This window comes from Accipiter gentilis, unplaced genomic scaffold, assembly GCF_929443795.1.
Source record: "Accipiter gentilis unplaced genomic scaffold, bAccGen1.1, whole genome shotgun sequence".
NCBI lineage: Eukaryota > Metazoa > Chordata > Aves > Accipitriformes > Accipitridae > Astur > Astur gentilis.
The window spans coordinates 1,833,229-1,904,211 of NW_026060824.1; the positions used below are offsets into that span (position 1 = coordinate 1,833,229).

Below are 70,983 nucleotides of genomic sequence, written 5' to 3' on the forward strand. Positions count from 1 at the left end.
AATGAAAAGACCAAGAATTTTCAGAGTGTGCCTGGATACATCTTGTCTTCAAGAAGAGCATACTCCAAGCACAGCAATGGTCCACATCAAATTTTAGTGTAAAATCAAAAAGGATTTCAAGGGCACCAAGATGAACTTTTGATACTTCAGGAACAGTTAAAGAAGAAAAAGTGGTAAGGTAGGACCACTGCTGACATGAGGAAGAGTAGCTCTAGATAGATCTGAGGTACTCTACGTCACAGCCTCCGTCAATACCAGCCTTGTCTCCCAGGCCTTTGAGCTGTGAGGCAGGACTCTGGAGAATAACAGCCAGCAGTGGATGGGGATCAAGCGCGGGGTTACTCAAGCAAACTACACCCTTACCAGTCCATAGGAATGAGAGCGAGCTGCATCCAAGGGTGCTGAGGGAGTGTTCTTTTCTCGAGGAGGTGCTGGCCTGTTATGACCCCAGTAAGAAAGACACTTGGACCCTGGGAGGTACCTTTTATCATTCTGTGCATTAGTGCTAACAGTATAAATAGAGAACCATGCAGATAATCTCAGGCCTCTTTAGATGGTGGGAACCCCAGGTGGTGTAGCATTAAATGGGCCTTCTACCTGAATTCAGCAAACCATGCAGACCCCACCCACAGAAGACAGTCTCCTGTTCTGGTCATTCAAACTACTGTAGGATTTTCTTACAAGGAACAACTTTACTCGTCGTCTCAACAGTCAAACAGAAATGATGCTTTCATGAGTATGTTTTGCTGCACTGTTAGATACAGGCAAGACTACGCAGGAGGCATGATGTCCAGTACAGAGTGGGACCTGCCTGCAGGCTCTTGTGCAACAATATGCCTCTAAGGTTGTCCTGCGGGCAAGGGATCTGTGCAGCGTAACACAGGTTTGATGGCTGTGCTGTACGTGCAGCAGGGTGCAGCCCAGCACAGCCCTAAGAACTCGATGTTCAATATTTTTCTGGTCAGGACCAGTGATTCCCTGTGAGAAGTCTGTGGTCTAGTACGCTGCCACAGCTGACATGTCGTAGCCCAAATGTGCACTGCCAGGAGGAGCTGGAGACCCATGGCTTGTCACAGAACTGTGATGGTTTTGGATTAAATTACTTGTGGTGAGATAGCTTGCTGAGATATGGTGCTGCAATGGAGGGATACAAGCTCTGCGCAGGGAGCAGCAGGGAGGACGAGGACTATGCCCCCTGTATGAAGGGGAAGCCTGTATTTGTGGAGGTCCTTTATGTGACAGACAACGGGTTGGACTAGCTTTTGTCATTTAGGATCAGAGCAGGAGTCAGCAGGAGTGACCTTGTGTTTTCAGTTACAGACTGCTTGCTCAGGAAGAGGAAACAGAACAGGTCTTTTGTCAGCAACCCCAGGAAGTCTCCAGGTTCATAAGCAGGATCCTGTGGTGAACAACTTCAAGTGCCCTGGCATTCCCTGGCAAGGCAAAGTAACAGGGTGCCAACAGCCTTGTCGATGGGGTATCATGCCTTTATAGTGCAAGCACCTATATAATTGGCACTGCCCAGAATGGCCACCACTGATGTGGACTCCTTTGTTGCAAATATTTATATTTAGGCAGATTAAACATTTTTTTTTTTTTAAATACTGATACCCTTAGGCAACTCATGCAAATACTTGAAGGATTATTGATGCATTTTAACATGATTATCAACAGAAGGTCCACCAGCTTTACATCTCAGGAAATGGGACACCAGTGGCCAAGGGGAGGATGGTCTGGGGACTGTCCTGGCATCTGGGAAACTGAAGCTCCCATCTCCCCAACACCCTGCCCTCCTCGGTGAGGGGTGTGAGAAACTCTGCCAACGAGGTCAGAACTCACAGTCATGACAAGTATCTGATGTCTAACTGCAGCCAGTGTTGGCTTGCCAGCTCAGGATTTCAGCTTCCATTTGAGTCAGAACCACTTCACACTACATCCAGCTTCCCTCTGAGGCTGGCTGCTGTGTGGCACAACTGTCCTGGCTCTCCAGGCAGGTTGGGCAATGGTTTGATGCCTGAATTGGAAGTTTTCCCCATTCTGGGGTAAAAGACCTTCAAGGAGAGAAGGTTGTAGAGATCTGGGTTGCAGAGTTTTGAAGTAGTCTTTCTAAAATTTGAGCGGGCTGAGCTTTGGAGCCAAGGGAAAACAGAGACGCTCTCAAGGATGCTTTTGAATTAGTGGTACTATCACTGATAACAGTAACATGACAGTGCTATAAGGGAATTCCTTCTCATTCTCGATGATGATGATGATGATGAATTAAAGCTCTTTAATTTCATCCCCAACGGTCATTCTTACTTGGCAAAAGGGCTACTACACTTCAGTAGTTAGCCTCTTCCATGAAGTTTTAGAACAGTGTTTTTTCTCTCACTTCTACCTCTTTGCTGTCATTTAAAGATTACACCTCTTAGACAGAATTGCCCCCAAATCACCCCTCTTCCATATATTTTCTCCCTTTTCTCAGGGGCGAGGGGGACGTGGCATAGGGGAGTTGTTTCTTTTTTGGCCAGAGAAGGCCAAGGGACACATCCCAGGTTAGGAACAAAGGAAGCCAGGATTTTTATGTGGTGTACACGGACACAGCACCGTTACCTGCATTTCCAGTGTCCAAAGTCCTAACTGTTCAGCAAAGAGCCCGGAGTTGTGAGCTCCCTTCATGTGCCCTGTATGTCAGCACGTAAAATGAAACGAACCTAGTCAAAAAGTGTGTTTTGATTCTCTTCAGAGCCAGAAGTACCACATGGGCCAGGAGACAGGTGAGGACACCTAAGAGGGAATCCCACTTCTCTGGACAAAAGCTTAGGTGTTCCCAGGAATCTCAGGGTGCACGGCATACAGATTCCTGAGTTCAAGGAGCTGGTCAAATGCCTCATCTCTGTTTCTGCAATGAAACAGAGCTCTGGTTCATGTGCAGACTCCGTACAAAGAAGGTGACAGTAATTGAGCACCCTGCTCTGAAAGGATTAACAAGGTAGGCTGTTCTTTTTGGAAAGGTATTAAGATAGGAAGAAAGACCTTGGGTTGTGGCAAATGAAAAGAGAAGCAGAGGATGTGGTCAGGGCTGTTTGGGAATACTTGTAAATACTTGTAAATTCACCTGATGTGAATTATTTTTGTGTTCAGGGAGAGCCTGAGAGCTTTCCCTAATTTGAAAACATGAAGGGGAAGGAAGGACAGGATTGTTCAGGCTGGAAGGGGCCTTGGGAAGTGTCTCAAGCAACCTCCTGCACAAAGCAGGATCAGACCAGCTCACTCAGGGCTTTATCCAAACATGCCTTGGTCACTTTCGGGGATAGAGCTGGTGGATGCTCCCTGGTAAACAGCTTCCAGTGCGCTACTGTGCTCATGATTGAAAAGTTTCTCCCTTTATCTAGCATCCTTCCAAGCCCAACCATGCAGCTTGTTTTTTACCCATCTACTTAAACACACATGAAGACTATATTAGCCTATCTTGGACACAAGAATATTGTGGGGGATATTGCTGAATACATGACTTCCAGGTAAAAAGCCACCACTGCTCTCCCTAAGTCCAGCAATTCTGTCCTTACATCAGAGAAAAGAAAAAGGTTGGCCAGGCACAATCAACCCTGGTGCTGTTTATAATCTTTGCCGGTGACATGGGCTGTGGGACTGAGTGCACCCTCAGCCAGTTTGTCAACGACACCAAGCTGTGTGGTACGGTGGACATGCTGGAGGGAAGAGACGTCATCCAGAGGGACCGTGACAGGCTTGAGAAGTGATGTGCAAATCTCATGAAGTTCGACAAGACCACGTGTTGAACATTGGTGCAGGACCGGGGTCAGGGAATCCCTGGTATCAATACAGGCTGGGGGATGAAGGGACTGAGAGCAGCCCTGTGGAGAAGGACTTGGGGATACTGCTGGGTGAAAAGCTGGACATGGGCCAGCAATGTGTGCTCACAGCCCAGAAAGCCAATCGCATCCTGGACTGCATCAAAGGAAGTGTGGCCAGCAGGTCCAGGGAGGGGATTCTCCCCCTCTACTCTGCTCTGCTGTGATCCCACCTGGAGTACTGCTTTCAGCTCTGGACCCCCAACAGAAGCAAGACATAGACCTGTTGGAAGGGTTCCAGAGGAGGGCCACAAAGATGACTGGGTGGCTAGAGCACCTCTCCTATGAGGACAGGCTGTGAGAGGAGAGGTTGTTTAGCCTGGAGAAGAGCAGGCTCCAGGGACACCTTATAGCAGCCTTCCAGTACTTAAAGGGGGCCTACAGAAAAGGGAGGGAGGGACTCTTTAACAGGGAATGTAGTGATAGGATGGAGGGTATTGGTTTTATACTGAAAGAGGGTAGGTTTAGATGAGCTATTAGGAAAAAATCTTTACTGTGTGGGTGGTGAGACACTGGAACAGGTTGCCTAGAGAAGTTATGGCTGCCCCCTCCCTGGAAGTGTTCAAGGCTAGGTTGGATGGGGCTTTGAGCAACCTGCTCTAGTGGAAGGTGTCCCTGCCCATTGCAAGGGGGTTGGAACTAGATGAACTTTATGGTCCCTTCCAACCCAAACCATTCTATGATTCTGTGATTTCATGATTCTAGCTTGGATATTAGGAAAAATTTCTTCTGTGGAAGGGTTATCAAATATGAGAACAGGCTGCCCAGGGAAGTGGTTAAGTCACCATCCCTGGAGTTACTTAAAAGATGTGTGGATGTGGCACTTAGAGATATGGTTCATTGGTGAACACAGCACTGTTAGTTTGTCATTGTTTAACCCAATGTGGTAGTACATTCCCCCCACCCCCATCCTGCCAGCAGGAAACAAAACTTCTCCAGGAAGGGAGAAGGGAAAGGAAACCCTGGAAGCTGCATGTTGGAATTTGAACTGGCCAATCGAGATGTGCCAGGTACACCGAGGTGGCCCTCCTAGCCAATAGAATTGAATGACCACAGGTCAGATTCAACAGGGGTATAAACAGGGTCCTGCTGGAGGACATGTTGGAAACATTCCTCCTCGGAGCAGTGGGTCTGCAGTCAGGGACTCCCCATCGGGTCGGGGCACCACCCAAGGTAACTCCTCGAGGGAGAGAGCCCTCCGCTTTTGGGTGAGTGTGATACCGAAAAAGCCAGTCAAAGAAACTCTCTAAGACTCAATTTTGGAGTTTTAGAAAGCAGGCATTCTTTATTGCAGCACTGGGTGCACGGGGGATTGCTCCACCTTTCATGCACACTGTCAGGCCTAATTGTGCAGGTTAAGTACATGTTCTACATATATATTCACTAGATTTCTGAGAAATGTTATACATATTCATTAGTTTTCTGGGGAAAATATTAGCATATGCAAATGTCCATTATGCAGGCATATTGAAGGTCTCTGGTGGTCTTCAAGAGTCCTCTGGTGGTCTTCCATAGTCTTCCTCTCTTGTCTGCTACTTGACCCTTCTCAGATGATTCTGTGCAGTGTGATCTTCTGCATGTTTGATACATCTTATCCTAAAGAATGCTTGTTAGTGCTTCTATTATCTATGCTTGCATTTTGACATAATCCATATGGATACTTCTAAGCTCAGTTACCTAAGAGGGCTAAAGTACTTATCTTCTTCAGAAACTGCAAGGCCATCCAAAAGCAATTTGTCACATATTTTGCAACATACAGAACCCCCATCCACCACTGATCAGCAAACAATCGGTCAAAGAAACAGCAAGGCCATTGTACTCAGAAAAACGTCCTGCAACCTCAGCACTGCCCGAGGTAACTCCTTGAGGGAGAGAGCCCTCAGTTTTTCGGTGAGTGATATGCACATTCTGAGCCATCGCTTTAAATCTTGGGGATTCTTAAGTCGGCCATGTAGTATTAATTCTCTTTACATCGAGCCTGTGGTTTTATAAAATGTTACCGGACTTCTGACTTTTGCTGAAGAATAAATCTGAGCTTTAACGCCTATTGGATATGGTTAGTTGCGCATCCCTAACAGTGGGAAGAGTTTAGGGGGGCTGTGCTGGGCTGGAAAGCCCCCAGGAGAGAAAAATATCAGTGTATAGCTTGTAGTGTGTGACCATGCAGGGCAAGGACTGACTCCGGGGGTTTGTGGTGCAGAGCCAGGGCTTGTGGCAAACATGGAAGACATGCAGGTGCAGGAGAGAGGAGGAGGCTGGTCTGTGCCCTTGGTGGTGTGGACAGATGAGGAAGGTGGCTCGGGGCCTTCGTCACCCCAATTTTTGTCCATTTCCAGCACTTGCTGGTTGTCCCAGGTTTGCAAGAGAGTTTTGCTGTTAGGCCATCTCCACCTTCCTCCTGGGCCAAGGGCTGGTTTGGGGGAACAGACAGCCCTCCCCAGCTTCCTTCCTTCCCCAGACTCTGGCAGACCCTGGAGCAGAGCTTTCTGCAAAGCCCCACCTGGGACAAGGCTGGGGCAGGGGAGGGTTCAGGTGCTGGGGCAGCTGCAAAGTAGGAGGGCCATGGGGGAACTGTGATCTGAAGGCCATCATTGGTGTCGGGAAGAACGGCCAGAGTCAAGAATCACACTCAATATGAGTTAACATCTTGCTCGTTTACTGTTCAGGCGTCTTGACAAGACTCAAGACTGACTTGTCCACACGCCTTATACAATACTCTGATTGGTACAATACCCCGTTTCACGTGACACTACCTTATTCTCTATTGGCTGTGCAAGCTTCTTCACAAGGTGTCCAGCAGTTATCTCATTCTTCAGCATCCAGGTGTTGTCAGGCTCTTCTTATCTTCCTTTTTCCCAGTGTACAGGGACACAGCATCCTTGTCTGCTTCAGCACTTTGTAAACTTATGCTTCGTTCCCAGCTAAAGGCTGGATTGCTCACATGCCTTCGCCCAGCCAAGAAATCCTCAACAATTCCCCCTTTTTGTTTTTGAGTAGTCCAGGCTTGCTTAATAACTTGGGATGCCATTTTCCTTAATAAGCTGAACAAGGTAAAATTATTACAATAGCTAAAATCACAATATCTACAACAATGCCCATAATTCTTTGAGCCAACCCGTTACCCCTAATGACCCAGACCATGAGGACTATGAGGAAGATGAACCATCCATACATTCTTGTGCCATCTTGCTCCGCAAACTCAGCCCAGCAATCGGGCCTCAGCAATCGGGAATATCCAGGTATTTATACATTTGCAGAGGAACAGGTTTTAGCACACGTGGCCAGCGGGTGCCAAAAGTCCGCCTCGGTTGCAATCTATGACGCATGCGCTCGCTGGCCAGGCGCGCTGCACGAGTCATAGCCATCTTGTCTATTGGTTCATGGGCTTTGTGATGCGGTTGCAATGCACAGAGAATCTTGACCTGTTATGTTAGCCAAGGTGACCTATACGTTAGTTTTTGACTGACGTGGTATTCATATTGCCACACCATCTATGATGTTCCAGATGATGATGGTCGTACAGATCGAACGGAAGTCCATTGTGGGCCTGCATCTGTGGAAACACAAGCATAATCTCGCCCCCAGGTTGTTAATGAAAATGGATTTTCTTAATGCCAAGTTTCTTGTTTTACTTATGTCAGGGAGAGCTCAAGGACACTCTTATTCTATTTCCAAACCTGTGTTATGTGTTCCCATGGGAAGTCCATGTCCTCTTTCTATCAACCAACTCTCCACAACTCCCCCTTTTTGTTTTGGCACTAACCAAGCCTGGCTGGTGAGGCGGAATATCAATTGCTTAATACAAGACATCACACATCCCACTAAACAAAGCCAAATTAATACCATGAAAATAATGATAAGGCCAGATTGTAGCAGCCCTTTAAACCAACCTGATAATCCTAACCAATTTGTCAAAGCTTCCAACCCAAAAAATCCGACATCTTGCTGGATCTTTTTTGTGTGTTCTATCAAACCTTGTATTTCCTTATGAATAGAACGTGAGTGGTCTGTTATGGTTATACAACAGAGTCCATCAAAATCTTCACAACCATGACCGTGTGCTAATAAGAGAAAGCCGATAGCAGCCTGATTCTGCAATACCACATGTTGCGTTGCCGAAAGATCTTCTGTGAGCGCAGACAGCACTTGACTGGTCCCATTCGCTTGCTTTATCACCCAACAGACAAGTCGAGCCAGGGTACTGTGTGCTTTCGCTGCTGCAACTCCTGGTGTGAAGAAGGAGGCAGCCCAGACCTCATATTGACCCCACAGGCTTACTGTATCATTACAGTTATTAGACAACGTCTGGGCAACATCGCGCTTCCAGCGAATTTGATGCGAACTATTCAGGCGATGGTGAGGGAGAGCCAAGCTTAATTTCCCAATGGTACAAGGACCACCTACAGGGACAGAGGGTATTCCAGACCATGCCCGATTACCTGAGGGCAATTGTCGGGGATATCTTGTACCTGGGGCAGGATTAGAGCTATTTCTAGACTTGACTGAACACCAAGCATTTTGCCAAAAACTATCGCTACCTCTCGGACTAACCCGTGTAGCTACTGTGATGTTATCTACACATCCCTTTTGCGAGCCTTCTTGACAGTTGGGCGATGATGCATTTATAAAGAGGCAAAAACTGGCATTTAGCGAGTCCCATAATTCTATTTCTTGTGGCTCTGGTCCAATAGGAAGTCTACCATCCCACTTATCATAATCCTCCATGGCCTTGCTCATGGTGGGTTTGAGAGCAAGCTGGGCAATGTTTGCGGCATCTACAAAATTCCCCCATGCCTCACTAGTCAATGGCACACCCACCAAACATGTCAAAAAAGGGGTACTAGGAGTGGCTAAGCTTGCACAAAAGGTGGTTGTATTAAGAGCTCGTGCCAAGGATACCCACACATTTTCTCTAGGACCATGTAATTTGCGTGAAAACAAGTCTAAAACTTTCCCGCTTGTTATACTACACAGCCCTAACCATCCAATCAACCACCATAGACCTTTATCTTTCTCCATCTTTGGTTGCTGGTCCTGCCCCGCCAGATGGACTCACGCCGTCCACTTGCTAGGCACCCACAGCGGTCCTGTTGGAGTAGAGACACACATATAACCATGGCCATTAAACATTACTGGTGCAGGACCCTCCCATATGCCCGTTTTAGGATTACGATAGTATACTGACATATCCAATTTGGGAAGGTCTGTGTTTGCACAAGTGTTGTGTACAATTGCTGGTGGCTCATTACTATCCCCCAGAACACATAAGTGATTCATTACAAATAATGCCTTATGTAAACACTCTTTAGGGCCAGTATAACTCATATATTTGTGCAGATAGTCCTTCAATGTTCTCTTCGTTCTTTCTACAATCACCTGCCCTGTTGGAGAGTTGGGGAGACCTGTTTCGTGCTCAACTCCCCAGGTTGTCATAAATTGTCGAAAGCTGTTGCTGCTATACGCTGGGCCATTGTCTGGTTTTATTGCCTCTGGTACACCCATCACCACAAAACAAGCAATTAAATGTCGACACACATGTATAGCTCGTTCTCCTGGTTGAGCTGTGGCCCATACAAACTTTGAAAAGGTATCCACTGAAACATATTTTAACCGTCCAAACTCAAGCACATGAATAACATCCATCTGCCATAATTCCAAGGCCTTTAGTCCCCTAGGGTTTACTCTGATTCCAAGACCTGGCCCGTGGTGGCTACACTGGGGACAGCTACACACTATACCCTGTGCTTCATTCACGGAAATGTTAAATTGGTGGTGCAGGCCTTTTGAATTCTGGTAGAATTGTTCTAGCAGCTTCAAACTGATTCAAAGGAGCACGTAGTCGAGACACACTGACTAGTTGGTCTGCTCGATGGTTGCCTTCACCAAGGCCCTCCTGCCATTTGTGGCTACGAATATGGATGACACCATATGGTGCTGTTCTTTGCATAAGGGCTCTTTGAAGGTGTTGAAAAAGCTTAAAAAGTCGTTGGTTTTGTATTTCCCGCAAAAAGGCATCCTCGATCCGCTGAACCACCCTGGCTACATGTAAAGAGTCTGTCACTATGTTTAGTGGCATGGCCATCCAGTTTGTCAATGTCCAACATACAGCTGCTAATTCTAATGTTTGAAGGGTGTCACTTGACTGGGCAACAATCATATATGTTCATGCCACTGTCCACCTTTGTACCATGTTGCCGCGGCTTGTTGAGAGGCCCGCCCTGCACCGGTGAATACAGTCAGACCATTTTTAACAGGTATTTCTGAACATCGAGGTATTGGAACCCATGTATAGTTTACAAACATGTGACCATTCTTGCCCGTTGGCATATCGGTCAAAAGAATGCCAGAATAATCCAGAAATGCCAATTGCAATGGAGTGGAATGACGCAAGGCCCACTCCCAGTTGGCTGCTGACATAGGAACATGTATACTATCTGGTTCAGCACCTGTCATAGCTAGGACCCTAGTACGTCCTTTCTTGATAGCCTCTCCTACTGCTTCCAGCCGTGGTTGTACACTTGTTCTGGGTTGACTGGCCAAAAATACCCATTCTAAGATTCGAAGTCTCTCTTTAACCGCTCCTCCTTCCCCTTTTTGTTTTTTCCACTGCGTGATGACTGAAAAAATAGAGCGGGACCAGGAGATAATTAATAATTGGATCGGTATATCTAGTCGTGTTCGTGAAGCCCACCGTGAGGCAATCATTTCACCCAATTGCCAGACGCACTCCTGCTGTTCAGTGGTGAGACGGATTCTCTGTGCAGCATCAGTACCGCGAAGTAATGTGCGTAACGGAGCTAAGTCATCATTTGTAATGCCCGTAACGGGTCAAATCCACTGCAAATCACCCATCAAGGCTGGAACGTCCGTAAGTGTATGAATGTCTGCCATAATTGTAACCTTCTGAGGTGTGATAATACTGTCTGTTATTGCCATCCCAGATACTTCCAAGGGGCTTGACGCTGTACCTTTTTGGGTGCCACTTGCAACCCAGCTTTTCTTAAAACGGCGGATAGCTGTTGCAAGTCTAGCTCTGAAAATGGTTGTTCTCATGCTACAAGGATATCATCCATGTAATGATAAATCATCGCAGCAGGCCATAATTGTCTTAACGGTAGTAGTGCTGAGGCAACAAAAAGTTGACACATTGTTGGACTATTTTTCATGCCCTGGGGGAGCACAACCCATTCATAGCGCTTGGCTGGTCTATCCTTATTGGTGGCAGGTAATGTAAAAGCAAAGCGTTGTGTGTCAGACGGGTGCAGGAGTATGGTGAAAAAACAGTCTTTCAAATCTACTATTAACAGTGGCCAATGTTCCGGTAACGTCGAGGGAGACGGCAAACCTGGTTGCAAGGCACCCATGGCTTGCATCTTTTCATTAACCTTGCGCAAATCATGTAACAGCCGATACTTGCCCGATTTTTTTGGTATGACAAAAACGGGAGTATTCCAGGGGCTGGTAGAGGGTTTGATATGATGTGCAGCTAACTGCTCTTGTATTAATTGATGTGCTATAAGCAGCCATTCCTGGCTTAGCGGCCACTGCTCCACCCATACAGGCTCATCCGTAATCCAGGCCAATTTCAGGGTGGGGGGCTGCCGTGCAGGGGCCGCTGCCAGACAACCGTATCGGGGGTAGTAAGTATCACCCCCCACTGGGTCATACACTCTCTGCCAATCAACATATTTACGCCGTCAGGAAGAGGTAAAATCATTACTGATAGGGTGGCTGTCCTTTTTTCCGAACTAATTTTGACAGGTTGTGCACTGACCATTGCCGTTGATGTTCCTCCTATTCCATCCACTCCGCTAAGGCTCGGTTTCATCGGCCAGTGTGAAGGCCATACTCTAATAGAAACAATAGTAACATCGGCTCCTGTGTCTAGCAAGGCTTTTAATCTAAGAGTTTCTGAGCTGCTTGATAAGGTAACCGTCGTGACAGGCCATTGTGACATGTTTAATGTAAGACATACAATATCTCCCGTTGAGCCAAAGCCAGAGTTACTTCTGAGTGGCTGGAATATCTGTGTCTCTCCTGTAATTTGTTGGGTGAGATTAGCCAAGGGTACAAGCTGTGCAATTTTACTACCACTAGGGATAAACAATGGTGGATATAAGGTATAGGCAACTATTTGTACTATGCCTGTAAAATCTGCATCAATAATACCTGGGAGTACTAGGATACCTTTTAGCCCCGAGGATGAGCGCCCTACTAACAGGGCTCCTAGCTTGTAATGCGAGCTATGTAAAGGACCATGAGTGGTCGTAGGGATCTTGACTGGCCGATTATTAACTAATGTAACGTCTATTGCTGTTGCCAAGTCAACACCCAGGCTCCCCCTTGTGTCTGATTGTTCAAGCTTTGTGGGGCTGCCATTGTTGTCTGCACGCAGCTCCCCTCCACGCTCATTTTCCCGTTTCCCGACTGCTTACAAACAATACTAGAGTGTGTTCCAGATTGGCAACGTTTACACCATATGGATGCGCGACAGGCACGACGCATGTGTCCTGACTGTCTGCATCGGTAACACACCCCCCAATTATTGTTTGGTAGTCGTGCATTCCCATTTCGACTACAGGGCTTTGAACTCGCTAAAACAGGTTTTAATGTGGCTGCCAAGGCTTTTGGTTTGCGCTTGCACTGTTTCCTTTAATGCTTCAGTGGCAAAGGCAGCCTGTTGCCCTACCTCACTATTGGATACTCTCTCTAACATCTCTTCTATCGGCGCAGCCTTAGGTAAGGTTGATAAAAAAATTTTGCCTTTGAGTTGGCATTTTCATGTGCTAACATGTGCAATAATTGTGCCCTCATCTCATCGGTTAAATCAGGAGCCCGTTCTAATGCCTGCACCAAACAATTAACAAAATTCCCATAGGGATCTTGCACCCCTTGCTTAATGCTCGTAAAAGAAGGTGGTCTCTTTTCATAGGGAACGAGGAACAATGCCTGTCGGGCAGCATCTGCTGCAGTGTTATGCATTTCTGTCAGAAAAGTGAGTTGTATGTTCGGGTCCGCATACGGCCCTTGGCCTAGAAGCATATCTATTTGTACCCCGTGAAGGGGATCTCCGGCGGCTCGCAGTATCGCCACGACTCGCTGGCATTGTTGTTCCCGCTCCTTTTCCCACAACAAATACTGGGATGGGGATAAAATCAATCTCACCACAGACATACAATCGCTAGGGGTCATTACATTGGCCCCAAACACGTATGTTATCAAATGTCTAGATGCTTCGGAGAATAACCCATATTGAGTAACTGTAGCCCAAACTCGCTGCATGAGTTTCCAATCAAATGGCTTCCATTCTGCCCCTGGCCGGCCATTTGGCAATCGTGTTACCACAACGGGGCATGCTACTGCAGAGGCAGCTTCCCAATCCCCTTCTAAGATATCATCTTGGAGAAGTGCATGCCATCGGCTTTGTGGAGCAGCAGGTCGCATTGTTACCCCCCCAGCAGCCGTGATTTGTACATCTCTCACAGGGACGGAGTCAGATATCTGCAGTTTCTGAAGTGATCGTGCAAGTCAGGAGTATGAGTCATCCTTCTGCGCAGCTGGTGCTGTTGGTTTCACCATCTGTGGTTCCGAGAGGCAGGATGGATTAAAGGGCGGTGGCGGGGGCGCAGGTGGTTCTGCCCAGGGCTGGCCGTGGCCGCAGCTGGCGGTGGCCATTCCATGGCCAGCTGACATGCGCCGCTGCAAGGAGGCGGGGGGGCGGAAAGAGGGGGGAGGAGGGAGGGGAGGAACGCGGCGGTTCTTGATCGTCTCCCGGGCTTCCCTCGTCCTCAGAGGAGGAAGGCTCAGTGTCTATTGCCGATACTGATCGGGGCTGAGATTCCCTCGGGCCGCAATTGGCACTCCCTTGTTTAGGATCGCACTGTCCTGTTTCCGGGTCGCCAGGTGAATTACTTAAAAGCTCAGTAGCTGACGCTTTCATAGGGACAACAACCCCTCTAGCGGTTTTCGTGGTTTCCAAGTTGAAAATACGTGTGGACTCAGGAATAGTAGTCTCAGTGCCCAACATTGTGGAGGCAGCCTAGGCCATTTTTTTTTCTGCTACCATTTGTAGAAGGTGATTCATTACTTCTCGCCAAGTCTGTCCGAAAGCTTTTGTGGTACGACTCCCCTTAATCGTCTCATTCCACAATTTATCTCCCAGTTCACGCCACTCTGTGACACTGAACATAGTCTCAGGAGTCTTAAAACATCCTCTCTCTTTTCCCCAATGACAGAGCTCTTGGAGCTTTTGTGTGCTCACACTGGCCTCTCGCTTTGCGAGAATTTCCATTAACAGTGTGAGTGCCGCTTCTCGATCCAAAGTAAATAAAAGCGGTCTTACCGATGCAGGTCCAAACTGGTGCACGCAGTTGAATCCAGCTTTCTGGCCAAATTCTCGCAGATGCCTCCTGCTCCACTCCTCCCGCCTCCGTCTGCTCCGCCGAGTCTTGTGAGAAGATTTGAGAAGCCCTCCGTCTGTTCTTGGCCCAGTTATAACAGATTTGAGGGTCCCTGTTCGGGTGCCAAATGTCGGGAAGAACAGCGGGAGTCAAGAATCACACTCAGTATGAGTTAACATCTTGCTCGTTTACTGTTCAGATGTCTTGACAAGACTGACTTGTCCACGCGCCTTATACAATACTCTAATTGGTACAATACCCCGTTTCACGTGACACTACCTTATTCTCTATTGGCTGTGCAAGCTTCTTCACAAGGTGTCCAGCAGTTACTTATCTCATTCTTCAGCATCCAGGTGTTGTTTGTCAGGCTCTTCTTATCTTCCTTTTTCCCAGTGTACAAGGGCACAGCGTCCTTGTCTGCTTCAGCACTTTGTAAACTTATGCTTCGTTCCCAGCTAAAGGCTGGATTGCTCACATGCCTTTGCGCAGCCAAGAAATCCTCAACAATTGGGATCACAAATGGGGGAACTTTCCCTGCCCCTGACTCTACCCTTGCCCATGCTGTGCCTGCAGAGTGGGGCTGTGGGACCATGTATGGGCAGCAGGGCTGGTCCAGTACAGGGACAGAGCGCTGACAGGGGCCATGAAGCAGCTGCCAGGAGGTGCCATCATGGACACTTGTTCTCACAGTTGCATACCAGAGGCTCATCACTGAGAACTTATAGCTATTTTGTCAAGTAAAAAGAAAATTATAAAGTTTTAGTTCATCTTTGAGAATTCAAAGGAGTTCTCTTTCAGCACTGTCTTGTTAATGGTAGTAGTGATAGTTCCACTAATTCCAAAATGTCCTTGAGAGCTTTGATATTTTTCCTTGGTTCCAAACCTCAGGCTGCTCAGACACGGAAAGTGCTACCTCAAAGCTCTGCAAACCAAATCTCTCCCACCTTCTTTCATCCACACTCTTTTATCCCAGGACACTTCTAACCATCATGTCAGCGGACTACTTGGTCTCTTTTTTACCCGGGTGAAGTCAGGGTGCTCCCTCATAAAGCCTTCCCTACAAAAGTCTTCTCTACCTGCTGATCCTCCTTGTATCATCTCACACAACGCACAGCTCCAACTTCCTTCTGCAGAGCTCTGTGAGATGGACAGTTTTCCTGTTCCTTTCATGAGAAGAGGTGACAAACAGGAGAGACTCCTTGCCAGGAAGCCAGAGCTTTGGGTGTTGCTCAGCTGCTTCTTACTGGCACTTTACTCCGACTCTGTTTTTCTGTATTTGGTGTTTTTCTGTAACTACTCTTTCTGCAAAGAAGATCTTAAAAAGAGAATGATTTCATAAAAGATGGGCATAAAGGCCCTGTTGTAGACAACAACATTTGCCATGAGCTCTGGAGGGATTCAGGAAGATAGTTAATAAGCACCAAGAATATGTAAGAATCTCAAGGCCTCTTCTGAAGAGTGAGTGGCTCTGAGCAGCAGTGATTGGCTATATGTAGGGCTCAGAGAGAGGGTTGAGGGATGTCAGTGAGAAACAAGGAGGTGGCACATGGCTTTAGCAAATCCTGAAACCCTCTCTGAGGCCAGACATGGAAAGCAGTGGATGTCTGTGGATGGGGAAGAGGAGGAGGTGTGTCCTGGGAAGATGTCAGGAAGGAAGACCCCTCTTCTGCAAGTCAGGGATGAAAGAGATTTTTCCATGTTGTGTGCATGCCTAGGAGATGGAGAATGCCTGCTGATTCATGGGCACTGACACTTCAGAGAGGTGCCCGGCAGCACTGATTTTACTGAAAGAGTATCACAGGACCTCAAAACTACAGTAGAGGTTTAAAGGGACAGGACTGGACCCAGTATTGACCCCTTCAGTGCACCACTGGTAACCTGCCTCCACGGAGACCTCGTGCCACTGATCACCATTCTGTGGGCCGGCCATTCAGCCAGTTTTGCAATCCACCTCACTGTCTGCTCATCCAGTATCTGCTTCAGCAGCTTCTCTATAGGATTTTATGGGAGACAGTGTCAAAAGCCTTACTCATCTACCAAGGCAGCCATTGCATTGGAGAAGTTTATCAGGTTATCAAATAGGAATGGCATTTCTTTTCATCGGCTGCGCTCTGGGCCTCTGTGGTGTATCAGCTGGGGTCTGGCACTTGGAGGGCCATGATGTTATGCCGCTGTAGAGCCCATAGTGATCTGGCCACCTCAAAAAAGGGATGATAGGTGGTAAGTGCTACCAATTTTGGACATTGCTTGATAGCAAAGAAATAAAGTGGACTGTACCCAACCTCCATTGCTCTCAGCTCTGTTTAGATATAAAATGCAGATGTCAAATGTTTTAATATAAACTTGTCCTGAGAACAGCTGCACCATTCAAAGTCTTCATAGGTAATGCATTTCAGAAATGACTGTATAAATCTAGATTTATGTAGAGGGAGAGAAAGGGTAATCAGCTTGCTCTTCCACACCAATGGACAATAGAGAAAACAACGATGAGGATTTATAGAAAACTCTCAAAACTCTGAAAATGATGACTTCTTACACACTTATTACACCAAGCACTTTTCTGCATATGTTTCAACATCTACCTATCATCTCCACTCACGGGTTGATGCAGTTGCTGACATGGGGGTGGCCACTGCCTGCAAGATACCCTGAGGTAGCTGAAGACCTCTCATGGAACAGAGAAACGTGAGGCAGGACCAATGGCAGAAGACCTGGAGCATGAGCTGGTGGACAGGCAGGTTGCATCAAAGCCTCTTGGCTGAGACAAGTGATTTCTCTCCCTTGACTGGAAAGGGAAGCCTGGGCAATTGCACCCAAGGTGTCTAGTTTTAGAGGTGATCACTCTCATCCCTGCCTTCACCTACAAGGGAGTCACCTGTAATTTTCCAAGCAGTGAATGAAAAACAAGTGTGTCTAGATGATGCAGAGTCTGATTGAAGACATGCCTATAACCCAGATATGTCGAGGTGGGATGGTGCAGATTTGGCTGTTCAGAAGGGAGCTTTTCATTCCCTTTGTCTCTTTGCTTTCCTCTGAGCCTTGAGGGAGCTCGTGACTTCAGTGTGTGACACGCTGTCTGCAAAAGAGCGAATATGGACAAACAAACAAAAAAATTCAAGGACAGGGAACTTTTGGGGAGGTCCTGGCATCTGTGACTAAACAAAAAATGTGTTTCCTGTTGGTCTAAGTTCTTTCTCTGTAGGAAGCAGGTTTCAGTGGAGGTAATGTGGACTTAATACTTAGCTGAGGAATGGCTTTTAGTTTTTACTGAACTATGCCTTCTTTTGGTTTTGCTTGTTGGCAGTTAAGAAACAGCCTTTTGTGTCTGTGTGTCACTCATTCTCCAAGTAAAACAGCTGGGAATTGGTGCCAACAGGCTGAAACACGCAGCTGCAGCCTTCAGTGGCAAAAGCTCAGATTGGAACAGGGCTGCTCCAAGTCCCAGGTGGCTGATGAGAGACATGGTAGGTTGGGGGTAGGGATGAAGACTGACCATAGGTTGTGGAACATGAAGGCTCAGGATTTTCACATCTATTCAGACTGCTTTAGGATATGCACAGGATCAATATCAGTTAGAGTTTGCTGATATCAATTCATGTATAAGCAGAAAAATAACGTGGAAAAAAAGAAACCCTTTCTTTTTGGTGTTGTTTAGTGTTCATATCATTTCACTTTGATTACACTCCTGAAACTGCTCTAATTAACCACATCAGAATTGAAGACTTAAAGGAAAATGATGCACAGCGACTGGACATGTTAGGGTGTTTTGCATGTTAATGAGCCCTCTGGTGCTGACTTCCTGAACTGCAGATCCTGAAAGACTGAAGACACCCCTGGAGAATTAGAAGTCAGCAGCAAGCCTCCAAGTTTCCGAGTGTGTTAGTGGGCTCCAGTGAGGGCCATCCCTGAAAAGGCCATGGAGGGAATGATCAGAGAAGGGACTGTGCCTGGGGGCTGGTGAAGCAGGAAGTCAGAGGCACTGCTTAGAGGTGGAAAATCATGCGTGGAATGTGGCTGTGAAAACCCTTGTTGTGTTTCACCAAGCGGGACAGCCAAACCCTGACCCCCATCCTCTGGGAAAGGGGACCCATTACCTCATGGGATGCTTGTGGCTCTTCTGGGGAGCAGTGGGATGTGGCGGGTGTGCAATGCCGAGTGCAGGACAAGATCAACAGAGGGAAGGTGAAGAGCCAACAATGCCCTGGGACTATAAGAACCTGGTGTCTTCTCATGGGCCTCAATGGAAGAGACAGCAGCCAGGGTGGAGAGGATAAGGATCCCCCCAGACAGACATTAGCTACGTCCCCCTTTCCCCAACCCACTCGGGCATTGGGATCTCCCAAGCCATACTGATACCATTTTGTCCTTACTGGCTGTTGCTTCAACCACACAGCTGTGGTTAAACAAGGATTAGCCAATGCCCATGAGTGCCTGACAACCTGTCTGCCTTCAAGTACCACCATCACGCCTCTCTCGCATCCAAGCTATCACAGCTCCACACGTGCTTGAATCTTCTCTTTCTCTCTCTATGCCAGCTCTGAAATACATGTCCTCCTTCTGCCACCTCAAAATCAAAACTCAACTTATTTCACTTCAACAGGATGCCCCGCTACCCCGCTGCCAACACTTCAAGTCTCCTACCAAAGATAGGAGAAGTTGCATATGTTTGTGTTTTGAAAGATAAATGCCTTAAATTTTCAGTGTTTTTTTAAATAGATACTGATAGTACTGGGGAAATCACAAAAAACACCTACCGAAGAATTCCTGATATGGTCAGAGCTGTATGTATGGGGGCACACGAAAAGCAGGCCTGCACCTGAAGAGATTTATTTCTGTGGCCAGGGAGACACTGAGAGCTCTCGCTTATTCGAAAGCATGAAGGGGAAGGAAGGGCAGCATCATTCAGGGTGGAAGCGAATACGGAAGTTTCCTGACCAACATTCTGCACAAAGCAGGACTGGACCAGATTACTCAGGGGTTTATCCAGAAATGCTTAGTCACTTTCTGGGATAGAGCTGGCACAAACTCCCTGGGAAACAGATTCCAGCATTTGACTATCCTCATGTTGGATATGTATTTCTCTATATGTGCACTAATGCCCTTCTTTCAGCCCAGTGCCTCTTGTCCTTGTATCTTGTACCATGGACACAAGCCTGACTCAGTCTTCCTGTGAACACTGCAATGCTGCTACATGTTTCACCCAAGATCTTCCTTTCTCCAGGCTGGACAAGCCCAGCTCCTTCAGCTTCTCCTCACAGGTAAAGTCTTCCTGCCTCGGACCATTATGAGGACCCTTCGCTAAAGTGGATCCAGCTTGCTAACATCTTTCCTATTTTGGGATCTGAAATCTGGACACAGTGTTCTGTAGAATCTCTTCCCACAATCACCTGGCCATGCTCCCACTGATATAGCCCAGGGTGCTCCTGTCCTTCCTTGCTTCCAAGGCACATGGCTGCATCCTGTCCATCCCGCTGTCCACCAAGACCTTTCCAAAAGGCCTCCTTCCAGACAGGCAGACCCCAGCTTGTGCCATTGCCAGGATTAGTCCCCTGTAGGGGCAGAAACTGGCATCAGTCCTTGTGGGACTTCCTGACTTTCATGCCAATGCATGCTCTCTTCTGCCTTGGAGCCTTTCCCTGAGCACAGGGGCCTGGAGACCATTTCAGTAAAGACTCAGGCACAGCAGGCATTCATTCCTTCAGCCCCAGCTGCATCTGCTGTCCTTATATCACCTTCCCCTTCAGCAGCAGCCCTGCATTTCCCTTGTTCAGCCTTGGTCTCTCAGAAGTGACCAAAGGTCTTCTGTTTGCTTTTGACTTCCCTTGCAACCAGCATCTCCAGGTAAGCTTTTCTTTACCTACGCACATACCTCCACAACAAAGGCAATAGAAATTCCTGGTTTCTACCTGTCCTTGCTGACACCTCCTGGCAGCTGCTTCGTGGCCCCTGTCAGCGGCGTGTCCCTGTGCTGGCTCAGCCCCACTGCCCGTACATGGTCCCACAGCCACAATGTGTAGGTGCAGCGCGGGAGAGGGTAGAGTCAGGGGTGGGAAACTTCCCCCCATTGTGAGCCCTATGATGGCCTTCAGAAAACAGTTCCCCCATGACCCTCCTACTTTTGCAGCTACCCAGCACCCAACCCCTGCCTTGCCACAACATTGTCCCGTGTGGAGCTTTGCAGACAGCTCTGCTCCAGGGTCTGCTAGGGTATGGGGAAGGAGCAGGACTGGGCAGGGCTGCCCATTCCCCCAAACCAGCTCTTGGACCACCAGAAAGATGGAAAAGGCCTCACAGCAAAATTCAACTGTAAACCTGGAGTGACCGGCAAGTGCTGGAAATGGCCAAAAAGATATGCTGGGGGTGACAAAAACCCTGAGGCACCTTTCCTGTCTGTCCACACCACCAAGGGCACAGAAAGGCCTCCTCTCCTCTGCACCGGCTGCATGTCTTCCATGCTTTCCACAAGCCCTTCCTCTGCACCAGAAAACGTCGGTGTCAGTCCTCACCCTGCATATTCACACACTACAAGCTATACACTGATATTTTTATCTCCCAGGCACTTTACAGCCCAGCAGAGCTCCCTCTAAAGTCTCGCCACTTCCCTTAACCTCCCTCTGCCCAGTGCAGCCCAGTGTGACATGGCCCCACAGCAGTGCCCACCACAGGGTGCGGCAGAGCTCTGGGCACTCACCCCAACGCCCCAGACCCTCTGAAGGGTAGAGCAGCTCCTCGGGGGTGGAGAGGGGTGAGCTCAGAACATGGGGGCATCCGAGGCACAAAGCCTGAGAAGACCCCCTTGTATGATGGAACTGCTGCAGTGGAGGCCAGCTGTGTCACACAAGTGCCCACTGCCTGTCTTTGCCTGCGGTCACAGGCCTGCCCCACAGCAGGACTCCAGCCATGCTTGAAGAGCACAGAGGTCTTCCACCAACCAAAGGTTTCAGAAGGAAAGCATGGAAGTGGGAAGTCCAAGCGCTGGTGCTCCCTGGCAGTGCTGCTGTGCCGGGACTCCTTTCTTCTTCCTCTCTGGACACGAGCACGGATCGCTGCAGCTGCAGAGAAGGTCTTCGAGGAAGGGTCTCAGAAAAACAAGTCACTGCAGGGCCCTTTATTTTGGTTAAATACACAGAGGGTATGGCTCTTCATTTGCACAGCCTCCAGGTCACAAAAAAGCTGGATATATTGTGAATTAGAAACCAGAAGAAGTAAGACATTTCTTTGTGGAAAGCATTCAGAAAAGTAAAATAAAACAAAACAAACAAAAAAATCCCCAAACCAAAAGAATTAAAGAAGGCATGAAATCCAAAATATTCATAAAGGAAACACCAGAAGAGGCTGGGCCTGTAATGAGATATATTATGAGTAATATGCAAAAGACAACATGTAGTTTATTCCTTCTCAAAGGCACCCAGTGATTAGTTTTCTCAGGGCATCCTTGATCTCATGGTTTCTCATGCTGTAGATGAGGGGGTTCAAGACTGGAGGCACCACTGAGTATAACAATGCCACCAGCAGGTCCAAGGATGGGGAGGAGATGGAGGGGGGCTTCAGGTAAGCAATCACAGCAGTGCTTACAAACAAGGAGACCACGGCGAGGTGAGGGAGGCAGGTGGAAATGGCTTTGTGCCGTCCCTGCTCAGAGGGGACCCTCAGCACAGCCCTGAAGATCTGCCCATAGGACAGCACAATGAAAACAAAACACCCAAATGCAAAACAGATACAAACTGCAAGTACCCCAGCTTCCCTGAGGTAGGCATCTGAGCAGGCGAGCTTGAGGATCTGGGGGATTTCGCAGAAGAACTGGTCCACAGCATTGCCTCGGCAGAGGGGTAGTGAAAATGTATTGGCAGTGTGCAGCACAGCATAGAGAAACCCACTGCCCCAGGCAGCTGCTGCCATGTGGACACAAGCTCTGCTGCCCAGGAGGGTCCCGTAGTGCAGGGGTTTGCAGATGGCAATGTAGCGGTCGTAGGCCATGACAGTGAGAAGAAAATACTCTGCTGAGATCAAAAAGAGAAATAGAAAGACTTGTGCAGCACATCCTGCATAGGAGATGGACCTGGTGTCCCAGAGGGAGTTGGCCATGGCTTTAGGGACAGTGGTGGAGATGGAGCCCAGGTCAAGGAGGGAGAGATTGAGAAGGAAGAAGTACATGGGTGTGTGGAGGCGGTGGTCACAGGCTACAGTGGTGATGATGAGGCCGTTGGCCAACAGGGCAGCCAGGTAGATGCCCAGGAAGAGCCAGAAGTGCAAGAGCTGCAGCTCCCGCGTGTCTGCAAAAGCCAGGAGGAGGAACTGGGTGATGGAGCTGCTGTTGGACATCTGCTTCCTCTGTGCATGGGGTGCTCTCAAAGTAGAAAAAAGACAGTGAAGAGTCAGGGCATTATTCTCTGAGCAATACCAAAGCCATTTTCCATAGACCCTCCCATTTTTATACACACACAGACCCTTTTCCTTTTCTAGGAGACCTTCCTTCAGGTCTGTGGCTGGAGCCCAGCTTGGTGCTGGCCGAGTATGCAATGAAGAGCAGGGCCTCTGCCCATGGGCTCTTGAAAAGTCAGCCCTGCTCTGCAGCAGTGGGTTCATGGGATCGGTGGGGGAAAGGGCCAGTCTGGTGTCTGACTTTGTCAGCTGAAACCCCTCCTAACACAGAAGAGTTTGTCAGCATCTGCACTCTCAGTGCTAAGGAACCAGGAAGTTAGAAGTAGTTTAAGAGTTCTAGGGTTTTTTACAGCTGCCCACATCACCCCTGGGGAGTTTTCTTTGATCTCGGGAAGCTTCAGCATGTCTGCTGAACTCCGGGAGAACAGCATGGGCCAGGCAACTCAAGAGGATTGCCTGTGGCTTAGTGCAGAGAGAGGGGGAGCTGCTCTGTCCTTCTGTCTAGTTCCCACTTTCACTGTGCTTGCACGTTTCTAAGATGGGCGTTAATCACACTCCCATATTGTACCCTGAAAAGCCACCAGACACTGCTAAGAGCAGAGACGTCCACTGCAGACCACCAAATGTCTCCCCATTTCTCAAAGTCTCAGCACCCTGCTTCTAGCTAAGGACACACTGGGCTCATTTCACCAGTCCAAGAGCATTTCCTCAGTCATAGCATCTCTGAGCTTCTCCATGGGGCTTTCAGATCACAGAATGCTGCTAGGAGACAGGTTTGCATCCTGCAGGGCAGCTAACAGCTTGGAAGGACACTCGGAGGTGACAGGCAAGTGACCTGATGTGATGGCATCTCTGTAAGGGAGAATCAGCTCATTCCCCAGCCCCACAGACAGCACTGAGCATAACCCCTCAGATGATAGGAAAGCTGGGACACTTGTTCCCATGGACACAGCTGCATGGGAGGACCCACAAGATCAGTGTGTGACTCTGCAGCTGAAACTCCCACCCCAGAGAACCTGACAGCAGGAACAAGATAACAGTAACACAGACAAGTGGAGAACCAAGGAAAAAAGCAGTGATTGATTGGTTCAGAGAGGCAAGGGGAAAGGCAGCTGAAGTCTCAGGGAAGAGTAACCCTCGCCTAGTTGTGCATGCCACCTCCCAGGCACCAGCACAGCCAGGCAGTTGTTCTCAGTCCCTGTGCTCTACTTCAGGAGGCTCCTATCAGATTTACTGGTCCCTCAGAGTTATAGCTCAGGAGTCTCAGGAACTTATTCAAGCATGAAAAATCCTGCTTTTCTCCTGAAAATTCCCAAAAACTAGAACTCAGAAAACACAGACTCTGGAAAGCTCCTTAACTTTATACCAATCCCTGGTTTGTTCTTCCCCTTGAAAAGTGCCCTCAGAAATGTCCTGGGGGTGATCTGGAGCTGTGAGCAGCCCTGATCCACACACCACCCTCTTGTCAGCAGAAGGACGCTGCCTTGCTGCAAGTTGTGTTTCCACCCACAGCTTCTCCCCACTCTGCTGCTGGAGTTCCCCAGGAAGGCAGAGTACTTACCCTGACCAGCGGCAGAGTCCCTGCCCCAGCACACAGCCCCCTGGCCGCAAGGACCCTGCTCAGAAGGACAGCCCTGGGCACCCCTGGCTGCACACCCACCTTCACACTCTGCAGCCATCCCCGGGTGAAGGCAGCTGACATGCCCTGTCCCTCTGAGGGTGCACCAGGGAAGCTGTGCTCCAAAGCACGTCATTTTTCTCTGCTCTGCAGAAACTGTGAGAGTCCTCCTGACAGATCTCATAGGCTGTGGGATTCTCCAGCTTTAGGAAATCATTCCACAAATCACAGCCGCATTGCCCTGCATCAAGACACTTACCCTGTTAAGGGCTGTGAGGTTTTTTTCTCCAGGTCAGCTCTCCTCTCTCCTCCCACCCCACAATGCATTTAACAGCTCTCTCTGCCTCACTTCTCTCACCTCGGTGCCTGTGCTTTGCAGAGGAGCTACTCCTGGGCAGAGCTGTCTCTCGGCAGTGCTGCCTGCTTGCCATGAGCTCCCTCCAGCCCAGGAGCCCAGCCCAGCTCAGCAGCAGAGGACCAGCCCAAGGCATCCCTTTCTCTGCCCCCTCTGGGCTCCCTCCTGGTGTCCCTGGGTCTCCAGGGGAACCTGCTGGGAAACAGGCTGAAGCAAACACTGGTGTTGCCTACCTCATCTAGGGAGAGACACTTCTTTCCTGAAATAAAATTCTCCTCTCAAAGTTACATGTACATGCCACATTTTTTGGTTGTATTGTTAGACAGGATACCCAGAGAGAGGCAGACAGGGATCTCCTTTACCCCTGCTGAGGGAAGGGATCCATGGGTCAATGGAGGCATCTCATCCTGCATTTCTACTGAGGGCATTTGAAGGAGGTTCAACTCCCTCCCATGCACACTACAAAGCCACAGGAGGTGGGATTCCTCTTGCCTCAGTTCAGGTGTGAGCAAAATAGACACCTGCATGGGAGCTCCTTGTCTCAGCTCCCATCTGAATTAATGGAGAGCAAAGGCAGGAGTCAGGTGTTCAGACAGAAATACCTGGTGACATTTGAACTGCCAGAGATGGTCCAAGATACAAGTAGGTAACAGCAAAGTGTAATGGAGAAGTTCATTGACACAGGGCAACCTCTTGGGAATCCTGTATGATTCTGGTGGGAAATTGCCTTGTGCAGGTGACAGGGCAGCTTATGCCCAACTAAAGGCCAAAAGTACCTTCTCCTACTCCTTATCTTCATGGCACTTGATACAGGTATTCATATGAACGACTGCAGTCAAGTACTGTTGGAGTGGCGGAGGAATGCACGTAAGTTGACCCAATATGAGTGATAGAAGTGATTCAACTTTATTTGCATGGATAGCTCATGTTTATACAGTTTGCGATAATTATGCCTACTAGTCCTAATATGATTGGTACATTGCTAATGTTTATTCATTACTAAAACACACCCACTTGTGATTTGCAGCTATGCGTGTTCCATAACTTTCTCATGGGAACTTCTTCAAAAGTTACTTGTGAAGTTATGCCAAGGTCACGCCGTCCCTGTCTTTCTCCTGATAACAGCAAGACCAGCTGTTGTTTTTCTCCTGATATCAGTAAGGCCAGCTATTTTCGGCCAACGCCTAATCTTGCCGCTCAAACTGACATTCTTTCACACAGAACTCTGCTCGCACAACTTTTCTATAGACCCATGTCCTTTTTCATCAAGCCAATTCCCAACAATTCCCCCTTTTTTCTTTTTGTGCGAGTAGAGCTTGGTGTGTCAGCTTTGAGACTCCTTTTATCATGCGCCCATACACAATTCTAACTATTACACAGATTAATATCAATATACGCAACCACCGTAAGGCTTCTTTAATCCATGCCATTAGCCATGGTGTTATTCCGCCGAATATTGATTGTAACACCCCATCAAACCATTTAGTTTCTTGCTGGATCTTTGTGTATGTTTCTTCAGCCAATTTATCTGTTTGTGTATAGATTGAGGTAAAATTTTAACACCTGCTGTGTTGCCCTTTGCAAAGATCTATGAACACAATTAATTAAACACAGTAGAAACAACATTATACCTAATAAAATACATAAGCACAGAAAAAGAGGTTTGATTAATAGCTTTAGCTAGTGACACCCAAACATTCTTACTGTCCCATGGCGTTAACCGATGTGGATCAATCACCGGTGTCACTGTCATGCTGCTTACTACAGTCAGTGTGTTCCATATCAATCTCAGCATAAGGTTTCAACTTTATGGTTAAATCAGGAACGTATCTGCCAGACATGGATGATGTGATTTTTTTTGTCCAATTGCTGTCAAGGCTTGCCGTCCCGGTGCACTTAGTTGTCTTGTAGAAGGTAAGCTGTTGCTGCCCCTCAATAAATCCAGCAGCGGCTGTAAGTCTGTATTTGTAATACCACAAGGTCGAATCCACTGTAGGTCTCCGTTTAAATCTTTCTCCCTCTTTTTGTTTTTGAGCAATCCAGGCTTGCTTAATAACTTGGGATGCCATTTTCCTTAACAAGCTGAACAAGGTAAAATTATTACAATAGCTAAAATCACAGTAACTACAATAATGCCCATAATTCTTTGAGCCAACCTGTTACCCCTAATGACCCAGACCATGAGGACTATGAGGAAGATGAACCATCCATACATTCTTGTGCCATCTTGCTCCACGAACTCAGCCCAGCAATCGGTAGGTGCCAGCTTTCCGTGGGCGTCCCCACAGAGGCAACGACGGCCTCACCGTACACCAGCCCGATGCTCTTCGGAAAATCCCGGTATTTATACATTTGCAGAGAAACGGGTTTTAGCACACGTGGCCAGCGGGTGCCAAAAGTCCGCCTCGGTTGCAATCTATGACGCATGCGCTCGCTGGCCAGGCGCGCTGCACGAGTCATAGCCATCTTGTCTATTGGTTCGTGGGCTTTACGATACAGTTGCGATGCGCAGAGAATCTTGACCTGTTATGTTAGCCAAGGTGACCTATACATTAGTTTTTGGCTGAGGTGGTATTCATATTGCCACATCATCTATGATGCTCCAGATGATGATGGTCATGCAAATCGAACAGGAGTCCGTCGTGGGCCTGTATCTGTGGAAACACAATCAAACTCGTTCCCAGGTTATTAATGGAAATAGACCTTACCCCTAATTTTGGCTTTAACTAACTTTTACATTTACCCCACACTGTCTTCCCGTAATCACGCTATGTTTAATCAAATTATGCTTAACACACTTTTTACCTAAAGCAAGTTCTATATACAATAAGGCACGCTGTTCTAAAAACCTCTCTGAAGGACTCAGTGTCCGCTAGTAATACTCTATTAGTTAGAATCTGTCGGATCAGTGGCTTCAGCACCCGCCGGTGCCGTGCCAGTCGCCATTGGGACAATTCCGGGTCCAGCATCAGTGCGAAGCCATGGCTTGACCCACTTAGCCAGGATCTCCCAGTAAGTTTTACTTCTGCTGATCCACACCATTTCCCGGATTCTGGGTCCTTATACTTTACCATGATTCCTGTACTTTGTTGCGTCCTTTCTGCCTGTAAAAGAACATGATGCACTACCATTGGTGGGTCTTTGTGATCACCTGTCAATCTAAGATAATTTAGCACAAATAAGGCTTTGGCCAATCGTTCCTCTGGGAGTAAGCCCTGGGTTCCCCCTTTTTGTTTTTGCAGCATGTTCTTTTAGGGTTTGGTCGGCCCATTCGACAATAGCCTGTCCTGTGGGAAGATGTGGAATACCGGTACCGTGGTGAATTCCCCACAAATTACAAAATCGAGCAAATCGTGTAGAACCATAGGCTGGGCCGTTGTCCATCTTAATTTCTTTAGGCACACCCAGTACTGCAAAAGAAGCGTGAAGATGTCATTCAATATGTAAGGCTTTTCCTCCAGTTTGTGCCGTGGCCCACATGGCAGCAGGATAGGTATCAATACACACGTGCACAGAACGCTTTGCACCAAACCACGTGACATGGGTGAAATCCATTTGCCACAACTGCAATGGCAAAAGGCCTCATCAGTTAACCCCACAGCCCAAGCCCAGCCCTTCCTTTTGACAATATGGGCATGCTTTAACGATACCTTGGGCATCAGTAAGTGGTAAGTCAAATTGCTTTGTTAACATCCTAGCGGGTTGGTGCAAGAACGCATGTGATTGCCGTGCTTTGTTGAAAATGATTCCCTGGAGGAGGCTCCCATGGCGCTGCAACCAATTGGTCAGCTCTGCCATTTCCCGTTTCTCATCTGCACAGTGTTCTCATACCCAAGAGTTCTACCAGAGGGGTCATATCGCCATTAGTGATACCGCAAAGATTCCGCACCCACTGGATATCTCCCACAAGCTTCTGGACATCATGTAACGTTGAAATTTCTCATGTTATTTGAACCTTCTGAGGTTTAACATTGCTAGAATTTATGTGCCACCCCAAATACTTCCAAGGTGCTGTCTTTTGCACCTTTTTAGGAGTGATTATTACTCCGCGATGGCTTAAGATGTCCTGCAATTGAGTTAAAATCTCATCCTGTGGCAAGTTACTGAGGTAACTGCTTTCTTACAGGCTCTGATTCCCAGGCCACATACACCTGACACATCGTGGGGGAATTGCGCATTCATTGTGGTAACACGACCCAATGGTATCTCTTATAGGGTTCTGCCTTGTTAATTGATGGTGCCGAAAAGGCGAACCGTTCAGCGCCATCTAGGTGCAATCTTTTAGATCTATAATTAACAAATCCCATTCTTCTGGAAGCATAACTGGAGATGGCAAACCTGGCTGCAGGGCTCCCATACTGTGCATCACCGCATTCACAGCTCTGAGATCATGCAACAGTCTCCACTTCCCACTTTTCTTGGGAATGGTAAATATTGATTTATTCCATGGACTAGTAGAAGGAACAACATGTCCCGCTCTCAATTGGTCTTCAACTAACCCTTTTATTTTTAGCAACCTTTCAGAATTTAGCAGCTACTGATCAATCCAAACAGGCTCATCTGTTTTCCAGTTAATTTTCAGAATTGGCTACCCCTCAGTGACCGCTCCTAAACAGGATGCGTCACTAACATTGCCTTCATTTGGCTCAATAAATCACGGCCTACGAGGCCAAACAATTCAGTTAGGGTAGTCATGACATACGGACACGTCGTAATGTGTTCACCATCGGGGAACACAAATGTAATCGGTAGCTGACTTACTAAGGTGGCTTGTGTGCCCCCTATCCCTGCAATACCAAATTTTGGATTGATCGATGGCCATGATGGAGGCCAAATGCATCATGAAATAATCATAACATCAGCTCCTGTATTGATTGTCATAGGTTTCTTGATGACAACTCCATCAGGCCCTTCCAATTGTGCTACCTTTTCTGGTTTACCTCTTGTCGTGTCCATGGCAAAGTATACCTGCGGTTTCCCTGTGGAGCCGAATCCACCATCTCCATGTTGTACTTCACCTGGGTTCGGAACACACGACCTGAATGGAACTAATTGTGCTATTCTGGTACCTTTAGGAATAGAAACAGGAGGGATTAAAACATGAATCATAATTTTCACAGTCCCACAATAATCTGCATCAATAAGCCCTGGGAGCACCAGAATTCCTTCTAGAGCTGCTGAAGATTGCCCCATTAAAAATGCACTAAGTCCAAACCCCAATGGTCCCTTTATGTTGACTGCGGTTTCCACATCCACTCCGGAGCTTCCTGCGGTTGCGGATCTGGTGGTTACGAGGCTGCCTGAGGGCTGGCAGCTGAAGCCCCTTGCATTCGTGTCGTCGCGCGAGGGGCCTGCGCGGTCGGTGTAAAGTTTCCCTTCTTCCTGTATTCTTGGTGGTATGGTTATCTTTCTTACACTTGTTGCAGCACTTACTGTTAACAGTACCTGTACATTTGCTCCTAATGTGTCCACGTTTGCCACAGTTAGAACACTTGACCAAGGGTGTCTTACTGGCCTTGTGTTTCTTTGTAGCTCCTTGGAGAGCTGTGGCAGCATAGGCTACTTTCTGTGAGTCCACTGATCGATCCGTGTATTCTATCATATCAATGACGTCTGAATTTTTCGTCAAACTACACAATGCTTTGCGTGTCTTTTCAGTAGCATTTTCAAAAGCGAGTATTGAGGTATCAGCGTATCAGCAGAAAAAATGAATTGCAGTATTTGGTGAGTTAACGCAAATTTGATTCCGTACTGACTCACAGCATTCCTTAATTTCTCAATGACCTTCCAGTCAAACACCTCCCATTTTTTCTGTCCATTTGATGCAATAACTGGGAATGCTTAGAGCATAGTCCCTTCTATAATGGCATCTGTTATTACACCCCTCCAATGTCTCTGCCTTTCTTCTGCAGTGGCTATTACAAGCGGCTATTACAGGCGGCTCCGCGTCTATCACGGGTGCGGTTGGTTTCCCCGTCTCTTTTCCCCATTTCCTTTAACAATTCTAACATCGTCTCTTTTTGTTCTATTATTAGAGTAGCCAAGTCCTTGTTTGCATTATTTGAATCAGGGTGTATGCTAGGTATAATTTGTTCATGTTGAACGGTGGTATCTGAGGGCTGGTTTTTCGTAGGCAGATTTTTACTCACTCCCTGATTCTGTAGGGTTTCCTTTAATCGTACGGTTAGGGAGGCTTGGGAACTGTCGGATGGCTGATTAATATCGGCAGTCCCAGGGAGTGGAGCAGAAGTCAAGGGCACGAGAGTAGGCGAACAAGCTCCAAAAAGTCTCTCTCGCTGCATTATGTTTTTCTCCCCGCTTTTCCCTTTCGCTTGCGGTTGGAGAGAGAGAGCAGCAAAAGCAGACGCAGATGCTTTACGATCTGCTTTCATTTTTTACAGAGTTGTCTTAATCAATTTCCATAAAGTTGCAAGATCTTTAACTTCTTTAGACCCGTCACTAATTTCATCCCATAGGGAGGTTCCGATAGCATTCCGGGTACTAATCTCAGAAGCTGTACCCACACTAATTGAAAGGTTTCTGTCCTTGCTTCATTAGTTTTTTAGCTGATTTATCATCGTCAGTTACCATATCCCATAATACGTCTCCTAATCTACGCCATTCACTCTCCTTAAATAATAAATCCGGATTCTTAAAGCATCCCTTAACGTGACCCAGCGCGACTAACCCCGAAATTTGCTTAATGCAGTTTACTCCCCGCTTTTCTAAAAAGCACTGTAATAATTTTAGGGCTACCTCTTGATCCATTGCCGGCCGGCTTCTTGATACTCCTGGGTGCTACCTTGATTAAGGCACCTCGGTTAAAAAGTCTTTGCAGCCTTTTTCCAGTAGCCCTCACTGACGGCGAACCCCTTTTGGACGGTCCAGGCACGAGAGTTAACACACCAACCAAGACGATCAGCGTTCGGTTAATCTTTTGCCCCCCGGTCGCTGCTACCGGTGCTTCTCAGTGTCCGTCGCTCCAATTCCCCTTTCTTCGGTCCCCGTTCGGGCGCCATTTGTTGGAGCGGCGGAGGAATGCACATAAGTCGACCCAATATGAGTGATAGAAGTGATTCAACTTTATTTGCACGGATAGCTCATATTTATACAGTTTGCGATAATTATGCCTACTAGTCCTAATATGATTGGTACATTGCTAATGTTTATTCATTACTAAAACACACCCACTTGTGATTTGCAGCTATGCGTGTTCCGTAACTTTGTCATGGGAACTTCTTCAAAAGTTACTTGTGAAGTTATGCCAAGGTCACACCGTCCCTGTCTTTCTCCTGATAACAGCGAGACCAGCTGTTGTTTTTCTCCCAATATCAGTAAAGCCAGCTATTTTCAGCCAAGGCCTAGTCTTGTTGCTCAAACTGACATTCTTTCACACAGAACTCTGCTCGCACAACTTTTCCACAGGCCCATGTCCTTTTTCAGCAAGCCACTTCCCAACAGGGTTGAGCCCTTTTGAAATATTGCATGGGAGGTCCTATATCGTACAGGCAGGAATATCAACCCAGATTGGGGATGAAACATTATCTGAGTATGTAATAAGCCTGCAAAAACAACTTCGGGAGATAGAGAAACTGGTCTTAGGAACCAGAGCCCAAGGTCTTGGTGGACCGGTGCATGATATTAAGCCTGGTGATTATGTGTATGTGAAGTCCTTTACAGATCCACCTCTGGAACCGAAGTGGGAGGGCCCCTTCCAGGTGCTGCTGACATCCCATACAGCGATCAAGATGAAAGAACAGACCTCATGGCTACATCACACGAGAGTGAAGAAAGCCCCTAAGCCAAAATGGAAATCGACACCTGTGGGACCATTGAAGCTTCGTATCCAAAAACGATGATAGAGGTTCTTATGTCTCTGCTGAACGGTAACTTAATAAGTGCTTGGGAGTGGCCTTGGACAAATGCTTATTTTAGGTATACGGGAAATGCGGGAAACGATCTAAAAGGGATGAATTTGGCAACTGTTGTAATACATAATGATGAAACATAATGAACCACTTTTAAAAAGCAAAAGAATTTGCTTAGGGGAAAGAAAAGGGGGGAATTGATACAGGGAAATAACCATCTGCCTTTTGACCACTTAAATGTTTAATAATTCTGTTGGCCTTGTTTCTTCTTTTCCTGTTCGCTTGCCAGGGCCTGGCGCCTGTGGGGTCTGTCAAGGGTTAAGCTTATCAGGGACTGGTATTCCTCAAGGACTGACATGCCAGACAAAGGGCGTGATAAGGGGAACTGCAATGCTAGTCTTACCACAGAACTTGTTAGGACTTGTTAAAAACTGCTGAAATCACCAAGAAGAGAGCATGCATGAATGACTAAAGTTCACTAGAGGACAAAAGAAGAAGAGGAAGATAAGACCCCTGAAGAAGTAAATGACCACCAGAGACAGATCTGAGCCTATGCAAGATGACATAAACGATTTAGAACTGCTGACGCAAGGTTTTGAACTAACCCCACCCCAACTTATACATATGAATATTTTGTATTGTGTGACCCTATGAATATGTATGCTCTGGTGTAATAAATATCTGGCTGCTTGCTGAGACAGTGTGCAAGCTTTGAGGAGAAATCCCCTTGCACCCCGGTGCCGGAATAAACATGCCTGCTTCATAACTCACTCTCCGAGTTGTAAACTTTGTTCTACCTGTCAGCAGAGTGGGCCAAAAACACCCTTCCAGATTTCAAAGAGAAGAAATGCCAAGCCCTACCCCTGGGGTGCCCCTAAAAGGCCCTGGGGGTCATGGTGGACAAGCTGCACATGAGTCAGCAGTGAGCCCCTGTGGCCACGAAGGCCAAGACCAGCCTGCCTGTATGAAGAGAAGCATGGCCAGGAGATGAGGGGGAGGGACTATCCCCCTCCATTCACTGCTTGCTAGACCACATGCACAGCACTGCACTGAGTTTGGGGCCTCCTGCCCCCAGCACAGGAAAGACATTGATCAACGGGAGCAAGTTCAGTGAAGTGGCACCAATACGGTCAGGTGTGTGGGGGTGTGCACGGGGCTTGAGAACTTTCCACCTGAGGATAGGTGAGGGAACACTGTTCAGTACGGAGATGAGATGGCTTTGGGAAACTTCATGGGAGCATTTCAGTACCTATCAGGCAGTTAAGAAAACAGAGCCAGGCTCTTCATCATGGTGTATGGTGGGAAAATGAGAGGCAAGGGACAAAAGTTGAAAGAATGTTCAGGCAGGAGGTGAGGTCCATGACGTCATAACCATAAGGTCACTTATGCACTGGAAGAGGTTGCCCTGAGAGGTTGTGCAGTCCCAAACCTTGGAGGTTTTCAAGCCTTCTCTCCCCCTACATATGGTCTCCAAACATTGAACAGAACACTCTTGCTCGTGCAAGAAGGAAGCAAAAGCCTAAGGCACCAGCAAAAGCTCTGCCTCCCCTGGGCCCTCTCTTCCCTGTGAGAGAGGTCTTCCACCAACCCCACCCTTCTTCCACCTTCAGCTTTGGCAGCTGCCTGTGCCTGGCCTGCCCACTTGCCTTCACCACTCACCTTTGTAACTGAGTCATGACACATATCTTGGCACTCCCACTGTAAGCTGGCACCCACCCCACACCTGGAGTCGACCTGGCCATGGTGGCATGGAGAGGCCAGGTCCCCTCTGCCCAACACTGGGCACAGCTTTTCCCTGTGAATGTCCCCAGGGAGCTCTCTTCATGTGTGCGTCAGCCTGTGCCCTGGCAGGGGTGGGACTGGGACCAGGGCTGAAGTAGCTCAGCTGGGAGAGCGTTAGACTGAAGATCTAAAGGTCCCTGGTTCAACCCCGGGCTTCAGCAACGATTTTTCTCCTGTAGATTTTTGCAGAGACTGCCTGCCTGTCTTCTTCCAGCCTGCCCTGGCCCTCCTTGCTCCTTCACCCCTTGCCAGAGCACTGCCCTGCACTGTAGCTGCAGATCTGCAGGTTAGAATGAGCCTTCCTCTTGCACTGCAAGCCCCCAGACTTCCCCTGGACAGGACTCTCCATTCAGTGCTTCTTTGGGGGAGTCTCCAGATGTCCCTTCTTCCCTGCTCCACAGCACTTGGCATCTCTCCTTTGAGGGGTCTCTGCAAAGACCCTGTCTCTCTCCTCTTTGCCATTCTCAATGGTGCACAGACTGCTCCCCTTGTCATAGACACATCACGGGAGAAGAGCGTCTCTCCTGCTGGCAGGCATCAAGGGGATGTAGCTCAGTGGAAGAGCACCCACTTCGCATGTGGGAGGTCCTGGGTTCAATCCCTGGCATCTCCAGGGGTGGTGCTTTTGCCCTGACTGCCCGGCCTCAGGCAGGTGTGGGCTGGAGCTTGGGCACTGCTCCTCTCCAGGTCCTGTGGGCCTGCCCTGCCCACCCAGGGCTTGGCTGTGAGCTGGGCAGGGCTGTGGGATTCTCAGCTGGAGTTTTTCTTCCACCATCACCACTGGCTTGAGCAGAGCCTCAGCTCAGGGAACCTGGATCTGCTAAGGTCAGGCACAGCCCTGCAGAGGTGGGACTGGTAGGGCCAGTGCCCACCTCTTCTTCCTGGGGTGTTTGGTGACTCCATCCACCCTGTGCTGGTATGATCAGGGAGTCACAGGTCTGTCCCCAGCCATGCACAGGCAGTGAGGGCCTAGATGGTGCCTCGGCTGCTCCCTGGCAATAACCCCCACAACCAAAATGGGGCATGAGACATGGATTTTCACCGCAGGGTGCCCAGCACCCTGGTGAGCCAAAACTCAGAGAAATAAGGCTGCTCTCCTATGGGCTTTAAACAGCCCAGCTCTGCCCAGTATGGGGGCTGCAGTGCTGAGACTTGGGGGTCTCACTGTGACACCCCCTCAGGCAGGTCCTCGGGAGCTGCAGGAACAACCACAGGTCTGGGGTACAGCAAAAATCTTGCTTTGCTGCAGAGAATGGACCCAGCCTGCAGGGCCAGACTGTTCAGGTCCCCAAATGCCATGAAACAGGCTCTTCCTGCTCAGGTGTGCTGCCCCCCTCAAGCACACACAGGCCTGTGGCTCATCTCCCCCAGGAAGAAGAGGAAAATATCTGCCAGGTGCCAGAGTAAGGGAGAAATATTACACCTGTGGGAGGGCAGATCTGGCAGCCAGGTGGCACAGGACAGGCGCTGGGTTCCTCTCCCCAGTGCCCACTTGGAGCACCTTGAGTCTGCACATCAGTGTCCATACTGTCCATAGCCCCCACCATCCTGTGTTCAGAAGATAACACTCCCCCCTTCTTCTTTACTTCACTTTTATACCTTCCTTCTCTGAGGTGCACGGCTGGAGCTTGCCCCCATGGGAGTTCTCCAGGGAATGGAGGCTGTGTTTGTAGTGCCCATTTCTGTCACCCCTCACCGTGGGGGTCTCACCCTGGGAATGCTGCTCTCCCGTGGGGTCTGCCAGCAGGAAAGCTCTGGGGTATGGGGCAGAGGGATGTGTGTGCCTGGGCTTCTCCCAGATCCCCCCAGGATCACCACAGGGGTGGAGGAGCTCTCAGCAGGGAATGGGGCAATGCTGAAGTGGGAGAGGATGTTGGTGACAGGCACCTGCTCTCTGCTTCCCCTCTAGGGCCAGATCCTGCTGTTTGCAGCAGTACTGAGCTCCAGCAACTTCCCACATGGAACCCTGCCACAGACAGCCAAGGCACCTTCCAGCCCACAGCAGAGGAGCCTTTTGGGGAAGTGCCAGAGGGGTGTGGAGACCCACCAGCAGGAGGAGGAAGGGCAGTTCGGGTGCCAGGTCCTGCCCAGGTGTCAAACCCTTCTCCCCGCCTGGCTGCTACATAAGAAGTTTCTCTGCCCATGGGCGCTGGGAAGCTGAAAGCCACAGCCAAGGGAGAGGGACCCTGGCTCAGCTCCCAGCAGTGCCTCTTTTTTGGGGGGGGGAACACACAAAATCTCCTCTGCCATGGAAATGTGCCCATGTGAGCATCCTCTCAGATGAGCCCTTCTCCAGGCCAGAGACTGGACCACGGCTTTTGAATGTAGCACACATCTCCTGGGGATCTTCTCTTCTCCCCCTTGCCCTCCAACAGTGCTGGGGGAAAGGTGCTCCCATCCCCCCTGCTCCCATCCCTCTTGTACCTGCACACAAGCACCACCCTGACACAAACCCAAACTGACATCCCTTTCGAGGCAGCAGGAGGGCAGGGGTGGGGGCTGGAGGAGAGCAGGAGGAGGGGTCCCAGGTCTGCCGTGGCACCTTACAGCCTCTGCTCAGGAAGAAAGCAGCTCAGTGCCTTGACAAGAGTGCTCAGGGTCTGCAAGGGCCCAAGGCAGCAGAGGCAGCCCATGGAGACTGGGGTCCTGACAGAGCATGAGGAAAGGGAATCCCAGCCCCGTGTGTCCCAGAAAGCGGCTCTCTACCTTGTGCTGGGGCAGTGGGGAGCAGAGCTGCCTCCTAACCATTGTGGGAGGTAATCCATAGGCCATGTTCCCCCCTGGGGCTGGCTGGGATGTTCAGGGCACTGCAGCCACCTCAGGGCTCACTTCTGTGGGGCCACAGCCCAGGGCTTACCCTGACATGGCAGTTCTGTCATGGCCTCTGCACTGTGGGACCAGCTTGGCCCAGGCCCTGCCTGGGGCAAAGAGCAGCTGGGAAACCCTAGGGCAAGGAAATGGGTGCTCTCACTGAGGTGCATCACAGAACCTATCAGAGAGCCATTTTGACTAGAAACTGCCTGTGGCCAGTAGGATGGAAATGTCTCTGTGAGCAGGATTATTCCCCAGTGACCGTGGGCTCTCACAGCCCCACAGCCTGACCCCAAGCCTGCTGGCCCTGAGAAATGCCCATTTCCCCACCTCCATGCCTTTGTTCTCTGCTCCTCCTTCTCAGCCTCAGGAAGATGCTCTGACACTTGGGCAGGCAAGCACCAGCTCCGGGTCAAAGCTGAACACAGCTGTTCTATTATGAACAAAGATGATGCACAGCATAAAAAGGGGAATAAAAATAGAGGAAACTCCAGGCGGTTTCTGTTGCCCCTGAGCCAAGGGACATGGTTCCCTGGTGCTCACGGCTATCCCAGCTCCACAGACCTCTTCTCCCTCCTGGCTGCACCCAGCTGCACAGCAGGGATGGGCTCTCATGGCCTGGGGCTCCTGGACTGTTGTGCACAGAGCTCTGGTGTCACAGCCATTGTGTCCTCAGGGAAATGTGCCGGAGACACCTCTTCAGCATCATCATAGGCCATGCTCCCCAGGGACAAGGGCCACGTGCCTCCTTCAGCTCCAGGGACCCCAGCTCTTCTCCAGGAGTGCAGGCTGGTCCCTGCAAGCAGCAAGGCAGAACATTGCAGTTTGGCCCCATGGGGTCTCTACATCACCTTCCTCCCTGCTCCTCACCACATTCAGCTCCTTCTCCCTCCCCTAGTACCTCCAAGGAAAACTCCTGGGACAGGTTCCCCCTTCCCAGGAGGCTGGGGGCTCAGGACAGCAGTGACTTGGGTAGCACCAGGGATGGCACCCCAGGAACCAGCAGTGCTAAATTTCCCTCTCACCTCCGGGTGCATCCCTGGGCTCTGCTCTTTCCGCTGGCTCCCTGGGCATTTCCCTCTCTCCCTGCCCAGGGGCAACATCCTCCTCTGGACCAGAAACCTCCCTGGCATCATCATAACCATCTGCTGGGTCACCTCCAGGCGGGACAAGAACATCTGAAAAGAGAGGGGAGCTGGTGACAGTCAGAAGATACATCCTGCAGAGCAGAGAGAAGATGTGCAGGGACACAGGGCTGAGACACTGCTATTGGCAGCACCACAGGAGCCCCCCATGTCCTCCCCATCTCCAGAGGTGACACGGAGTGACACCTCTGTCCATCACATGTCTTCAGGGAGATCAACTCCTTCTTGCCTCTGTTACCTGCTGCTGATCCCAGACCATCCTCCTCCTTGCTGACCCCAGGGTAGGGCTGCAGCTGGGTCAGGGTCTCCTCTGAATAGGAGCCTGGAGAGATGCACAGTGGGTATTATGAAGTGAGCCCCACTGACCTGCCTCGTGGTCAGTGCTGCTGGGGCAGGGGGACCCACAGAGCTGGGGCTGCATGGGGAGGAGGGCTGGGAAATCACCCTGCCTCCCTGGGGCAAACCCTGTCTCAAAGGTGCTCCCAGAGCTGCCCTAGGACAGCCCTTTCCTTCACTCCACGCATGTCACATGGGGTGGAGGGGCAGGAAGAGAGGGGCTGTCCAGCTGGGACAGGCAAAGCTGGTTGGGAGGAAGCTCCCCTCCCAGGCCAGGACCTGGATGCTGTCCCCACAGACCACATGGTCCCAGCATCACAATGGGCTGGGGTCTTCAGGGAATCAGCCCTGGGTTGGGGCCAGTGGAAAGGGTCCTGCAGATGTACGTCCAGGGAGGACCCACACCCACCTGAGCGACCAAACCTCGCCTGCTTCTCCCACACTGGGCTGTAACCAATCTCCTCGTACACAGCCTCAGGGAACATCTCCTGAGCACTCCTGGAGCCTGGGGACAGAGGTAGGGCTGGCACAAGGACAGGCAGAGGGGCAATGGGATCACACTGCGCTCCCCCAAACCTGTTCCTTGGGCCAGCCCAGCACTGGCCAGACAGCACAGTCCCACTGCACGGTCCAGGCACAGCTGCCACATCCCCAGTGAGGGCAACATCGCTGTGGAGATTATCTGGGGCAGCGTCACCCTTGCATCATCCCATCAGAGACAGTGCTCATGCCCCTCTGGCCCCAGGGTCATGCAACCCTTCTCTGACCCTGGAGCAGCTCCCATGTTTTCTCTCCACCTGGAGCTTTCCCCTAACTGTCCCATGGGTCTAGGGTAGGGCCCATGTCCTGCCAGGGTCTGCACAGGGCTGGGCAGAGGGGACAGCCTGGGGGCCTGACACCATGGGGACAGACCATGCTACCCTGCACTCCTTCCATCATCTCCCTTGTCCCAGAGCATCCCCAGCACTACCCAGAGCACTGCCAGCCTTGGCCATCTCCTCTCTGCTCACATATATCCCAGCTCCACTCTGCCATTTCTCTCCTTGCCCCATCGCTACCTCCCCCCACCTCTGGGCTCTCTCCACCCCTTGCTGCTGGTGCCCCACGGCCAGCCAGTCAATGGTGTGGTGCATGGGACAGGTGGAAGCCCACGGTCTCATCCCCCCAGCTCTGCCTGTGCCCCTCACTGACACCCTGCAGCCCTTCCAGGAGGTATCTATCTTCCCCTGGGACCGCTGTGGAAAGACCAACCTCTGCGCCCAGCCCTGGTGCTTAGCGCTTGCCCAGCCAGGAGGGCCAGGAGCAGGCAAAGAAGGACCCCCAGGATGATGCAGATGATGACGGGCACTGAGACTCTCCCGCTGACAGTCGGACGGCCCCGGGGGGAATCTGTGTGGGCAAGAATATGGAAAGGCCAGCAGCAGGCCTAGGTGAGGTGGAAAAAAGCACCATTCCTGACCCCCATCAAACAAAGCAGCAGGGGGTGGAGGGCCCCAGGGATGAGCGATGGAGAAGCTCCTACCCTGATGAGTAAATTACAACTTTCCCTAGCCCCCTCACCACCAGACCAGTGCCTTCTCCTGGGAGTTTCACCCCTCAGCAAGGAGCCCCTTCCACCCAGCTGTGGGTCACAGTCTGGCCCTGGGGATACCCAGCCCCGGGGGGAAGACAAGTTACCTGCTTGGGGTGGGGATGCTGCTGTCCTGGGTGTAGCTGCAGAGGAGAAAAAGGAGAGTTGGGCAGAGAGGGTGGGTGTGCGGGTACCAGGGAGCCTCCTCCCCAACACACCGTGTGTGTGTCTGTGGATGTCCCTGACACATCCTACCCAAATTGCCCCTCCTATAGTGCTAGAAAGAGAGGCTGGGAAAGGGCTCAGTGCCTCTGCTCCGGGTGGCAGGCAGGATGGCACAGGCAGCCCAGGGGATAATCCTGGGTCTGCAGGGCCCCGCGGGCAATGGCCAGAACACATCCAGTTCCACCAAGGCTGCTCCCCACTTGGCACCAGGGTCCTGCACTCTGCAGGAACATTCTTGCTCTTGGGAGGTCAGGGGCCATGCTAGGACCAAGGGGGCAAAAGGCCTTTCCCAGCTCCCTGCCAATACCCGAGCAAGGGGTCCCAGACCTGCCACTCACCTGAGCAGTTCACGGCAGCGTCCTCTTTATGCCGGCAAGCACCACCATCCCCAGGCCGAGCCCAGCAGTCCTGCAGAGACAGCTCTGTCCCACGGCACTCCACCTGCTCCAGCCAGATGGGGCCCGTCCCCATCCCAAACGCAGCCTCATGCAGGGCAGACACTGCCGGGCCACAGCCCAGCTGCCTGCACGCCACCTCAGCATCCCGCATGTCCCAGGAGTCGTCGCACACCGTCCCCCAAGCGCCACGGTGCCAGACCTCCACTCTGCCCGAGCACCTGCCCTCACCTCCCACGGCACGAATCTTCTCCCTGTCTGGAGAAGGCAAAGACCTCCCATGGCACTGAGAGAGCAGGCAGAGCCCTGCCAGACAAGAAGCATCCACAGAGGAGCAGCTCCCTACCTGTGCATGTCGTGGAGTTGGGGCACGGGGCCAGCGGGACCGAGGGCATTTCTGGGCGTCTCCCTGAAGAAGGAAACACTGTGGTGAAAGGGCTGGTTTGGGAGATTGTGCAGAAGAGAGAAGGACTGATCTCTGCTTGTGCCTCCCTCTGCCATCTCGATCACGCCAGCAACTGAACCCTGGTCATTCATGGGACATGTCCAGGACCGTGGGGGGACTCCAACTGCTCAGCCCCAAAAGGTCCCTGTTTAACAGAGCAGCAGGAACGTGTCTATGGAGGGGAGGCTCTTCTGAACCCTGTCTGGTCTCTTCTGAGACCTCACCTGGAGATGCCTCTGCCTCCCCCAGGTGCTGCTGGCAACCTGGGTGGCAACTGCTGCTGGACCTGTGTGGCTGTGATGGCTTTTCTGCCACCAGCAGCAGAAGGGACTGACATGGAAAGGAAAAGCCCCTCCAAGCTCTTTTTCTGCATTTGGCTGTGCTCAACAGGGAGCAGGAGCTAGAGTGACACTGGGGTGCCCAGGTGGCTCAGAGTTACCATTGCAGGTGATGTGGATCTCCTCTCGTGAGTCTTCACATGACTGTGGGTTCCAGGGAGCAGAGGGACACTGCCAGAAGGAGCTGGTTTTCTCCCCACACTGCACGTTATCCAGCCATGTAGGGCCAGACACCCTTCCATAAGACAGGGGTGTTTCCAGAGTTCCTCCATCCCCACAGCCCAGCTCCTTGCATGCCAGCGACACCGTGTCAAGAGTCATTGAGTTGGAGCAAATGCTGCCCCACGTTCCATTGTAGAAAATCTGCAGGCGCCCGGAGCAGCCATCACTGTTCTCCAACCTCAGGGCCACGAACTCTGGGAGGAAAGGCACCAAGGGGAAACAGGCTGGTCTGGGGCTGTGGGAGCCAGGACACCTCTGCACCCCCCAGGCCCACAGCTGGGTAGGGCCATGGCCAGTACGTCCCCCTTGCACCCAAGGGTAGAGAGAAGCCCCTGATGGACAGACACCCCTGCCCTTCCTGCTAGTCCTCGGGGACGGCTGAGCTCCCCAGGGACCCACAGTGGGACTGAGGGTACCCGTGCATGGGTGTCCACAGGACATGCTTGGGCAGGAGCTCAGAGGCAGCCAGGGACAGCCTTGGCCATGCCCGCCTCTCCTTGTGTCCTGGTCTCCACGGGAGCCAAGCTCCCACTACAGCTCCCGGCACAGACCTGAGCAGACGACTCCCGCATCCTCTTTGTGCCCGCAGTCGTGGTGCCCCCAGGGCCCGGCAGGGCAGTCCCAGAGAGCAGCTTCAGCCCCAGAGCAGTTCACGCCATCCAGCCAGATCTGCCCGGAGCCTTCCCCAAACTGAGCGGAGCCAGCTGCCTCCACTGCCCCTCCACAGTCCAGCTGGTGGCAAACGACGGCGGCATCAGACAGGTCCCAGCCATCATCACAGACAGTCCCCCAGATGCCCTGGTAGTAGATCTCCACTCTCCCAGCACAGCGCCCGGACCCGTTCACCAGCCGGACCCTTTGGCTCCCTGTAGTGGGTAGAAATCCCAGTTGCTGTCAGGGGTTGGCTGCCCACCCACCCCATCACCCGGGGGGCCCATGCAGCGCCACTTACACCAGCAAATGACTCCCACGTCCTCCACAACCCCTGCCGCCGGTGCACTCTCGGGCAGGGAGGTGTTGCAGAGGGCCAGGCTGGCCTCATGCCCTGTGCACCGGACCCCTCGCAGCCCCACGGGACCCGTCCCTCGCTCAGGCTTTGGGGGGTTGTAGGCTGTCCCTGCGTCTCCGCACCGCAGCTGCCGGCACACCACGCTGGCCTCCTGCACGTCCCACTGGTCATCCAGGACTCTGCCCCATGTCCCATTCTGGAAGATCTCCACTTGTCCATCGCACCGGGTCTCTCCACCAACCAGCCGCAGGGATGCAAAGCCGGCTGAGCCTGGGGAGAGCAGAGATGCCACAGACATTGGTGGTACCGGGGAGCATGGCATCCTTCAGGGATGAGGGCGAGGGCAGATTTTCCGACCAAACATGGCAAGATTGAGCCTTTTGCTGATGAGAAGCGAGGGCAAAATCCTCTCTGCAGCTCACACCCAGGTCTGCTGTTGGTGGGGGCACCCAGGCACCTGCTCCCTGGGTGGTGGGATGAGGCTCTGCAGAGCTCTCTCTGGGGATGGGATGCAGTTGTCTGCAGCCAGAGGGATGGAGCACAGCCCTGCAGCCCTGCTCTGGGCTTGACCCACAGTAGGAGAATGGAGGAGCCCAGGCCTGGTGGTGGTGCTGGAGCCTAAGCCACTGCCCTGGGGGCAGATGCCTGCCTCCGTTCAGCCCTCAGCTCTCCCAAAGTAGATTGGTCACTCTGAGCAGGTAAAGCCCTCCAGATGGCTCCTGGGGAAGCCAGGTTTTCTCCAGGGAGAAATTCAGCCTTGCACTGCCGCGGGACCCCTGCTTTGGGTGTCCGTGTCACTCACAAAGGGCAAAAGGAGTTATGCAGCAATTTTCCAGCACTTACCTGAGCAAACGACAGCAGCGCTGTTCCCGTGGGAGCATGGTGAGGCCCCCAGGGTGATCACTGGGCACTGTCCCAGATGGGTTTCTGTCCCGTCACAGTGGAATGAGTCTCTCCAGACAGGGACAGTTCCTCTCCCAAAATGCTCTCCTCCAGGAATGGACTCAGCAAACCCACAGTTGAGTTGACGACAGAGAACATGGGCATCCGAGAGATCCCAGCGGGAGGCACAGAGAGTCCCCCAGGTCCCCGACACCTGGACCTCTACCCTCCCTGCACATGCTGTGCTGCCGTTCACCAGCTTGAATCCTGTGTATTCTGGGGACAGAGGAGGAGAAGAGAGGTTGGATTGGTGCTCACGTACCGTCAGTAGCTGGCGGAGACGCCAGAGGGACAGCATGCCTTTGTTCGCCTTCTGCACTATTTTCATGCTGCACACAATCCCATCTTCCCTCCTGTCCTCACACCTGTCCCAGCACGGTCCTTGCTCTGTTCCCCAACCCCTGGCACAGACCTGGTGTTCAATACCCCTCCCTGAGTCCTTACGTGTGCAGGTGACAACCGCGCTGTTCACATGGGTGCAGGGCTGGTCCCTGGAGGACCCTCTGTGGCAGGAGATGAGGCGGGATTCATTTCCTACACACTGCAGCTCTCCATCCCAGATGGGACTGACCCCTTCTCCAAAGTGAGCTGGCCCAGTGACAGGCAGGGCCACGCCGCACTGCAACTCCCTGCAGACAACATCAGCAGCGTTGGGACTAAAATGTGAATCACAGACAGTTTTCCACTGGTCCTCATCATGGATCTCCACACGTCCTGAGCAGTGGCTCTTCCCTTCCACCAGCTGGACAAATCCTGGAAAAAAACAAAACAACTGGGAGTTCCCAGAGACCTCTGGCAGTTAAATGCCCACATCCTGCATCATCTCCAAGCAAGCCATGACCAAACTGCCCATTGCACATTCCAGAGGAAGTTGTTGTGGGAGTGTTGGTGACACAGGCACATCTAGACCCCCATGCACCCCATCTCTACACCATAAGAGCACTTGTGGGTATGTGTCTGTCGCAGACTCACAGCCACAGGTCCTGCTTAGACAAACTGCTCCCGCCCAAGGTCCCCTGCGTTGCCTGGTGTGGTCTCCCCAGCACTGCAAAAGTGTGAGCAGTTTGGATCCAGGAGAACTGGCCCAGATGATAATGACTGCGGCAGCCTGCTCAGCCCCTGCAGAGCTTGGGACCAGGCAGGACCATCACCCTGATGCAACCAGAAGCACCCCTTGATCCCAGGGGTGTTCCTGGGGTGTTGGAAGGTTCATTTGAGGTGGAAGATGTCACAGAGCATGGAAATGGTGCAGCTGCCATCATGCCTGGTGCCTGTCCAGACCACTCTGATGTCTGCTCAAGGGGAGGGTATCCTCAGCCAGGGACACAGTGCTATGCCTGGAGGTGTCTTCAACCCAGATAGATGGCCGGACAGAGGGGCAGGAAATTCGCATGACCCCTTGGGCCCATACTGCCTCTCAGAGACCAGCAGGCACAGATGAGGATCAGTAACTGCTGCCAAAGCCCCCATGTCATGGGGCAGTGTGGGGAGCCATGAGCAGGCAAGAGAGATTGGGCAGTAGGTCAGCACTGCCTGCATGGTGTCATGTCCCCATGGGGCTGTCACAGCCCCAGGGATTTCTCAGTGCCAGCCTGTCACTGTGGGGGTACAGGAGGGAGCAGCCAGGGTCAAGCAGCCACCAAGCCCTGAGGCCTCACAATGCTGGTCCACACAGCCGAGCCCTGGGCACAGGCAACAAAGGCATTTGTGGCCACCCTGCTCCATTCCCCAGGGCCCAGCACTCATCCTTTCTGAAAAGCCCATTTCATTCAGTTGAGGTACTCATGCCTGTGAAGGGGAATGACCCAGGAGGATCAGCCATCTCATGCCATTCCTCCAAAGCATGGAGTGCCGAGCAAGTACCCCCGGGTGTCTCCAGCACAGGGACCCTCAACATTGTTGGCTGAAAACTGGCAGAATGGGTGGAGACCAATGAAGCCCAATGGACACCCCAGGGCAGGGATGGAGGATTCATCTGCGGCCCAAGACACTGCCTGAGGGTGACTGAGACACTCTGGCAAGGACAGTTCACCCTATAGTAGGCTCCCTCTGGGCCTTCCCGAAGGACTGGGGCAAACAGCAATGACAGTCCCAGCCTGGCAGTTAGACCAGCATCACTGGGCCCTACTCCGGTGTCCACTCGTTGCTCCCCGAGGGCACAGCCAAGGCCCCTTCCCCCATCCCAGTCCCAAAGGTAGGCAGCAGCTTGTCCCCTTACCTGAACACATCACGCCAGCATCGTAAGTATGAATGCAGTAGTGTTTACCCCATCCTCTGTGTTTGCAGTCAGACAGGGCAGACTCGGTGCCTTTACAGTCAACAGCATCCATCCAAATGGGGCCAGATCCTGCTCCAAAGTATCCATACTGAGGAGCTCCAACAGCAGACCCACAGCCCAGCTGCTTACAAACCACAACTGCATCGTTCATGCTCCAGTAGTGACTACACACGGTCCCCCACTTGCCACCATGTTTCACCTCCACTCTTCCAGCACAGCGCCTGCCGCCATTCACCAGCCTCACCTCCGCAGCCCCTTCAAACACCAACATGGGATGGGTCAGGAGAGTGCTAAACCCCAGCACTGCAGGTCTGGGGCAACCCCAGACCTGGGCTGATTCAAAGGTACAGGGGCAGGAGCCCTCTCCCCTCCAGGCTGTCCCTGGTGCAGTGCAGGTGTCCCTTCTATCCCCATGGTCTCTGCAAGGCTGTGGGTGTACAGTTCCAGCCCAGTTGGGTCACTCGCCGTCCCACTGCACAAGGACTCCCAGACACCTGCCCCCGCATCCACACCCACACCCACACTGCCCAACGCTGCACTGAGAACCCACTACTCCCTAGCCCAGCACCCCCTCAACAGCTCCATGTATGCAGGCCTGCAGCTTCCAGCACCAGCCTGCTCCTGCCCCAGCACCATCCAAACTCACCCCCAACCCCAGGGCCTTCTGGGTTCCCAGGGAGCACTGAGATGATTCTGAGGATCCCCCAACCCACGTCCCCTCCTCGCCCCTGGTGTCAGCCCACTCCCTACACTGGGCCAAGGTCCCCAGGAAGAATGTCTCTCTACTGTAGATGCCCCGGTCCCCTTCTCTCTGTGGGGTCCAAACTGCTCTCAGGGGGTCAGGGGTCCCCTGGACCAAGGGGGCAGTGAGCAGCACACAATCCTTCTGAGGTACCCTAGAGCTCAGCAGTGCCCTGGGCATCTCTGGGTGCTGCCAACACCAGCTAGGCCACCACCAGCTCCAGAGGTACAGTGCTGGGGAAAAGGGGATCCCAGAAGGGTACCCCAGGACAGGGTGTCTATCAATCAAGGCAGGCACAGGCTGCCCTGAACACTGGAGCCCTGGAAAAGGAGATATTCTCACCCACCCAGATGGGCACAGGGAAAGGCACAGGGTCCATGGACCTGAGCACCTTCTGCCCCTCATCTCAGTAGCAGCTGCAAAGAAACCTCATTCCCAGAGAAATGCCAATGACCACACTGGTACCTGCAGGCCCTGGGCTGTGGGACAAAGGAGTCGGCACTTACCCCTGCACAGCTGTACCCAGAGGAGCAGCCACAGCATCTGAGGGGACAGGAGTCCCTCGGTGCCCATTCTGAGCCTCCTGCCCTGCCAGAACATCCCTGCTACGTTACATTCCCTGCCACGGCTCCTGGGGACTCATGGAGACAATGACGACGGGAGGGCAATATATATCTGCAGATGCCAGCCCAGCTACAGGAGGAGCCAATCGAAGCAGCAGCACCTTTTTAGACATTATCGGGAGCGATCTCCCCTCCGACACAGCCCAGCCCTCCAATGAACTTCTCCAGCACTGTTCATGACCATATATGAGAGATGGCTCCGCTACAGGTGTCACGTCACTGTGGCAGAGGGCCGTCACAAGACAGGGCCCGTTGTGGGGGGAAACAGGCTTTTCACCCCCTGAACCGTGCCGTGTGGTCTAGGAGCACTGAGCATCTCCTATTCCAGGCACATCCAAGAGCCCCAGGTGTGAGTGTCCAGCCACCCCTGTGCCATGGGAATCACAGGGTTGACACTGCAGTGGGGGCTGTGTCAGGAAGGGAAGGAGACAGCCCCTGCCCCTGCTTCAGACCCCGCTCTGCTGGGAGAAGCAGCTGGGAAAGGGCCTTAGCCCAGGCCAGAGCCCCATCCCAGCAGTGCTGGCTTGCACGTCCCTCCCTGGAGAGCCCCACAGAAGATCCCTTCCAATGAGCTGGAGCTGGGACATGTCTCTATCCCAGCAGCAGACATGCAGCCCAGAGGCTCAGACACGTCCCTGACTCTCGGCATGTCACCGAGGGGCCGTTATTCCCTGCAGGTGAGTCGGGAGCTGCAGCCTGCAGGTGCACAAACCACAGCCCGTGTGGCCTCGCAGCGCTCCCCGCGCTCCGGAAGAAGCCTGTGGTTTCCTCCTGGCGCCATGCCCAGGCACATCCCTGCGGTGCCCCTGAGCCAGCCCTACCCCGACTGCTCCAGCCAGGGCTGCAGGGGCTGCTCCTTCAGCCTCGCAGAGACGGGGCCAGGAGGATCCCGTCCCCTCTAATGCCCCTGTGACAGCACACGGACACCCTGCACCGAGCCCTGCAGCCATGGGGTGCCGTCAGTGACGTGAACACTGCCATCCTCCCACGCCCACTGCTGTGTGCTCATGATTTATACTGATGGTGACCTCACACTCCTCCTACTGCCACCACTGTGTGTGCCTGAGTTACAGTGCCACACGTGTGTGCGCGGTGGATGGACTTCTGCTAATGATGGTTCTTCCAAAAAGCCGTGTTTGGTTGTGGTCTGAATATTATTTTGGTGACACCAGAAGCACCTACCCAAGCTATGTGCCAGCTCCTGGTCTATCAGCTATCCAGGCACCAGTGACATCACAAGTTCATCCATACACAGCCATGTGCCTACTCCTAGCCTATCTGCTAATCAGCCACAGGTGACGTCATAGTATCTGCATCTGACATGGGCCTGTTCCTGGCCTATCGGCTATTCAGACAACAATGACCTCAAAACAACCAACACAAACTAGGGGCCTGCTCCTGCCCTGTCAGCTACTCAGGCAGCAGTGACAATAGAAGCACCTACACGTGCCATTGGCCTACTCCAGGCCTATGAGCTACTCAGGCAGGAGTGACCTCCTAAGCACAGACACAAGCCATGGGCCAGCTCCTGCTCTATCAGCTACTCAGGCACCAATGACCTCCCATGTACGTGTACACCCATTTGCCAGGTACTTTCTGGTGCAGTAATCTGTCTCCGGTGGCCTTACAAGAACCTATAAGGGCCATGCACTTGGTCCTGGCCTATCAGATCTTCATCCGAAAGTCACAACACAAGTACATACCCAAGCTGCATGTCTCCTCTTGCCTATCAGCTACTCAGGCACCAGTGAGCTGACCACCAAATATCCACCTAATTACTATGTGCTTGCCTGAGAGATGCAAAGGCACAAGTGACCTCGCAAGCTCTGACACAAGCCACACCCCTACTCTTGGCCTATCAGCTACTCAGGTATCAGTAATCTCACAACCACTTAGACAAGCCTTGTGCCAGCTCCCAGCCTATGATTTACTCAGGCACCAGTGACCTCATAAGCACATACCAACTTATTTCCTACGTGCTCGTCTGGTGGGGTGACCCCGTGTGGCAGCCTCCACCCAGCCACTTGCTCACTCCCCACCGGTGGGATGGCGGAGGAAAGTGGAAGGACAAAACCAAGAAAAATATCTCATGGGCCGAGAAAAAGACAGTTCAATAAGTGGATTACTCCTTCTACTTTGAAGAATGCCCAGCACTCCCCTAGTTCTATTGCTGACTATGATGTCATATGGTGTGGAATATCCCTTTGGTCCATTGGGGTCAGCTGTCCTGACTTTGTCCCCTCCCAGCCTCTTGCCACCCCCAGCCTCCTTGCTGTCAAGAAGGGGCAGAGTGAGAAACAGAGAAGGCCTTGATGCTGTGCAAGCGCTGCTCAGCAGTAGCTACAATGTCAGTGTGTTATCCATCAACACTCTTTTGACCACCAAGGCAGAGCTCTGCACCCTAGGGGCTGCTAACAAGAAAATTAACGCCATCCCAGCCAGACCCAGTACAATTTTCACACCTTATTCCCTCCCATTTACATCCTGCTCAGGTCCTACAGGATTCCATACATTTACATCCACTGCCACCACCCCCTTCCCCACCCTTTGACAGGACGTACATGCAGCATACTGGATTTTGCTGGGGTGGCTCAGGTGAACCTGGACAAGTGCCAGCACACTCCTGACCTCTTCCCTCTCAGTCAGCCAGAGCTGTTTGAAACATTCAATCAGGTTGTCGACCTAAAGGACAAGAAAATGTGTATAGCACCAGTCTGCACCCCACAGTGGTCTTACAGGTAGCTGTGAGATCCCCCACAACCCCATGGGGAAAGGGAGTTCCCCACTACAACCCTCCCTCTCTGCTTGGAACCTCAAAAGCCACTTTGCAGTTCCTGGGCTCACTGGCTAGTTCTTCTCATCCACATGGTCTCTTTTGAGATCCTCTTTGGGTCTTTTCCATATTGTCGCCATGCACGTATTCTTCTGAAGTTGGCATTTTGTCCTGCCTTTCCATGTTTGCAGATGGCGTTGCCTGTGTCTTGCATCTCTGAGGAAATCTCAGAGTCTTCCCCAGTAACCCTGCATGGCCATCCTGCTGGGCTGGGCTGGGATGTGGGGGCCTCCCAGGCCGGGTCACAGGATACCAGCGTAACCGTCAGCAGCATTCAGTCAGCGGTGAGGTCACCAGAGGCAATGGTAAGTCTGCGGCTAAGCAGTAGATTGAGGTGGACTGGGAGGTTCACTAGGCCCAGGACCCCCAGGGAAGAGCACATGGACCCATCCAGAGCTGGCAGCTCTTGCGAGAGAGGTTGACGCAGTGTGGGCATTGCCAGGGGAGCTGTGGGAGATTTGAATGGCCCTGAAGAGCACCAGAGACCAGAAGTGTGGCGAACAGGGCATGGCACATCAGAAAGGGTGTGGCGTGGCAGTTTGTGCATCTGTTTGTGCAGGCAGGGCGTGCAGGTGGGTCACAGCCCCCCCCTCTTCCCAGCTCGAGAAGGCTACTCAAGCAGTGGGCATCAGCCCAGAGGGAGACCCAAGTATGGTTGCCACTCGGATGAAAGCCATTGCTAGGAAAAATGTGGCGACGCAGAGCTCCCATGCAAACATGCATCTGTCCAGGTCTCTGGCTGCAGGAACTGCCTGAGTCTATCACTGACGACGGAGGGCAGCGTCGTGTGAGGTGTGACCAAGTGAATGATCTGCTCAGCCTGGTGATAGAGGTGAAGGAGGAAGTGGAAAGATTGAGGAGTATCAGGGAGTGTGAGAGGGAGATAGATTGGTGGGCCCACACCCTACCATGCCCGAGGCAGAGGCAGCAGATGGAGGCTCCACAAGAAGTGGAGGTTCCCCTGCCATCTTGCCACCAGGCAGGAGGGGACCTAAGAGATGGAGGGGAATGGATACAGGTCCCTGTCTGGGGACACAGGCGAATCCCCTCCCGGTCTCCCTCACCTTCGCAGTTGCCACTACACAACAGGTATGGGGCTCTGGAACTTGAGGACTAGGTCAGTGAAGATCAGGGTGTAGATGAAGCCCTATCTAGGGAGGTGCCTAGGCTCAGTCAGGCAAAAGAAAAGGAAAAAAAGAGGAAAAGGAGGGTAATTGTCATAGGTGACTCCCTTCTGAGGGGGACAGAGGGCCCAATATGCAGACCTGACCCATCCCACAGGGAAGTCTACTGTCTTCCTGGTGCCTGGGTAAAAGGCATTACCAGGGCACTCCCTGGTCTGCTTCAGACCTCTGATTATTACCCATTGCTGGTTGTGCAGGTTGGCAGTGATGAGATTGCAGAGAGAAATCCAAAGGCCATCAAAAGGGACTTGAGGGCACTGGGGCGATTAGTGGCAGTATCAGGAGCACAGGTAGTGTTTTCTTCAATCCCTTCAGGGGCAGGGAAATACACTGAAAGGAACAGGAAAACACACCTGGTTAATACGTGGCTCAGAAGGTGGTGCCATTGGTGGAATTTTGGGTTTTTTTCATCATGGGGAGGTCTACATGGTGCCAGACTTGCTAGTGACAGATGGTTTCCAGTTAACTCACAGGGGTAAAAGAATTCTCGTTCATGAGATGGTGGAACTCATAGAGAGGGCTTTAAACTAGGTTTGAAGGGGGTAAGGAATAAAACTAGATGCACCAGAGGTGAGCCTGAGGGCAGAATGCCAATGTTAGGGGTGGATTCGATAACCCAGCTCAAATTCATCTATGCCAATGCACGCAGCATGGGTGATAAACAGGAGGAGCTGGAAATCGTGCAGCAGGATAGATATGACTTAGTCTCTATCAGGGGAACATGGTGGGACGACTCCCATGACTGGAGTGCTGCAATGGCTGGCTACAAGCTCTTCAGAAGGGATAGGCAAGGTAGAAGAGGTGGTGGGGTGCCATCTATGTTAGGGAATGTTTTGAATGTGCAGAGCTACACGATTCTGATGACAAGGTGGAGTGCTTATGGGTGAGGATGAGAGGGAAAGCCAATAAGGCAGATATTGTACCGGAAGTCTGTTGTAGATGACCTGACCAGGTTGAAGAGACGGATGAATCATTCTACAAGCTGCTGGCAGTAGTCTCAGAATCGTGTGCCCTTGTCCTCGTGGGGGATTTTAACTTTCCAGACGTCTGCAGGAAATACAACACAGCGGTGAGTAAACAATCTAGGAGGTTCCTGGAGTGTGTGAAAGATAACTTCCTGACACAGGTGGTAGGTGAGCCAACCAGGGGAGGATCCTTGCTAGATCTATTGCTTACGCACAGGGAAGGAGTGGTGGGAGGTGTGATGGTCGGAGGCCATCTTGGGCTTAGCGACAGTGAAATGATAGAATTCTCAATTCTTGGTGAGGCAAGGAAGGTGGTCAGCAAAACCACTGCTATGGACTTCTGGAGGGCAAACTTTGGCCTCTTTGAGGCACTGGTTGAGAGAGTCCCTTGGGAGACGGTGCTGAAGGGCAAAGGGGTCCAGGAGGGATGGACATTTGTTAAGAAGGAAATCTTAATGGCTCAGGACCAGATTATTCCCGTGTGCCACAAGTCGACCCGCCGAGGAAAACGACCGTCCTGGCTGAACAGGGAGCTTTTCCTAGGAATCAAGAAAAAAAGAAGTTTACCTTCTCTGGAAGAAAGGGCGGGCATCCTGGGAGGAGTACAGGGATCTTGTTAGATCATACAGGGAGAAAATTAGAAAGGCAAAAGCTCAGCTAGAACTCAATTTGGCCACTATTGTAAGGGACGACAAAAAATGGTTTTACAAATATGTTAACAGAAAAAGAATCCCAAGGAGAAGATCTATCCTTTAATGGATACAGCATGGAACGTAGCCACCAGAGATGAGAAAAAGGCCGAGGTACTTAATGCCTTCTTTGCCTCAGTATTTAATTGGGAGACCAGTTATCCTCAGGGTACTCTGCCCCCTGAGCTGGAAGGTGAGGATGAAGAGCAGAATATACCCCCCTTAATCCAGGAGGAAATAGTTAGTGACCTGCTACGCCATCTGGACACTCACAAATCTATGGGACCTGATGGGATCCATCCAAGAGTACTGAGGGAACTGGCAGAGGTCCTTGCCAAGCCACTCTCCATCATCTATCAGCATTCCTGGTCAACAGGGAAGGTCCCAGAGGACTGGAGGCTTGCCAGTGTGACTCCCATTTACAAGAAGGGTCGGAGGGAGGATCCGGGGACCTACAGGCCTGTCAGCCTGACCTCGGTACCGGGGAGGATTATGGAAAGGGATTTTTTTAAGAGCACTCACATGGCAAGTCCAGGACAAGCAGGGGATCGGGCCCAGTCAGTACGGGTTTATGAAAGACAGGTCCTGCTTGGCCAACCTGATCTCCTTCTATGAGCAGGTGACCTGCCTAGTGGATGAGCAGAAGGCTGTGGAGGTTGTCTTCCTTGACTTCAGCAAGGCCTTTGACACTGTCTTTCATGGCAAACTCCTTGAGAAGCTGGTGTCTCATGGCTTGGACAAGTGTACTCTTTGCTGGGTGAAAAACTGGCTGGATGGCCGAGCCCAGAGGGTTGTGGTGAATGGGGTGGAATCCAGCTGGCTCCAGGTCACAAGTGGTGTTCCCCAGGTCTCGGTGTTGGCACCCATTCTGTTTAATATCTTTATCAGTGATTTGGATGAGGAGATTGAGTGCACCCTCAGAAAGTTTGCAGACAACACCAAGCTGGGAGGCAGGGTCAATCTGCTTGAGGGTAAGGAGGCTCTACAGAGAGATCTGGACAGGCTGGATCGATGGGCCAAGGCCAATTGTATGAAGTCAACAAGGCCAAGTGCCACATCCTGCACTTTGGTCTCAGCAACCCCATGCAGCGCTACAGACTTAGGGAAGAGTGGCTGGAAAGCTGTCCAGCAGAGAAAGACCTGGGGGTGTTGGTTGACAGCCAGCTGAATATGAGCCAGCAGTGTGTCCAGGGGGCCAAGAAGGCCAACGGCATCCTGGCCTGTATCAGAAATAGTGTGGCCAGCAGGAGCAGGGAGGTGATTGTTCCCCTGTATTCGGCACTGGTGAGGCCGCAACTTGAGTACTGGGTTCAGTTTTGGGCCCCTCACTACAGGAAGGACATTGAGTTGCTGGAGTGTGTTCAGAGGAGGGCAACCACATTGGTGAGGGGTCTGGAGCGTAAGTCTTATGAGGAGAGGCTGAGGGAGCTGGGGCTGTTTGGTCTAGAGAAGAGGAGGCTGAGGGGAGACCTTATCACTCTCTACAACTACCGAAAGGGGGGTTGTAGTGAGGTGGGTGATGATCTCTTCTGTCAGGTGGCTGGAGATAGGATGAGAGGAAATGGCCTCAAGTTGTAGCAAGGGAGATTTAGGTTAGATATTAGGAAAAATTTCGTTACTGAGAGGGTTGTCAGACATCGGAATAGGCTGCCCAGGGAAGCGTTTGACTTACCATCCCTGGAGGTATTGAAAGAGCGCTTAGACGGGGTACTCCATAACATGGTTTAATGGGCATGGATGATGGTTGGTTGGACTCGATGATCTTGAAGGTGTTTTCTAGCCTAAATGATTCTAGAAATCTGTGATTCTGTGATTCTATGTATAAGCAGAAAAATAACGTGGAAAAAAAGAAACCCTTTCTTTTTGGTGTTGCTTAGTGTTCATAGCATTTCACTTTGATTACACTCCTGAAACTGCTCTAATTAACCACATCAGAATTGAAGACTGAAAGGAAAATGATGCACAGCAACTGGACTTGTCAGGGTGCTTTGCATGTTAATGAGCCCTCTGGTGCTGACTTCCCGAACTGCAGATCCTCAAAGATTGAAGAAGCCCCTAGAGAATTAAAAGTCAGCAGCAGGCCTCCAAGTTTCCGAGCATGTTAGTGGGCTCCAGCGAGGGCCATTCCTGAAAAGGTCATGAAGGGAATGACCAGAAAAGGGACCATCCCTGGGAGCTGGTGAAGGACAAAGTCACAGGGACTGCTTAGAGGAGGAAAATCATGCTTGGAATGTGGCTGTGAAAACCCTTAATGTATTTCAGAAAGCAGGACAGCCAAGCCCTGACCCCCATCCTCTGGGAAAGGGGACATGTTACCTCACAGAATGCTTGCAGCTCCTCAAAGAAGCAGTGGGATGTGGGGGTGTGCAATGCTGAGTGCAGGACAGGTTTGACAGAAGGTGGGTAAGGAGGCAAGAATGCCCTGGGGCTGTAAGGACCTGGTGTCTTCTCATGGGCCTCAGTGGAAGAGACAGAAGCCAGGGTGGGGACGATAAGGATCTCAGTTGTGTTGGCTGGTGGTGGTCACAGCAGCTGCAATGCCCTTGATCATCCCCATTGCAGGCTGTCCTACACTGTCCTATGCCTGTGCTGGTTTCCCTGCAGAATTTAGCTACATCCCCATTTTCATAGGCCTGCCACACAACAGGACTGTAACCATGCTTGAAGAGCACTGAGGCTTTACACAAACCAAAGGGTTCAGAAGGAAAGCATGGAAGTGGGAAGAGAGCAGCTCAGGAAAGACCAAGCTCTGCTGGTCCCTGGCAATGCTGCTGTGCCAGGACTCTTCTTCTTCATTCCCTCTGCATACAGGTACTGCTCCCTGCAGCTGTAGAGAAGGTCTTGGAGGAAGGATCTCAGAAAAACAAGACACTGCAGGGCCCTCTATTTTATTTAAACTCAGAGAGGGTACGGCGCTTCATTTGCATAGCCTCCAGGTCACAGAAAAGCTGCATAGGTTGAGAATTAGAAACCAGAGACAGACAGACATTTCTTTGTGGAAAACATTCAAATAAGTAAAACAAAGCAAAAAGAGCAAACAAAAATCACATTCCAACCCCAAAATCACACTAAAAAAATCACAAGAAAGGCTGGGCCTGTAATGAGATAAGTACTATGCAGAAGACAACAGGCAGTTTATTTCTACTGAAAATTATCCAGTGATTAGTTTTCTCAGGGCATCCCTGATCTCATGCTTTCTCATGCTTTAGATTAGGGGGTTCAAGGCTGGAGGCACCACTGAGTATAGCAATGCCACTGCCAGGTCCAGGGATCGGGAGGACAGGGAGGGGGGCTTCAGGTAGGCAATCATGACTGTGCTTACAAACAAGGAGACCACGGTGAGATGAGGGAGGCAGGTGGAAAAGGGTTTGTGCTGTCCCTGCTCAGAGGGGACCCTCAGCACGGCCTTGAAGATCTGCCCATAAGATAGCACAATGAAAACAAAACACCCAAATGCAAAAGAGACACCAGCTGCAAGTACCCAAGCTTCCCTGAAGTAGGCATCTGAGCAGGTGAGCTTGAGGATCTGGGGGATTTCGCAGAAGAACTGGTCCACAGCATTGCCTTGGCAGAGGGGTAGTGAAAATGTATTGGCAGTGTGCAGCACAGCAGCGAGAAACCCACTGCCCCAGGCAGCTGCTGCCATGTGGACACAAGCTCTGCTGCCCAGGAGGGTCCCGTAATGCAGGGATTTGCAGATGGCAACATAGCGTTCATAAGCCATGACAGTGAGAAGAAAATACTCTGCTGACATCAGAAACAGAAAGAACTGTGCAGCACATCCTGGGTAGGAGATGGCCCTGCTGTCCCAGAGGGAGTTGGCCATGGCTTTGGGGACAGTGATGGAGATGGAGCCCAAGTCAAGGAGGGAGAGGTTGAGGAGTAAGAAGTACATGGGTGTATGGAGGCGGTGGTCACAGGCTATGGCGGTGATGATGAGGCCGTTGGCTAGGAGGGCAACCAGGTAGATGCCCAGGAAGAGCCAGAAGTGCAAGAGCTGCAGCTCCTGCGTGTCTGCAAATGCCAGGAGGAGGAATTCAGTGATGGAGCTGCTGTTGGACATGTGCTGCCTCTGGCTGTGGAGCACTAAACAGGGAGGAAAGGACAGTGACAAGTTAGGGCATTATTCTCTGACCAAAACCAAAGCCATTTCTCACACTGCATGCTTACTGAACCATTTTCATTTCAAAGAGATCTATGTTCAGCTCCATTGTTGGAGCTCTGGCTGGTCCTGACTCGGTGTGCCATGAGGAGGAGGACCTCTGCCTACTGGCTGTCAAGGAGTTAGGCCTGCTCTGTAGCAGTGGGTTTCTTGTCGACCAGGGGGCTCAGTCCTTGTGTTTGAATTGGTCAGATGAAACTGCTCCTAATGTAAAAGTGCTTGTCAGCATCTGCACTGCCAGGGCTAAGAAACAACAATGAAAACAGTGTTTGAGTGAGAGGTGGGGGGGTTAGAACTCTCCACTGTCTCACCGAGAGATTTTCTTGGATTTGAGAAACCCTCATCACTTCTGCTTTACTCAGAGAAAATAAAGTGAGTCCTGTGAGGAAAGAGTATGGCCTGTGGCTTAGTGCAGAGTGAGGTGATCTGTCACTCTGTCATGTTACCAGCTAACCTGGACTTGGTCCATTCCGAGATGGCAGGTATCACATTCCCATATTAACCTGAAAAGACTCCAGGCACAACTGAAAGCAGAGAGAACCACTGTCCAACAGTGAGTGCCTCCCCCTTTCTCAAGGTCTCTGCACCCCACTTCTTGTCAAGGACACACATGGTTCATTTCACAAACCCACCAGCATTTCCTCACTCATGATGTGTTTGTGCTTTTCCATGGGGCTTTCAGGAACACCAAGAGGCTATGGGACAGAGCTGCATCCTAGAGTGTAGCACATATATTTGAAAGTCACCCAAAGAAAATAGCCAAGTGTCTTGATGATGGTATCTCAGGAAGGGAGAGTCAGCTCATTTCCTAGAGAATGACACAGGCTGCATTGCCCACAGCCCTACAGCCTTGAGGAGAGCTTGGACACCTCTAACCTTGTTCCCATGGACAGATCCTGCATGGGAGTACCCACAAGATCAGTGTGTGTCTCTGCAGCTGAAACTCCCATCCAAGAGAAACAGACAGCCAGAACAAGAGAACTATAGCAATAACACACACTAGTGAAGAATCAAAAGAATATGCTGTGGGAGTCTGGCTCAGAGAGGCAAAGGCAGCGGCAGCTGAAGTGTCAGGGAAGACTTACCCTTACCCAGCTGTACATGCCACCTCCCAGGCACCAACACAGCCAGGCAGTTCTTCTCAGTCCCTGTGCTCTACTTCAGGAGGCTCCTATCAGACTTACTGACCCCTCAGAGTGTCACCTCAGGAGTCTCAGTGAGCTGTTCAAGCAAGACAGCCCCTTTTCCATTTCTCCCGAAAACTCCCCAAGAGTAGGAAAACAGAAAACACAAATGCAGGAAAACTCCTTAACTTTATAGCAATCCTTGCTTTGACCTTGCCCTTGAAAAGTGCCCTCGGAAATGTCCTGGGGGATGTTCTGGAGCTGCAAGCAGCCCTGATCCACACAACACCCTCTTGTCAGCAAAAGCACTCTGCCATGCTGCAAGTTGCTTCTTCCACCCACAGCTTCTCCCCACTCTGCTGTTGGAGTTCCCCAGGCAGGCTGAGTACTTACCCTGACCAGCGGCAGAGTTCCTGCCCTAACACACAGCCCCCTGGGCTGAATGGACCCTGCTCAGAAGGACAGCCCTGGGCACCCCTGGCTGCACACCCACCTTCACACTCTGCAGCCATCCCCGGGTGAAGGCAGCTGACATGCCCTGTCCCTCTGAGGGTGCAGCAGGGAAGCTGTGCTCCAAAGCGCATGCTTTTTTCTACACTGGAGAAACTGTGAGAGTCCTCCTGACAGATCCCATAGGCTGTGGGATGTGCCAGCTTTAGGAGATCATTCCAGGAACCACAGCTGCATTGCCCTGAAGCAAGACACTTACCCTGTTCAGGGCTGTGAAGATTTTTCTGCAAGTCAGCTCTTCTCTGTCCTCCCCCCCCAGGCTGCCTTTAGCATCTCTCTCTACCTCACTTCTCTCAAATCGATTCATGCAGACACTGCCCTCAGCCCTGCTGCACTTTGTAGAGGAGCTGCTCCTGGGCAGAGCTGTCTCTCGGCAGTGCTGCCTGCTTGCCATGAGCTCCCTCCAGCCCAGGAGCCCAGCCCAGCTCAGCAGCAGAGGACCAGCCAAAGGCATCCCTTTCTCTGCCCCCTCTGGGCTCCCTCCTGGTGTCCCTGGGGCTCCAGGGGAACCTGCTGGGAAACAGACTGAAGCAAACACTGGTGTTGACTACCTCATCTAGGGACAGACATTTCGTTCCTGAAATAAAATTCTCCTGTCAAAGTTATATCTATATTCCACAGTTTTTAGTCTTATTGTTAGACAGGATACCTAGAGAGAGGCAGGCAGGGATCTCCTTTACCCCTGCTGAGAGAAGGGATCCATGGGTCAATGGAGGCATCTCATCCTGCGTTTCTACTCATGGCATTTGAAGGAGGCTCAGCTCCCTCCCATGCACACCACAAAGCCACAGGAGGTGGGATTCCTCTTGCCTCACTTCAGGTGTGAGCAAAATAGACACCTGCAGCTGAGCTCCTTGTCTCAGCTCCCATCTGAATTAAAGGAGAGGAAAGGTAGGAGTCAGGTGTTCAGATTCAAATCCCTGGTGACATTTGAACTGCTAGAGGTGGTCCAAGGTACATGTAGGTAACAGCAAACTGTAATGAAGAAGTTCATAGAGACAGGGCAACATCTTGGGAAACATGTATGAGCCTGCTGGGAAATTGCCTTGGCCAAGTGACAGGACACCTTATGCCCAACTAAAGGCCAAAAGAACCTTTTCCTACTCCTTATTTCCATGGCACCTGATACAGGTAGTCATATGAACGATTGCAGGCATGTACCATAGCGAGAGCTGCGTCTCTCTATTTTCCGTCATCTGAAATTTTTATACCTCCACTGACTATAATGGCATGTGCCCCATGTTCATTCCCACACTGCCTAACAGAATTCAGGGCTTGTCCTCTATTTAATGTCCAACTCCAGGGCCACAGAGGTATATGAGATGACAAGGCTGGCAGGGACCTCACAGGAGCTACAGGAAAGCAATTCCCGTTCAGGGTGGGTGGTATATCACAAACACTCCAGACGGCATCACAGAGAGTGTGATTTGGTGCCCGTTTGCCATACACTAAAGCCATCAGTCAGAGGCATCAGTCAACAGAGAGGCAAGGTCTGCTCCTTCTCCACCCAAGAGCTGCAGGAAATGCATGAAGAGGAAGCATGTCACACAGGGGTTTTTACTCACTCCCTTAATGATCCAATCAATGAAAAGACCAAGAATTTTCAGACTGTGGTCTTGTCCTCAAGCACATCATCCTCCAAGAACAGCAATAGTCCATATCAAAACTTGGTGGAGGCTCAAAAAGGATTTCAAGGGCACCAGGATGAACTTTTGATACTTCGGGAACTGTTACAGAAGAAAAAGAGATAAGGTAGGACCACTGCTGAAATGAAGAAGAGTAGGTCTACATAGATCTGAGGTACTCTGGATCACAGCCTCGGTTAATACCAGCAAGGTGTCCCAGGCCTTTGAGCTGTGAGGCAGGATTCTGGAGGAGAACAACCAGCAGTGGATGGGGATCAAGTGCGGGGTTACTCAAGCAAACTACACCCTTACCAGTCCATGGGAACCATAGGGGCTGCATCGAAGGGTGCCGAGAGAGTTGTTTTTTTCTCGAGGAGGTGCTGGTCTGTTACGACACCAGTAAGAAAGGAACTCGGATACTGTGAGCTGTGTTTTAAAATTATGTTCATCATCGTTAACACTATAAGAGAATCTTGCAGATCATCTTAGGCCTCTTTAGATGGTGGGAACCCCAGGTGGTGTAGCACTGAACAGGCCTCCTAGGTGAATGCAGGAAACCATGCACACCCCATCTGTAGAAGACAGTCTCCTGTTTTGGTCATTCAAGCTACTGTAGGATTTTCTTACAGGGAACAACTCTACTCATTGTCTCAACAGTCAAACAGAGGTGTCATTTTCATGGGAATGTTTTGTTGCACTGTTAGATACAGGCAAGGCCACGCAGGAGGCATGATGTCCAGTACAGAGTGCGACCTGCCTGCCGGCTGTTGTGTGATAATATCCTGCTGAGATTCTCCTGTGGCCAAGGGATCTGTGCAGCATAACACAGGTTTGATGGCTGTGCTGTACGTGCAGCAGGGTGCAGCGCAGCGCAGCCCTAATAACTCGATATACAATATTTTCCTGGTCAGGACCAGTGTTCAGGTTTCCCTGTGAGAAGTCTGTGGTCCAGTATGCTGCCACAGCTGAGATGCCGTAGCCCAAATGTGCACTGCCAGGAGGAGCTGGAGACCCATGGCTTGTCACAGAACTGTGATGGTTTTGGATTATATTACACATGGTGAGACAGCTTGCTGAGCTGTGGTGCTGCAATGGAAGGATCCAGGCTCTGCGCAGGGAGCAGCAGGGAGGACAAGGACTATGCCCCCTGTATGAAGGGGAACCTTGGATTTGTGGAGGTCCTTTATGTGACAGACAACAGATTGGACTAGCTTTTGTCATTTGGGATCAGAGCAGGAGTCAGCAGGAGTGACCTTGTGTTTGCAGTTGCAAACTGCTTGCTCAGGAAGAGGAAACAGAAAAGGTCTTTTGTCAGCAACCCCAGGAAGTCTCCAGGTTCACGAGCAGGTTCCTGTGGTGAACAACTTCAAGTGCCCTGGCATTCCCTGGCAAGGCAAAGCAACAGGGTGCCAACAGCCTGAAGTTGTCTATTTGGACAAATTCTTCAGGCAGCTGCCAGGTAGGCCACCAAGGGTGCTTCTCACCTGGACCTGATCCTGGCCAAGAAGGAACAGCTGGTTAGGGATGTGATGATGTTCAGTGTCACCCTTGGCTGTCATGGCCATGAATTAGTGGGGGATGTGACACCAAAGGGCAGTGAGCAAGGCCAGCAGCAGGGCACAGACCTGGGACTCCAGAGGAGAAGACTTGGACACACTCAGGAGACTGAGACAAGTGGTGCCATGGGAAGCAGCTTTGCTGGGTGAAGAAGCATGGGAAGTCTGATAGGCCTTACAGGACAGCCACTTCCAAGCACAAGAATGATCTCCCCAAATACCCTTGAAGAGAAGCAACCATCTCTGGAGGCTGCTTGTGTGAGCTGACTGAACTCCAGGGCAAAAAGGCAGCAGGCAGGAGGTGGAAGCAGGGAAAGCTGCCGACAGAATGTACAAACCTTGTCCCAGGATGTAGGCATGATGCCAAAGCCAGAAGTCCCATTGTCTTGAGAGATGCAGGGGAGGATAGAGGCAGCAATGTTACTGATTTGTTATTGATTTGTTATTAGTTAGAATTAATCATATTCAATTTTAATAAGAATGTAGAATTATAAGAAATATTTTAACAAAGCTATACATATCTATTTCATTTTACACATTCAACCATGGGAGTGTTAGGTTTGAGATATAGTCATAGGAACTTGGGAACTTTAGAAAATGTATTATGTGTAACCATAAGAATTCAAGTATTGTCTAAAATCATTTAAGCACAGAAACTTTGAGAAAGATTTGTTGATCAGTAGTGTTTTGTTTTAGGAAATTAAGGAAACCGTTATGGACACCAGTTTGCTGCTTGGAAACCCCTTACCCTTCCCACCTTGATCTAATTATTGAGGATTCCAATCAGTAGAGTTAAGTGAGATTAACCAATGATTGTTTTAACATAAGAATATTAATGAGATGGTGTGACAGAAAGACCAATCATTAGAAAGGTTATATTTAAGAATGGACATAGTATGCATTTTTATGTAAAAGATGGTGAGAAGCGCAGAATCACCTGAGAGGTCAACTATCGGACAAAGCGAGGAAGACTACGAAAGACCACCAGAGGGCTTCTGAAGACCACCAGAGGGTTCATCACGCCTGCATAGAAGGACATTTGCATATGCTAATAACGTCCCAGAAATCTAATGAATATGCATAACCTTTCTCGGAAACCTGATGAATATGAGTGAATAAGTTTGATATAAGGTGTATGATTTTGGTGTTCAGGTGTGCGTGGTTTTTTTGAGAGAACTCACCCGTGCACCTGGCCATCAATAAAGAAGTGTCTGCTTATCTACACTAAATTGGTGTTGATAAGATCTTTATTACGAGTTTTTCGGCAACAGTTTCTGGCGACCCAGATGGGACCTCGCTGAGAGAGACCGGAGGAGTCGGGGAACTGATCGGTTCCAGCCGGCACCGAGATTTCTTGGGGATACCCATCAATCCCCGATCCAGAAGGCTCTTTGCGACGTCCCCTGGATTTTGGTAAGACACTTCTTTTTTTCTGAAATATTAGGGATAGTGGGTTAGAGTCCCACTAAAGTGGTTTAGAGACCCACCGAGTGGGTTAGAGTCCCACCATATCATCTGCCTGTCAGACGCGGCGAAACCTGCGCAGGGTTGGACTAAAGGATCCTAAAGTGGAAGTCTAGGCGTCTGCCCGTAAGACATAAGCAAAAGCTATTGCTGGGTTGGACAATTTGGGAGTGGGTTAGAGTCCCACAACTTTTGAGGATTCTGGGTTAGAGTCCCAGCTTCAAAATAATATTGTCATTGTTTCTCACAATCCAAACCATTTTAACTTGGCATAAATTAAATTGGTGTTCCCCAAGTCAACCCTTCTTTGCCTGTGACTGTAATTAGTAAGTGATGTCCCGGTCGTTATCGTGACCCATGAGCTATTCCATCTTATTTTCTCCCTTCAACCTTTTGAGTTGGAGGTGTGACTGGACAGCTGGGTGGGTGTCAGGGTGTTGCGCAAGGCTAACCCACTACAAGACGACCACCTCAGGACTGCTGTGTCCAGTATGGGGGTCACCAGTACAAGGAAGACCCTGACAGAGTGGAGAGAAAGTTGCAGGGGCCAGAAGGATGGTTGGGGCCTGGAGCACATTGTGTACAAGGAGAGGCTGAGAAAGCCGGGGTTTGGAAAAAAGCCTCAGAGACACTAACTGCAGCAAGGACACAGGCCAGTTGGTGAGATCTCTATCAATGGAGATTTTCAACATCTGTCAAGACAAGCACCTCATCTAGCCGGAGGTGTCTGAGAATGGGCTTGGCTGAGAGTCTGGCTGTGGCAAGAGCTCTGGGACTTGATGTGTAATGAGTGTTGGTAGGAAACTCGTTCCCTTTGTATGAATAATGGCAGAAGAGCTGGGTATCCTAGAGACCTGGAGGAAGACAGGGGTGACCATGCAGCAGAGGTCCTTCCTCAGGGTTGGGCTGTATGGCCACTCACTCTCTGGCTCTTCTGTGTTCCTATGATAGGTGATCCCCAACACTGACTGCATTTGCCCCTTCTCTGCCCCCTGCAGTCCCACACCCCAGGGCGGCATGACAGTCTTGGCTCCGGAGCTCCTCAGCCAACTCTTGCATCTCTCCAGCCCCCTTCCCCTGTGCCAGATGGGTTCCCACTGCCTGTCCTGTGATTGCAGAGTCCTCCTTTCCCTGTGAATACCTGGAATTAACACTTTTGTGTGGTTCCACCTGGGCAATCTCTCACTTTGTGGAGCTCCGGTCACACCGCAGGCACATGCTGCCCATGGAGGTCCCCTGGGATATCCAGGCAGCTACAGATTCCCCTCCTGGAGGATGTCTTCTGCCCTGTCACACGTGGGAAAGGACTGGGTTTGTATCTCAGTGACCATTCACTGTTGGGAATTGGCTTGATGAAAAAGGACATGGGCCTGTGGAAAAGTTGTGCGAGCAGAGTTTTGTGTGAAAGAATGTCGGTTTGAGCAGCAAGACTAGGCCTTGGCTGAAAATAGCTGGCTTTACTGATATCAGGAGAAAAACAACAGCTGGTCTCGCTGTTATCAGGAGAAAGACAGGGACGGTGTGACCTTGGCATAACTTCACAAGTAACTTTTGAAGAAGTTCTCATGAGAAAGTTACTTGAACACGCATAGCTGCCAGCCACAAGTGGGTGTGTTTTAGTAATGAATAAACATTAGCAATGTACCAATCATATTAGGACTAGTAGGCATAATTATCGCAAACTGTATAAATATGAGCTATCCGTGCAAATAAAGTTGAATCACTTCTATCACTCATATTGAGTCGACTTATGTGCATTCCTCCGCCGCTCCAACAAATGGCACCCGAACGGGGACCGAAGAAAGGGGAATTGGAGCGACGGACACTGAGAAGCACCAGTAGCAGCGACCGGGGGGCAAAAGATTAACCGAACGCTGATCGTCTTGGTTGGTGTGTTAACTCTCGTGCCTGGACCGTCCAAAAGGGGTTCGCCGTCAGTGAGGGCTACTGGAAAAAGGCTGCAAAGACTTTTTAACCAAGGTGCCTTAATCAAGGTAGCACCCAGGAGTATCAAGAAGCCAGCCGGCAATGGATCAAGAGGTAGCCCTAAAATTATTACAGTGCTTTTTAGAAAAGCGGGGGGTAAATTGCGTTAAGCAAGTTTCGGGATTAGTTGCTTTAGGTCGTGTTAAGGGATGCTTTAAGAATCCGCATTTATTATTTGAGGAGAGTGAATGGCGTAGATTAGGAGACGTATTATGTGACATGGTAATTGACGATGATAAATCAGCTAAAAAACTAATGAAGCAAGGACAGAAACCTTTCAATTAGCGTGGGTACAGCTTTTGAGCTTAGTACCTGGAATGCTATCGGAACCTCCCTATGGGATGAAATTAGTGACGGGTCTAAAGAAGTTAAAGTCTTGCAACTTTATGGAAATTAATTAAGACAAATCTGCAAGAAATGAAAGCAGATCATAAAGCGTCTGCGTCTGCTTTTGCTGCTCTCTCTCTGTCCTGGGTTCAGCTGGGATAGAGTTAATTTTTACAGGAACCTGGGAGGTGGGGGCATAGCCAGGGCAGCTGACCTGAACTAGCCAAGGAGCTGTTCCATACCATGTGACATCCTGCCCAGTATATAAATGGGGAGCGGGCCGGGGGGTGGGCTCTGTTTTCGGTGGGGGAAGTGGCGGAGCGTCGGGTCCCGGGTGGTGAGCAGTTGCACTGTGCATCACTCTTTTTGTATACATTTTTCATTAGTGCCGTTGTTGTTGTTGTAATCTCTTTGTGTTTGTCCCAGTAAACTGCCTTTATCTCAACCCTCGAGGTTCCAGTTTCTTTTTCTTTTTTTTTCTCTCCTCTGTCTCCTCCCCATCCCACCGGAGGGGGGCGGAGGAGTGAGCGAGCGGCTGCGTGGTCCTTTGTTACTGGCCGGGCTGAAACCACGACACTCTCCAACCGCAAGTGAAAGGGAAAAGCGGGGAGAAAAACATAATGCAGCGAGACAGACTTTTTGGAGCTTGTTCGCCTGCTCTCGTGCCCTTGACTTCTGCTCCACTCCCTGGGACTGCCGATATTAATCAACCATCTGACAGTTCCCAAGCCTCCCTAACCGTACAATTAAAGGATACCCTACAGAATCAGGGAGTGAGTAAAAATCCGCCTACGAAAAACCAGCCCTCAGATACCACCGTTCAACATGAACAAATTATACCTAGCATATACCCTGATTCAAATAATGCAAACAAGGACTTGGCTACTCTAATAATAGAACAAAAAGAGACAATGTTAGAATTGTTAAAGGAAATGCGGAAAAGAGACGGGGAAACCAACCGCACCCGTGATAGACGTGGAGCCGCTTGTAATAGCCGCTGCAGAGACATCGGCAGATGTCAGAAAGGCAGAGACATCGGAGGGGAGTAATAAAAGAGGCCATTATAGAAGGCACTATGCTCCAAGCATTCCCAGTTATTGCATCAAATGGACAGAAAAAATGGGAGGTGTTTGACTGGAAGGTCATTGAGAAATTAAGGAATGCTGTGAGTCAGTACGGAATCAAATCTGCGTTAACTCACCAAATACTGCAATTCATTTTTTCTGCTGATACGCTGATACCTCAAGATATTAAACAGCTAGCACAGTTGATTTTGACACCCGCCCAAATGTTAGTGTTTTTCCGGCAGTGGGAGAAGCATTGATAAGGAACAAGCAACATCACAACAACAAACAGATCCCCTATGGGGAGTAAACACGCAGATGCTGATGGGTACTGGACCCTTCGCATCAGGGAACGCTCAGTTACAACCTATCACTGAGGTTCATCATCAATCACAGATCTTGGCGTATCAAGCTTTTCTTACCGTACCAGACAATATGTACAGCCATGCTTTTACCCAGGTGAAACAGGAGAATACAATTTATGACCACCCTGACATGAACGAGGGCATGAAAGAAAACATGTTCAAAATACTCGCTTTTGAAAATGCTACTGAAAAGACACGCAAAGCATTGTGTAATTTGCCGAAAAATGCAGACGTCGTTGATATGATAGAATACATGGATTGATCAGTGGACTCACAGAAAGTAGCCTACGCTGCCACAGCTCTGCAAGGAGCTACAAAGAAACACAAGGCCAGTAAGACACCCTTGGACAAGTGTTTTAACTGTGGCAAACGTGGACACATTAGGAGCAAATGTACAGGTACTGTTAACAGTAAGTGCTGCAACAAGTGTAAGAAAGATAACCATACCACCAAGAATACAGGAAGAAGGGAAACTTTACACCGACCGCGAAGGCCCCTCGCGCGATGACACGAATGCAAGGGGCTTGAGCTGCCAGCCCTCAGGCAGCCTCGCAACCACCAGATCCGCCACCGCAGGAAGCTCCGGAGTGGATGTGGAAACTGCAGTCAACATAAAGGGACCATTGGGGTTTGGACTTAGTGCATTTTTAATGGGGCAATCTTCAGCAGCTCTAGAAGGAATTCTGGTGCTCCCAGGGCTTATTGATGCAGATTATTGTGGGACTGTGAAAATTATGATTCATGTTTCAATCCCTCCTGTTTCTATTCCTAAAGGTACCAGAATAGCACAATTAGTTCCATTCAGGTCGTGTGTTCCGAACCCAGGTGAAGTACAACGTGGAGATGGTGGATTCGGCTCCACAGGGAAACCGCAGGTATACTTTGCCATGGACACGACAAGAGGTAAACCAGAAAAGGTAGTGCAATTGGAAGGGCCCGATGGAGTTGTTGTCAAGAAACCTATGACAATCAATACAGTTGCTGATGTTATGATTATTTCACAATGCATTTGGCCTCCATCATGGCCATCGATCAATCCAAACTTTGGTATTGCAGGGATAGGGGGCACACAAGCCACCTTAGTAAGTCAGCTACCGATTACATTTGTGTTCCCCGATGGTGAACACATTACGACGTGTCCGTATGTCATGACTACCCTAACTGAATTGTTTGGCCTCGTAGGCCGTGATTTATTGAGCCAAATGAAGGCAATGTTAGTGACGCATCCTGTTTAGGAGCAGTCACTGAGGGGTAGCCAATTCTGAAAATTAACTGGAAAACAGATGAGCCTGTTTGGATTGATCAGTAGCTGCTAAATTCTGAAAGGTTGCTAAAAATAAAAGGGTTAGTTGAAGACCAATTGAGAGCGGGACATGTTGTTCCTTCTACTAGTCCATGGAATAAATCAATATTTACCATTCCCAAGAAAAGTGGGAAGTGGAGACTGTTGCATGATCTCAGAGCTGTGAATGTGGTGATGCACAGTATAGGAGCCCTGCAGCCAGGTTTGCCATCTCCAGTTATGCTTCCAGAAGAATGGGATTTGTTAATTATAGATCTAAAAGATTGCACCTAGATGGCGCTGAATGGTTCGCCTTTTCGGTACCATCAATTAACAAGGCAGAACCCTATAAGAGATACCATTGTGTCGTGTTACCACAATGAATGCACAATTCCCCCACGATGCGTCAGGTGTATGTGGCCTGGGCATCAGAGCCTGTAAGAAAGCAGTTACCTCAGTAACTTGCCACAGGATGAGATTTTAACTCAATTGCAGGACATCTTAAGCCACCGTGGAGTAATAATCACTCCTGAAAAAGTGCAAGAGGCAGCACCTTGGAAGTATTTGGGGTGGCACATAGATGCTAGCAATGTTAAACCTCAGAAGGTTCAAATAACATGAGAAATTTCAATGTTACATGATGTCCAGAAGCTTGTGGGAGATATCCAGTGGGTGCGGAATCTTTGCGGTATCACTAATGGCGATATGACCCCTCTGGTAGAACTCTTGGGTATGAGAACACTGTGCAGATGAGAAACGGGAAATGGCAGAGCTGACCAATTGGTTGCAGCGCCATGGGAGCCTCCTCCAGGGAATCATTTTCAACAAAGCACGGCAATCACATGCGTTCTTGCACCAACCCGCTAGGATGTTAACAAAGCAATTTGACTTACCACTTACTGATGCCCAAGGTATCGTTAAAGCATGCCCATATTGTCAAAAGGAAGGGCTGGGCTTGGGCTGTGGGGTTAACTGACGAGGCCTTTTGCCATTGCAGTTGTGGCAAATGGATTTCACCCATGTCACGTGGTTTGGTGCAAAGCGTTCTGTGCATGTGTGTATTGATACCTATCCTGCTGCCTTGTGGGCCACGGCACAAACTGGAGGAAAAGCCTTACATATTGAATGACATCTTCACGCTTCTTTTGCAGTACTGGGTGTGCCTAAAGAAATTAAGATGGACAACGGCCCAGCCTATGGTTCTACACGATTTGCTCGATTTTGTAATTTGTGGGGAATTCACCACGGTACCGGTATTCCACATCTTCCCACAGGACAGGCTATTGTCAAATGGGCCGACCAAACCCTAAAAGAACATGCTGCAAAAACAAAAAGGGGGAACCCAGGGCTTACTCTCCAGAGGAACGATTGGCCAAAGCCTTATTTGTGCTAAATTATCTTAGATTGACAGGTGATCACAAAGACCCACCAATGGTAGTGCATCATGTTCTTTTACAGGCAGAAAGGACGCAACAAAGTACAGGAATCATGGTAAAGTATAAGGACCCAGAATCCGGGAAATGGTGCGGATCAGCAGAAGTAAAACTTACTGGGAGATCCCGGCTAAGTGGGTCAAGCCATGGCTTCGCACTGATGCTGGACCAAGAATTGTCCCAATGGCGACTGGCACAGCACCAGCGGGTGCTGAAGCCACTGATCTCACAGATTCTAACTAATAGTGTATTACTAGCAGACACCGAGTCCTTCAGAGAGGTTTTTAGAACAGCGTGCCTTATTGTATATAGAACTTGCTTTAGGTAAAAAGTGTGTTAAGCATAATTTGATTAAACATAGCGTGATTATGGAAAGACAGTGTGGGGTAAATGTAAAAGTTAGTTAAAGCCAAAATTAGGGGTAAGGTCTACTTCCATTAATAACCTGGGAACGAGGTTGATTGCGTTTCCACAGATACAGGCCCACGACGGACTCCTGTTCGATTTGCACGACCATCATCATCTGGAACATCATAGATGGTGTGGCAATATGAATACTACCTTAGCCAAAAACTAATGTATAGGTCACCTTGGCTAACATAACAGGTCAAGATTCTCTGTGCATCGCAACTGTATCGTAAAGCCCACGAACCAATAGATAAGATGGCTATGACTCGTGCAGCGCGCCTGGCCAGCGAGCACATGCGTCATAGATTGCAACCGAGGCGGACTTTTGGCACCCACTGGCCACGTGTGCTAAAACCCGTTCCTCTGCAAATGTATAAATACCGGGATTTTCTGAAGAGCATCGGGCTGGTGTACGGTGAGGCCGTCGTTGCCTCTGTGGGGACGCCCACAGAAAGCTGGCACCTACCGATTGCTGGGCTGAGTTCGTGGAGCAAGATGGCACAAGAATGTATGGATGGTTCATTTTCCTCATAGTCCTCATGGTCTGGGTCATTAGGGGTAACAGGTTGGCTCAAAGAATTATGGGCATTATTGTAGTTACTGTGATTGTAGCTATTGTAATAGTTTTACCTTGTTCGGCTTATTAAGGAAAATGGCATCCCAAGTTAT

The 70,983-nt window shown here is 50.4% G+C and overlaps 2 protein-coding genes and 2 non-coding genes across 4 annotated transcripts; 2 read left to right on the forward strand and 2 right to left on the reverse strand.

The window, feature by feature from the left end:
- Positions 1-21,649: 21,649 nt before the first annotated feature.
- Positions 21,650-22,573, reverse strand: LOC126036808 (olfactory receptor 14C36-like). Its single transcript, XM_049797021.1, has one exon. The coding sequence runs from the start codon at positions 22,571-22,573 to the stop codon at positions 21,650-21,652; it is 924 nt and encodes a 307-aa protein (XP_049652978.1).
- Positions 22,574-34,344: 11,771 nt separating this feature from the next.
- On the forward strand, positions 34,345-34,417 carry TRNAF-GAA (transfer RNA phenylalanine (anticodon GAA)). Its single transcript has one exon. It is a non-coding gene; the product is annotated as a tRNA-Phe (tRNA).
- Positions 34,418-34,797: 380 nt separating this feature from the next.
- Positions 34,798-34,869, forward strand: TRNAA-CGC (transfer RNA alanine (anticodon CGC)). Its single transcript has one exon. It is a non-coding gene; the product is annotated as a tRNA-Ala (tRNA).
- Positions 34,870-35,417: 548 nt separating this feature from the next.
- On the reverse strand, positions 35,418-46,243 carry LOC126036870 (scavenger receptor cysteine-rich type 1 protein M130-like). The gene is made up of 14 exons (XM_049797083.1): positions 45,913-46,243; positions 43,596-44,447; positions 42,696-43,022; positions 42,295-42,609; positions 41,623-41,937; positions 41,085-41,147; positions 40,678-40,996; positions 40,226-40,251; positions 39,800-39,937; positions 38,958-39,053; positions 38,451-38,534; positions 38,093-38,245; positions 35,856-35,993; positions 35,418-35,452 (listed from the first exon to the last, which is right to left on the reverse strand). Exons 1-14 carry the CDS (start codon positions 46,241-46,243, stop codon positions 35,418-35,420), a joined length of 3,192 nt encoding a protein of 1,063 aa, XP_049653040.1.
- Positions 46,244-70,983: the final 24,740 nt, after the last annotated feature.

Coding starts and splice junctions, on each gene's coding strand:
- LOC126036808 (XM_049797021.1), bottom strand. CDS start 22,573: ATGTCCAACAGCAGCTCCATCACCCAGTTCCTCCTCCTGGCTTTTGCA.
- LOC126036870 (XM_049797083.1), bottom strand. CDS start 46,243: ATGTTGGTGTTTGAAGGGGCTGCGGAGGTGAGGCTGGTGAATGGCGGC. Junction 42,610..42,695: donor CGTGGGAGTCATTTGCTGGT/GTAAGTGGCGCT, acceptor TACCCACTACAG/GGAGCCAAAGGGTCCGGCTG. Junction 39,938..40,225: donor AGCATCCCCACCCCAAGCAG/GTAACTTGTCTT, acceptor TTGCCCACACAG/ATTCCCCCCGGGGCCGTCCG.